We start from the raw sequence: 64,325 nt of genomic DNA on the forward strand, positions 1-64,325 counted from the left end.
ACGCCTCTTGCGATGGTGTCACAGCTGCTAGACTAACACCATCATAGCCAAGGAGGAGCTCCACAAGTTGTATTGTTACGAGAATTACGATAGTCATGCATATTGGCTAAAAATAAAAGTCTGTATTCATTAGTTGTGTTGTAGTTTATTGCTTGATTTGTATCGCCACTGATAAAACATAGTAATATGTAACATGAAACAGCGCACTTCAAATGCAGCTTGATGTCCACTGTATAGTAAGCAATTGAATTATTGTATAATGATTAAGTCAACAGTGTTCAATAACTTGTGCCTGAATAGATTATGGAGTGGGTCCCAGCCGGAGAGGACTACTGCCATGCTGCCCATAAACAGAAGATTTCACCTAACAACATTCTTAAAACTTTTTTAAAGATCGCGTTCTTCTGCAGAAATATCCGTGACGGAGGACATGAACAAAGTAGCAAGTTTATACTATGTATGAACTTTATATACTATGTAAAGAGGCACTTGGCGGCTGTGCCACATGCCCTCCAGGAACCACCATTAGGCAAATATTTTTATGGCTTATATAGAATAATCGACCTGTTTAAAATGACACACAGTGATATTCTGGATAATGATTTCCAGATGGAACTTACAAATGACCAAAAAAAACTTTTAAAAGAAGGATGCTGGTGTCAGATAAATCAGTACATTTATCAGTGTCACACTACAAGATCCATCTATTCATTCATCCATTATCCCATATACTCCAGGAAAATAAATGAGGGACAAAAAAAAAATTGTTTTTTTCTGTCTCTTGTTTGGTTTGAGGTCTTTAGTTCTTCTTTATTATCAGTTTTTTTTTAAATCATTTTGTCTCATTAGATAGATAGATAGATAGGAGATAGATGATAATCTCTATCTAATGAGACAAAATGATTAAAAAGACGTTATACATACTGATCACTATTGGAGCATTTCTCAATTTTCCTTTAACAAAATGATCCATACCAAAATAATGTTTAAAGACAGAAGGTCTTCAGTTTAATTTATGTTAATGTTGGTCAGTGGCAATGCAGCTTGCCTCACTTAATCATTATACTCTATGTAGGCCATTTTAAATTACCATCCTGTGCTTTGGAAGTAATAGATAAAAAACACTGCATTTGTGCGATCATTAAAAGTTAACTATACTCTCATTCAACAATGATAATACAGTTTTGTCTCAGTTCAACCAGTTGCTTCAAAATGGAAGATGAACACTTCAACACATCTTAAAAAAATAGACAAGACACGGGGAGAAGGTGATGTAATCAAACTCAAGAACATTGCTTTATTAACAGGTTTGCACAGATCACACTGTATGCTCCATTTTGCCGCTTGATATGATGAAACAGATCACCTCACACATCCATTTTCATGATACCAGATGAACGGTAACAACTTGGTATACCAACGCATTTCATTACTAGGTGCAGTGTGCAGGCTATAATCCAGGCGAGCACGTGCATTCACCTTTTCATCCCAAAGGCCTGGCTGCCTTCAACTGTAGGCTCAGCCCACACCATACAGCGTCCAGCAATGCATCTCTTCATATGGTGCAGAAAATTTATGGAGTGTCACATTCTAATGTTGCATTCGGTGCCTTTAAATTAAAAATAAGTACATATATTAAAAACAGTGTTTTACTAGTACCCCTTAAGCGCTAGAACAACAGAGCCACATGATCAGCGTTGCCTGGCAAAATGGACATTTACACAGCAGCTTTGAACATTGGAGTGGTTTATTCAGTTATATGAATTTGCACACTTAAATCTGAGAAAGAACTTGGTGTAAAGTTAAAAGAGGAGTTCTGATCTCAATTACATCAGTAGGTCTGTTGTTGCCAAGGCACTCTTCTATCAAAAGGGCTTCACTTTCCAGGACAGAGGGCCTCATCCTAGATGGGAAAAGGGTGTTTTACTTCAATTAATACCTAATAAAAAAATCAAGGCAGTCAACAAGCTTCCGTTTTTGCAGAACACAAGATCAGTTACCCAGTTATCACTGGAAACCCACCTTTTATACACTTACTGCAGGAGTGTTTTATGGTATCTACTGTGTACATGTGAGGAGTGTATGCCAATCCCAGATAATGCAAATTCTGCTGGGAACGCCATTCTGTGGCAGCACATACAAGAGCAACTTGCAGGAGGCAATTTATTTTTAAAAAGTGCACTTATATAGTACAGATGTAGCAAATTAAGGCAATGGATTACATATTTCATAGAAGTGTATTACGTGAATACCTTAGGGAACACCAACAAGAATTCATTTTAACTCCGAAAACATTTAAAGAATGGAATCAAGATTTATACTAAGCAATACCCAAGTACACACTAAAACTGCTTTATTTTTGCCTTTATTTCATTTATTACTTCCAATGAAAATGATTTTACGCAGTACTAAAAAGACCCCTAAGTAGACTCATTCTGAGCCAATAAATAGTTTATTTTGCTCTAGTTCTGGAATTATTTGGTACTGCAGCATTACATGTTCAGCACACTGAATGTCGTACAAAATTAGGAAAATTGCTATTGGATAACTAGTACATTTGTCACAAACCACATAAAAAAATAAAGATTGTTAGATTGGTGAACAAATGTTTCATTCAAATAAGCTAATGTTGCTGTTCAGTTTAAGTTTAGTGTCAGCTACTTAGATACAAGGAAGAAATACTCTACATGCTAGTGGGAACAAGGACTTTGCAATGTCTCACTTACAAATTCATAGTCCTCCACATACTTGTATTTCTTTTCTCTGTAGTAAAATCTTTTCTTCAATAGGTACAGAACAATGATGTCACAAAGCACTGTCGCCTACAAGGAAAGAGCCAAAACACAATTACAACTAGAAAGAGAACAAATAACTCATTCTACATATTATGAATATATGGTCACCAAATTCACCAACATACAAGTCTCTATTTAGTTTGTAAACTTCAAGCAAAAAGTAGAATACTATCAAGTGACAACAAAGATGACACAGTGCAAACTAGAAAATTGTATTAGGGAATGAAAAATAACCAAGTAAAGCTGCTGAATAAAACTCAAATATAGAGGAACTGATTAGAAGATGCAAACTCAAAATGTTTAACCATTTATGCAAAAGCCTTTCAGTTCTGAAGACCGTGACAAGTAAAGTAAAATGCCACCTTTTATTGGCTAACTAAAAAAAGATTACAATATACAAGCTATCAAGACATCTTGCCTGAAGAAGGGGCCCGGAGTTGCCTCGAAAGCCTGCATATTGTAATCTTTTTTCTTTTTAGTTAGCCAATATAAGGTGGCATTTTACTTGACTTGTCACTACATTCATAATGGCTAACACGGTATAACACCCTACTACTACAGATCTGAAGAAAGAAAAGTATATTCTAACTATTTTTTCCAGACTTCTTTAACTCTAACAATGTCAAGAGGAACATAAGATAAATGCATTACTCACAACGCCAAAGAGTGCAAGACCAGAACCGATGTTGATCATTGTAGGGATGATGTTAAACTTTCCAGCCTGTCAACACGAAAACTAAGTTAAAAAACAATTGTAGCAACAAGTAAGATTGATTTAGTTACCAAATTAGGTGAGGGTCTAATAAGCAAGTCCATCCAATCAAAGTTACCTTTCTGATTTATGATCATTGTACCAAAAAGACTAAGGTTAAACCCTGGATTTAAGGAAAAAGCACATGAACATCTCCACAGTTGAAGAAAAACTTGATGACAAATCAAGCATGACATTAAAACCAGATGAGAAAAAATGGATATTGTGATCACATTAGAAGAGGTGCATGTACTGACCTTTCCAAAAACCATGACATCAAAGCGTATCCCAAAAGCTTTGATCAGAGTTCGGATTTCAGTGCCATTTGCAGACTTGTAGTATTTGGAAAATCTTTTATTAGGATTGAAGAATTAAAAAAAAGATAATGACACAAAAACACCCTCAGACATAATTTACAAAGTCAGATCTTTTCCCCCCCAAGTGTTCTAGAGACCCTCACCTGAAGTTGTAGCCTGGTGCAACATTATTGTCTGGGTCTTTGTTATCCAGCCGGCGAAAAGTATAACGAGGAATACACTTGGACCATAACTGATCTAAATCACATTCCCATTTGATTTGGATTCCCATCACACCACCCTAAAGGAAATCATCAATTACAATAAGCAAATACTTGTGTATTCTGGTTGTTAATTTCCTGAATTAGAAGTCTCTCTTTAAAATGTCCCCTTACTTCAATTGCCATATCCTGGAAGTTTTCCCCAGCCTCTTGAACAATATCCCCAAGTCGAAAAATTGGACATTCGGGATCTGTCAGACGATGAAATACACACTGCTGCAGATAAGTGGAGTTGATATGGGGCAAAATGTTCCTCCTGAGAATAAAATAATACAGTCTTTTAAAGCAAATGAACATCAATTTTCTAACCAAGTGTTTGTGAGTAGATTTACAGAAGGTATTTAATTCAATCTATGGCCCAATGTACAAAGCCTAAATAATGATGTACATACAATGCAAGATACAAGCCCACTACAAGAGAGAATTGTTATCAGATACAGAAACGGTATAATTTTTTTTTCCTGATTAAAGACTTGGAGAGGATTTGTTATCAAAAGAAATAAGTCCCTGGTGAAAACATGAAGCACTACAGTACATTATGTGAAGCTTCATCTATAGGATGGCAGTATAAACCTATAAAGTGCTACTCTGAGGGCCTGGCACATTCAGTTCTAATGAACCGTCTGTACATAGCTGATCATTAGAGCCTATAGGGGGGTGCTGCTAGCAGATTAATAAGGTTTCTTTTATGTAAAGGGCTGTCTGGGATATGTGCTATAAAGGAGGTAAAGGGTAGGAGGCCGAAAAATAAAAAGTCTCATATTGACCCAGGAGTAGACAGTGGGATCTGAGACAGATACACAGGGGCCACCAGAGAGCACCTATTTAAGCCCATGTGGAAAGACAGTTGCTACAGAGGATATTAAACTCTTGTCAGTATCACATAAAGTGAAAAAAAAGATGCCATAAAAATTTCCAACAGAAGACATTACAGGACAGGCAATCCGCCATATGCCAGGATTGCTTGTGCCTCTGAAAGAAAGACCATGGGGCATTGGCAAGAAGTCAGCTTAAATGTTTTGGGCTGGTAGGCGGCAGCAGACATTACTTCAAAGATCGGTGGGGCACTGTTGACTTGAAGTCGTCTTGTAAACTCTGGTTATTTGACATCTGCACCAACCTCAGTGAGGAGGAGGAGTTTTCAACAAAAGGCCCTGAAGCCAGCAGGGCAGCCATTTGTGACCCCAAATAGAAACAGACCCTGGTTCAAACCTGTAAAAGGTAGTGCTATGGGGTAGTAAAGTAGGTTTCTTTGTTTTTCCCCTTTAATGTTACTTTATTCTCCACTTTCTTTCTTTTATGTGGACTTTTTTCCTATATGTATGATGGGGCAATATGGATTCAAATCCAAGTCTGGTTTATCTGCGGTCTTCATTTTATTTCTTTAAAATAAATGATGAAAGTACCTCAGTTAGGGCTATGTGGCTACCTAAAATTCCACTTGCTGATCCTGCACCAAATAAAATCCAGCTTTGAAACCTTTTACTATTTTGCTGGACAAAACCCAAGTGGCCAAAAGAAATACCAAACTGCTGCCTTGGATTTGAGATTATTCAGTTTGGGAAGCTAAATGTTTATATCTCTGAGGTTTGTTCCCGATGTTGCCACTGCAAACCTCACTTTGAAAAACCTACTGGAAGTGACCTGGTCTGAGAATAATAATGATGATTATTGCCATCATGAAATTATTAGTTTAAATCAGTCCGACTGTACCCTAAAGATAGGAGAAGTGAATTCCACTTTAAACTCAATCCATAAACCAAGATTGGAGATTTTTTAAAAGCAGTCACAATGCCCCAAATTAAACAAATATGTGAGAAATACAGTTTAAAAACAGTCATTGTTCCAAAAGTGTTAAAATTAAAAGAAAAAGCAAGAGACTCACTTTGTAAAATTGAACCTAGGATATCGAATATTGTTCTTCACGAGGACTGTGAAGTTTTCAGCATCCTTCAAAAGTGCCGGCCTATAAAAAACAAAAAACACAGACAAACAGAAGACATTTGGTTTCATTCCTTTACAGATTCTTGACCTGCACAAAATATATGGTAGTAATTTCCATAGGAAGTACTTCCACAGAAACAGCTGAAAATGAACATCAAGGAGAAATCCTTGGCAAAGCAATAAATTAATGCAGTGGATGTTGATTTCAATAAGCATGAATTCAAATCCATACTCTTGGACATATTTGTTGTTGACCACTTAAAAAAAAAATTCAAACGTCCCTGTTCACTAAGGAATGCCAATTCTTCACATAGCTCGAATTATAAATGAAAATATGGTGAGCAAAAAGAGCTAAATGCTTAACAGAACTAAGGAGAGTTCTAACTTTCTTCAGGAAATGTCTCCCTCTTGTGGTAAGAATTAAAATATGGTACAGTATTCCTGTTTAATATAAAGTGTCTTATTTCATTTGGCTGCCAAAGCCTAATTTTAGTCTCTCTGTCACATTTTCATATCTAACACAACAGCTAATGAATGGAACTTAAAGCAACAGTAATAAGTGTTCTCATGTGGAACCAAATTGTATTTTTTGGTCAGGCAGGCAGATTATCACCAAATGGTATCCGATCCTTTAATACATAGCTATTGTTGTGCATTCCAGTGCCAGAAACAGAAGAGGAAAATACTCTTGAGTGGTGCCTAACGGCTCCCCCATGCCATTAACCCACTGACCTTAGAGAAGCCAGCGGAGATGGGACGGGGACCTCGCACACTGATAGATGCCTTTCACAGTGAGGATTATCCTTAAGAACTGTGTGATGGTACGAGTACTTAAAGTGAACACATTCAGATTCTAAATTTTGATACCTAATATTTTTCTTTTGTTTCATTACTTACCACATTACAAATTCTACTCTATTTCTTTAATAACTTTTTGGAAATTGTCTGAACATTAAGAACAGATATGCTGCACAAATATGTTATGTATATTACTGAAAATCCTGTATGAAGGAACACCATCCTTTTTCCCCACGCCAGAGCATCTTACTTGGGCAGAGTTTGGTCATTTTCCACAGGACACCAGGCAAGCACTTCACAGGTTTGGACAGTTCCATTGAAAGCCACACACCTTCCTGTTTGGACACCTAAAGGGTAGCAGATTATACCAGAAGATACAGCATTAAGTTGCAAGACAGGTGCACGGAGAATGCACTTTTCAACACAGGACCAAGTTAGACATTTTTGTGCACAAACTTTGTCACAAAAACTAAAAATAAGCACCAGCATATAGTAGAAGGGACTTGTTTTGTCACTTAAGAAGTCCAAGTTGTTTTACAAAGATCATCTGATCAAAATGGTCTTCGGCAATGGTAGCAAAAACGGCACACAATGTATTGGTGAATCCAGTGCCAAGTGTATTACTAGAAGTTAGCTGGCACTCGCAGTAAATATACCAAGTTCAAATTCATCATAAAGAGTGGTCTCCACCAGTGCTACCACCTTTTATATCAAGAGCACTGGCAATGAATGGGAGCGCTACACTGCACAAATCAAAATAAATGGTATTTAATAAAAGGGTCCCTTTATTATTAATAAATTATAAATTATTTATTATTTACTAAAAACCTCTGTTTTTCCCAGTTGATTCTGTGGTCTGTCAGCAGTGTGTTCTGCTCCTACTCTGTTCAGTGCTTGTATGGACAGAGTATTGGGCAGGGTCGTGGGTTCCAGTGGCTGTGGGGCATCTGTTGGTGAAGAAAGATTCACTGATCTTGACTTTGCTGATGATGCTGTGATCTTCATGGAGTCAATGGTTGTTCTGATCGGGGTGCTCGAAAGACTGAGTGTCTGAGCTTGCGAGTGTCCTGATAAAAACCAACATCCAGGCCTTTAATGACCTCTTGGGCACGGCCATCAGCAGTGTGTGTTTGCGGAGAGAGTGTCGACCTCGTCGAGAGGATTACTTACCTTGGCAGTGACATTCATGCAACTCTGGTGACTCTTCCTATGAAGTCAGTAGATGGATTTGGAGAGCATGGGGTGGTCATGAGGTCACTGGAAAGGGGTGTGTTGTGCTTCCAATATCTCTGCTAAAGTACGAAGGTCCAAGTCTTTAGAGTCCTGGTGCTTCCTGTCTTGCTATATGGTTGTGAGACATGGATGCTATCCAGTGACCTGAGATGAAGACTGGACTCCTTCGGTACGGTGTTTCTCCGGAAAATCCTTGGGTACCGTTGGTTTGACTTTGTGTCTAATGAGTCCCGAATGAGTTACATTACCTGCATTGTGAGGGAGTGTCAGTTACGGCACTATGGCCATGTGGCCCATTTCCCCGAGGGTGATCAGGCTTACAGGATCCTCATTGCTGGGGACCCGAGTGGCTGGACCAGGCCAAGGGGTCGCCTACTTAACACCAGGCTGCGGCAGATAGAGGGTCATTTCCAGAGGGTGGGACTGGACCGCATGTCTGCCTGGGGGGTTGCAAACCAGGATCCTGAGTTGTTTAGTCGTGTAGTGGGTGCGGCAACGCACTGTACCAGTGTATGCTCCCCAACTTGACTTGACCCAATTATTTCTCCACACAACATTATGCACTAAATCTAATAAAAGTGCAATACCCCATGCAGTAGTAACTCCAGTTAAAACTGAAACAGGCCCACCTGAATGGTGACATTAGTGTACGTGTTAATGCATCTGCTGGACAGCCACAACAGTGTTCTTGTATTCCATGGCGGCATTTATTAAAAGTCACTCAAGAAGTGTCTTAGCCAGACAATTTCTGTATTTTGTCTCTTTGCTATTTATTGTGGAAAATGCAGCAAAAAAAATAACACCATCTTTTGCACTCTTTGCATAATGTTACAAAGAGTGACAGGGTTACTTTCAAACCAAAGGAGAACACAGAAATTAAAACTTTAGTGAACGTGAACTTGAGGTATTACTGTCATTTGGCTAAGTTTAAGGGATGGCCAAAAACTAACGTACTGTATTACTAAAATAAGTCTCAAAGGTCATTTTTTAAACAATCTTCTTAAGGCCATGGTTAATATTAATATGTTGTTAATAAGCGAATTAGCCTCAAAGTGCCACACTGGTAGCACTGCTGTCTCATAGTGAGGAGTTTGGGGGCTTCTCCACAGATGGAGATTCCACATCAGGCCAAGTTGGTTTGCTCTGGTTTCCTTCCACAGTCCAAAGACATGCAAGTTGAGTAAATGGGAGATTTCTAATTTGGCCCATCTAGGTTCACCCTGTGATGAGCTAGCACCCACTCCAAGTGTTTCTCCTGCCTGCACCTTTTGCTTGCCGAGAGAGGCTCCAAATGCCCCCTGCCCTGGATAAATGGGTTTAGAGGGTTGATGGATCAACAAATACTGTATCTATCCTGCCCAAAGCAACTCTAATGTGCACATCGCCTATACTTAAAATAGGTAAAGAAATACTCTGTACTTACTTTATATAAGTTTATACAAGTTATATCAGGTAGATTAACACCATTGCGTTTCTTAAAATCTAACATTTCACTCCATTGTATCCAAAAATATGAAAAAGCTTTAGTACTATGACACTTAACTACAGCTTTCATAGTTCACACAGAAGCTGTGCAAAACTCAAGCATGTGTATAAAGTACCAGACCCGCAAGTACTGGCCTGAAGCCAAAATGTATATTAAAAGCTTTGACTGAAATTAAGCTGAAGTTTGCTCCCTATTCCTTAAAGCCATTATATTTGCCTAACATGAAGATACTTTTAAAAATATGAACAACCAAAAAGTACAGGCGCTCGTTCTCTATATTTATATCTTAATTAGCTGGAGCATTACTTGCTGAATGGCAAGCTGATAAAATGAAGGCCTACCAGGCTTAATGGTCTGCATGTACTGGACCAATAAGGAGCTCTGGTAACATTTCAGATGTCATAAATTTATCATTCAAAAGATATTTTAAAGAAATTAAAATGAACACACTAAGTCAGTCAAGTGTCATACCATTGCTCTTGACATTAACAAGTCCTTTAGTGCAGTTCCTGTCTGAGGTGCAAGTTGTAGATGGACCAGGCATCTAAAAGACAAAAAAAAAAAGAGAATACATAAATTATAGATTAATGCACAGACCCAATGACTTGAGCAATTAGGCTTCTATGAATATATACATACTGCCCACCTCTATTACAGTAAACTCAGAATTACTCTCCCCCCCCCCCCCCCCCCCCCATTTGGGATTAAAAGATGTATATGAGGCAAGTGTTTATTTTGGGGTATTGGACCATATGTTAATATTTCCAAATAGTTTGAGCCCCATTGCCATAGGTACTGCAACAACTAACTTCCAAGTATTAATTGAGGAGTATTGCACTGGGCATGTGCAGAATGCCTGATCCAACATGAAATCTACTGAACTGACTAGAAGCAAAATACATCATCAAGTCCAACACATGGAGTCTTGTAAAGGTTAACAATTTGGGGCACCCTGGAAATGAAATAAATCCCAAGTGTACTTTAAGCTCAGTTCCTTTCAATGAATAGAGGAAATGTGAGTGCTATTATTCTATAAATGGTAAAGCATAGGTTAAAATCTGCCCAGAATTGTTCAGTGACTTGACTCGGACTTGTCTACTTGTTCTAAAATAGGAAGCACTTCAGTATGCAGCAATAAGGAACTACAAGGACTGAGCCACCACCATGGACTTGCATGTAGAAGCACATTTACTACTGTGATGGACGGCCGGGGATCCTGCCCGGATGGGACGCCCTTTATAAGAGAAGACTGGGGGGAATGGGCGTACTACCAGGAGTACCTCTCCCGGGACATGAGAGGTCAGCCCCCTGGGTTTACATCGGGGCCACGAATTTGGAGCTCAGAAGCTCAACCCACTGGGGGTCAGTGGCCATCACCAGGGGGCACCTGAACAGCTTCAGAGTCTGGGCATGCAGCACTTCCGCCACACCCAGAAGTGCTGCCAGAAGAGGAGCGGGGGTTCCTATGCAGCACTTCTGCCACACCCAGAAGCGCTGCCGGAGGTTAATCAAGAGACACCTGGCGCACTATAAAGGAGGCCTCCTCACTCTACTCAGAGGCCAGAGTCGGGTAGAGGAGGAAGAGGTTGCGAGTGAGGAGTGGAGGTGTTAGAAGAAAGACGGTATATTGTGTTTACTGGAGCACTGTGTTGTGTGTGGGACTTTATTGTGAGAATAAAACTTGTTATTTTGGACATTTTGAGTCCGTGTCTGTCTGTGTCTGGGCTGATCTTCTACACTACATACATATGTAAGACCTGAAAGACCACATTGTCAAGTGGTGAGGTTTTCCATGAAGTGGACCACAGGGATAGGAATGGACCAAGAAAATTCTGCTACCACACCGGTGCACTACATTAGAGATCTCCGGTGGATGGAATATAGATTTTGAGAAAAGACAGAACATACTATTATTTATTTATTTATTTTTTACAAGACAGAATCAACTGAAACTTTAACAATATTACACAACCAAATGGAATAGACAGGGAAAAATTATAAAACTTTCTTACCTCGGCACAATGACCTTGCTCTTGATCAGGTGTGACAATCATGTTAGTCATCACAAAAAAAGAGGTTTCTTCCTGGTGCACAAAACAGTAAAGACATTACTCCATTATCACTAGTGGCTAATTTCTTTAAATGCAATGTCATTAATGCATAACATGACAACATGCACTATGCCACCTCAAGTTTCCATGCTGTTGTGACCTAAAAAGAATGCTCAGAAAATAAATGTTACTGAGACCCAATAAATGAGGGGTTGAATAACACACAGAGGGCAAATACAGGGTGGTTGGCTCAAATCAAGAACCTCTCTCAGAGTCTGCCTTAATAAAAACAAAGTAATTAACTTTCCACATAGACACTGCTGCAGGTGCGCAAGTCAAGACAGTTTTTTGCCATCCTTGACAGAACATTTTAAGGCAGATTTTCCTATCCAGAACCTTTTACACACTCCATCCACTTCAGGGTCACCAGATATCAGGGACTATGTTGATAATTAGAACACTCTAGACGAGAACAGGCCATTCAGCCCAACAAAGCTCGCCAGTCCTATCCACTTATTTCTATCTACTGTATTATAAAAAGAAATCCTGTCCTGGAAAGCAAAAAGCAAGTCTACGATACGTGATCTTCTCGGAAGACATTTTGAAGACCCGCGAGACCAAAGACACGCCCTTCTTACAATCTATCAAACAGGACAATAGGCAGCAAAACATTCAGTCTTGTGAATGATTTGAGCACACACAGATTCAGGGCTCTCAGCGCATATAAAGCGTATAAGGACAGTACGTTATAAATTAACTGTCGACATCTAAGCGAAGAAGAAAGCAGCGCAGAGAAAAATAGACTCAAATGCGTTGGACAGAAAAAAGAGCAAAAAAGAATAATCAAGGTGCAAATTCAGAAAATAAGGAAAGTAATCATCAGCCCGGAACAAGTGGAATTGAAAAAAAAGCACGCCCAATCCGGCTCAGAATTAAATGACAATGAGAAAAAGAAAGTAGAACTTCATAAGGACGTTTACAAACGTTGGCGCTAAACACATGCAGAGCAGGTTAGAGACTATGAAACCAGGGAAATTAGAAAGGCTCAAAAAAAAAAAAAAAAAAGCACGTTGGCGCTATACACATGTGAAGAAAGTTAAAGGATATGAAAGTAGGAAAACTAGAAAATATAAAAATAAAATAAAGATCGCAGTAGCACAAACAAACAAACTGCCTTATTTAACTATGCACCAGTCTAACTTTGGTTTTGCACAATAATTACTACACTATTGCACCTTAACACTTAATTCTACTTTATTCACATAATTTTACTTATTTATTATGTTCTACTATACTGTTATCTTTCAATCTATAACTTTTTGTTAATCTAACTGATATTCTTCTAACTTTGCACAGTTTTTGATAAGCGGATCAGGATGCATTTCACTGCGTGTTGTCCTGTATAACTATGCATGTGACAAATAAAGAATCTTGAGAATTTCAAAAACGGAGTTTACCGCACATGCATTTATTGGTTACTTTGTTCATGTATATATACTTATCTGCTTATTTAAAAAGCAGAATTTACCCCAGGAGTCAAAAATATTCTGTCTAGCCCTTGTACAAAAACCTAGACAAAAGCTGGGGTATGACCTTGGTAACCCCATGTACTTCTGGAACTGTGAGAGGAAAATAGCACGACTTTACAGACGGGAGTCCAATGCAGAACTCTACTTACTTTTTTACTTTGTTAAAAAAAAAAATTATTAACTGCTGATGATGATGTCGATCATTTTGTCTGTGCTGAAATTCCAAACAGAGAAACCTATCCTGACCTCATTAAAAAGATTCAGCATATTGGGACTCGCAAGATTACAAAAATTGTTTTTACAGAAGTTCTGAAATAAAAGTGAAACTAATGAAATAGCAACAATTCAAAGAAAAAAAAAATCTTAAAAGTGTGTATCCAGAAAACCAACCACGGGGGTTGGCGAGCGAAGCGAGCAGGGGGCGAAGCCCCCTAGTCTTCCAAAAAAACATCAAGTTGAGTTTTGAAAGTCCTCAACGTTTTACTGTCTACCACACTACTTGGTCGCTTATTCCAAGTGTCTATCATTCTTTATGCAAAGATAAACTTCCTAATGTTTGTGCGAAATTTACCCTTAACATGTTTCCAACTGTGTCCCCATGTTCTTGATGAACTTATTTTAAAATAACAGTCTCGATTCACTGGACTAATTCCCTTCATAATTTTAAACACTTCAATCAGGTCACCTCTTAATATTCTTTTGCTTAAACTGTAAAGGCTCAGCTCTTGTCATCTTTCCTCATAACTCATCCTTGTAATCAGCCTAGTTGCTCTTCTCTGGAATTTCTCTTGTGCTGCTCTGTCCTTTTGTAGCCTGGAGACCCAAACTGCACACAGGACTCCAGATGAGGCCTCACCAGTGTGTTATGAAGGTTGAGCAGAACCTCCTGTGACTTGTACTCCACATATCAAGGCGCTAGATAACCTAACATTCTGTTAGCCTTCTTAATGGCTTCTGTACACTGTCGAGAAGTAGATAGTGTTGAGTCCACTATGACTCCTAAATCCTTCTCATAAGGTGTACTCTCAATTTTCTGACTGCCCATTGTGTATTCAAACCTCACATTTTTACTTCCCATGTGTAATTCTTTACATTTACTGACATTAAATTTCATCTCCCACAAATCTGCCCAAGCCTGTATGCTATCCAAGTCCTTCTGTAACGATATAACAGATTCCAAATTATCTGCTAATCCACCTATCTTGGTATCATCTGCAAACTTAACCAGCTTGTTACTTATATTCCTATCTAAATCATTTATATAGATTAAAGATAGCAGCGGCCCCAGCACTGACCCCTGTGGAACACCACTCTTAACACTAGGCACTCTAAAATTAACCCCGAATGAATGACTAGCGATGTGCCCTCTGATTTACTGACACCTGGTACTGGGTTGAGGCAACAAATAAAAAAAAAATTTAAAATTGGAGACAATTTCAAATAAACATGTCACGCTGTAGTTATGTGTAATTCTGCCTCAGAGCTCCAGAGATTAAGGGCCCGTTTCCCAAACATCTGTACTTGAGAGGCAAGTTAATATCTGAATCTATAATATTGATTTTATAGTGATTAACACGACTAAGTAAACTAATTCTTCATTATCATTTCTCCTGTTTTGAACAGCTCTCGTACATCTTTATTTTTATTAATTAGTGTATAATGTACATTCCTCCTTCACCTGATTGACAATTGTGGCCTGTAATAACCGACATCAAAATTTGACAAGCTCCTGACATACCACCTCTGGAGATATAACTTATTTAAATACCCACCCCTTATAAAGACCTCCCTATCCATTTTTAATAAATAATTTTAAAAAGCGCCCTAAAATCTATTGTAATCCTGGGGATAAAAAGGGGGGGAAATCCTACTGTTTAAAGGGTATTTATATAATTAATGAATAAATAAATAGATAAAACCAGTCCAACTATACAAAGCCCCCCAGTCATCAAAATTTTAATCTGAGGGGCTAGGGTTACTACACATTAGGGTTATTATGATCTAGGGTTAAAATTACACCAAAAGGGGAGAGATTTAACATTAGGGTTACTAATGGGGTGTTTAAGTTTAGGCCTTCCCCGTACCATCAATAATCCTGTCACCTGAGATTTTTTAAGATAAGGTGTAGGGTAGGGATAGGCTATCTAGATAATGCGTGCCCTTCCATTATGTGTGGATACCTGTGGCATGCAGGCTTTAGACGAGCTGTACGCTTGCACTGACGATGCATAAAAACTCCACAATTAATAGGAGGAGGAATATGCAGGCCTGGTACATGACTTTGCCAAGTGGTGCACAGCGAACTAACTGCAGTGGAGTATTAGCTAAGAATATGGTAGTGGAGTACAGGAAGTGCAAGGGTATCCTGACTCCAGGTTCCATCCCAACATTGAATGTTCAGGTGATCCAGGCCTAAGTATCTATCTAGAGAAGTACCTGAAAAGAAAACATGATTAGGCTGGAAACACTGGTGCAAAATGCAAAAAGGGCCGAGGACAACTGCTTTCCTGATGCAGATCATCTCCTTTGGTGTTAATCAAGAGAGCTGGTTCTGCTCTGGGTATTAGCCTAGATCTTCTTGGGCAGAGACAGACAACAATGTTGGAAATCACATTCTACCATGGTGCTCAGGGAGGGTCCATAACAGTGCACAATATTTTCTCCCATGAGACAAAATGTATATCCATCCATCCATCCATTTTCCAACCCGCTGAATCCGAACACAGGGTCACAGGGGTCCGCTGGAGCCAATCCCAGCCAACACAGGGCACAAGGCAGGGAACCAATCCCGGGCAGGGTGCCAACCCACCGCAGGACACACACAAACACACCAAGCATGCACTAGGGCCAATTTAGGATTGCCAATCCACCTAACCTGCATGTCTTTGGACTGTGGGAGGAAACCAGAGCGCCCGGAGGAAACCCACACAGACACGGGGAGAACATGCAAACTCCACACAGGGTGGACCCGGGAAGCGAACCCGGGTCTCCTAACTGCGAGGCAGCAGCGCTACCACTGCGCCACCGTGCCGCCCCCCAAAATGTATATTCTATGTTAAAATGTTAATATAAATAATGGATATTTTATCTTTTAATGTTTAGATTTGAGATGTGTAGTGTTTACTAATATCCGAGAATTGTTAGTAAGTGTTGGCTGCCATAGGACTAAAAAATCCCTGCTATGTCAACAAAGTGATATCTACACTTAACAGACTCTGGGGTCGGTTGCTCACTGTCATAAACTCCACTTTACAATACACATCCATCCTGACAAAAGTCACATCAAGGTATGAAAACACTTGGACATTGGTGTTCCCAGCACCACCACACAACTTAGAGGATTTTCAATGAAAAAAATCATAAGAGAGTGCAAGACTTTCACTTACAAAATAACAGTAATGCGACAGGATTTGTGGAAAAGGTGTAGTACCTGGGGAGGTATGATATAATCAGCCACATCCCAGATCCGCACTCCCGCGCTGTTGTCGGTCACCGCAATGCCCTTAACTTTGGTGGTGACAGAACTGATGACGGTGTCAAATTCCTGATATCCCTTCTGCCACACAAACACCCAGCTGTGGAGCAAAAAGGCCAGATTTACTAAAATTATTCTGAACAATATTAAAAATAGGTAGTTTCGTAATCAGGTGCATAAATCTTAAGGTTTTAAGTGAAAGAGAGAAGATGGCTCTAAGCTTATAGAAACAGAACAAAATTTCAGTCAGTTACAGATTCACTATAAACCAACAAAGCCAAAGATAAAAGCAAAAGTAGTCACATGCAGCACTTATGTATGACTTCTTTTATTTTGGAGCACTTTCTTCACCGATTGATATGCCAACACTGCTTTGCTTATTATTTTTCAAGGAGCCAAGCTTAAAAGAAACGTTTGGGGTAGCATTTTGATTTATTGATAGAGATATGGCAGGCTGATGATGAGGCTAATTAAATTAAAGAAAAAAAAAAACACATTTAACACTCACTTTTTAAATTTTGTCCTTTCTGTGTGACTTGTAATACATCAGTAGCTTTCAAACTGGGGGCCAGGTGGGTTAGAGCAATACTAGTGAAGCCAACATGTCTTTTAAAAAAATAAATTCAGTTTTACAAGTATTTAAATAGCTTTAATTAGCTTTTAGCTAAAGCAAACTCAGAATGTAAAACTGTAAAAAAGGTGATTAACAACTTATAACCGAAAAATATGACACGATACTTGATGACGTCTGTGTTAGCAGTCTGCTGCACTTCAGCATTTGCTTAGTTGTGGCTGCAGGTTTGTATTCCTAACAGTTTCACAGTTTGGGAGTCTCTCTATCTCAATCTGATCTTATTTAATTAGCCTATTTTCTTTTGTCTCCAGACCAGGTGGTATAACATTTTGGGAAATCTTGGGCTTAAAAAATGTTTAGGGTTATAGATCAAGTAGTAGTATATGTCACATACTTCAAAAGATCTTCATGAATGATGAACCACTGTTATTTCCCAGTTTTCTGTGGTGGCACACTGTTCCACTACAACCTGGCCACAGTACTTTACAGGTACCTGCAACACTAAGAAATAAAAAAGCTACACAAGATTACCCTCATATGGGATAAACACTACCACATTTAAGTACAGTAGAATGTATGGCAGGGCTGGGTGGTCTTCTGCCCTTGGAACGTCTAAAACTTATTTTCTCCAGCTAAAGATTTTTATTTTCACTTCTCTCTAGTCCTTCAACCGCAGTAATTAGCAGTAGTACTAAATGAAGTATGGTGTTGATAGTGTATCTGACTTATTTTATATGATGACGGACATTTTTTAGAACAACAAATATTCAGTTTTGCAATCCATGAATTGTGACATGCATTTTTACATGCAAAAAAATGTTACATTTAAAAGCTATCATATTATTACTACTCAAGCACAAAGGGCGTTTTGGGTTGCTTCAGGATCCAACCACATCACCTTCAAGTGGTTATGGACTAAAAAGCATCCGAAACAACTTTTTGTGGCAAAGTTTCGTTAGCTGCCACGACAGAGTGCAACACATCTGCAATGACAAAGTATCAGAAAAGGATGACTGCCATTTAGATTTGGGCAACTGTTTCAGAATCCTGTGGGCAGAGTGGTGGCTCTGAGGTTTGGGATCTGTGCTGGCAATCAGTCCCGGCAGAAGTGACTTTGGGCCCGTTATTCTGCATCCAGCCCTGCAGTGATAATTTGGGGGTTACTAATCCAGCCCCCCTAAAAAACCTAACACTGTTCCAGTGTGTTGCCCGTTGCACTTCGGTCCCAAACTAGATGGTTCGGAGTGTTGCGAGTACGGCAATGTGCTATCAGCGCATGCTCCCAAATTTTCAGAATCCTACAACGCCTCAGTGGACTTCAGGAAACTGACAGCTTGTAGGGAGGGGGGGACGAGAATTTTTTAGCAGAAACAATTAACAATACGAAATAGAAGTTCTGTAAAATTTGAATGCAGACTGGAATTTCGCAAAATTATTAAATAAACGTACAAGCTGTCGTACGTTGCATTTGGTAGATGTCCCCGACTTTAATTCTTACTCCTTAGCAGTCACAAGTTAAAAACTCAGATGCACAGGATTTCCGGCCAAAGAACGCAAAAAATAAAGAAACAATATTTACTAACAAGATATATGAAAGATATTTAAATAAAACATCACTCCTATCGTGTATTATTGAATAGCTTTTACAATTTTATTTTTCTTTAAAAAACCAAAGTTAATTTAAACAGGAAGGTCAAGTATGAATCCTGGCAATACATACTTGGCCAGTCCTGAACATGCCCTTGATAGTTAGCATACCCAGCAGTGGTGGGATTCTGGCTTCACCAGTGCAAAAATAAAAGACCCTGTTCTCGCGTTCTACCTCCGCTTTCTCTCACTCACCCGATCACGTAGGCTAGGATCCCCATTTGGAATAAGCGGTTAATCAAGCCCACCTTCCTGCTCTTTATGTGCACTATTCTGGGAGTGTCGTATTCAAAGAGCAGTTGACACAGAGAACTGCAGCCACAGCAGTCGCCGCCGGAGTTGGACATGTTGAGCTTGAAATGGATGCAGCAAAATACACCAAGAACAAGTCCGTGATAAAAATCACGAGACCAGTTGGAACAAAGTTTATCTACGAAATAAAAAAGCGCACTACAATCCCACGATTGGTTGCTTCATCGCGATGGTCAGGTGAACCGAGGCGTGGACGGATTCGTCGTTAAGACTCTCCACACAGCCGGCATAATCACGCAATGGGGTGAAAGTTTCACTTTCCATTGGTTTACGGGGCAGCTGCCACTTATTTAAAACGTTGTTACTGTGTTTTTACTAACTTTTACGTGAACTCGGCAAATACAATAAACATGGCTGTTAATTATTAATACAGGATACATCACATACTAGCCAAAGCGCGTTTTACGAGTTGCACTTATAAACGCTACGCGACTATAGTGTTTACTGAAATTATCATTCCGCTTGAACTAAGTGCTTCAGCACTAACAACACGTTTTGGACACTACAATCGCAAAATATGTTTTCTTCAACTGAATATAAAATTTCAAACCGCTAGAAATAAAAATACAGAGTTTCAATTCCAAGCAACCAGCAGGTTTCCTCTGTCGGCAAAGCGGAACGGCACATTTTATGGCACGTGATCTTTGTAAGAGTGCCGATTGGCTGATGTTTAATCCCATGTGACCTCAGATGTTGAGTACTGTACATAATAGCATCAACTTCTATGGACAGTTTTTCCACACTTGTTGCGAGAATTCTCCGTTTTTCTTCATTATTAATTCAAGAACATCATTTTAAAAATAACAATTTTCCAATAAACACATACGTAGTTGGGCGGCACGGTGGCGCAGTGGGTAGCGCTGCTCCCTTGCAGTTGGGAGACATGGGGACCTGGGTTCGCTTCCCGGGTCCTCCCTGCGTGGAGTTCGCATGTTCTCCCCGTGTCTGCGTGGGTTTCCCCCAGGTGCTCCGGTTTCCTCCCACAGTCCAAAGACATGCAGGTTAGGTGGATTGGCGATTCTAAATTGGCCCTAGTGTGTGCTTGGTGTGTGGGTGTGTTTGTGTGTGTCTTGCGGTGGGTTGGCACCCTGCCCGGGATTGGTTCCTGCCTTGTGCCCTGTGTTGGCTGGTATTGGCTCCAGCAGACCCCCGTGACCCTGTGTTCGGATTCAGCGGGTTGGAAAATGGATGGATGGATGGACATACGCAGTTATTTTAACGACTTCTTATATCCCACGTATGCAAATAAGAATTCTGAGTATATAAATAAAATGCATTATTACTGTTAAGTCACGGTGTTTACCCAGTGAACACTATGGATCATTTACGGACTAAATTCTTTTAAGTTTCCCATTTCTTCCAGGCTCTAAAGAAATTTATTTTTTAACAGTTTATACCTATCTAAGACTCTTTTCAATTTTGATTATAATAGCTGTGATTTTATGTCATAATATTGAAACAACCATTCATTTATTTTCTTTTTTTTTGTCCAACAAGTTCTGGTATGACTTGCACAAAAGGCGGTACCAACATTTTTTACCTTGACAGTTTTAGAGATATTAATTTTGGTTTTATGTGATTATATTAATTTTGGTTTTATGTTAGCACCTTTTAATTACTTTAAGTATTTTTGTATGCATAAATGTAATCTTAAGGGTGTAGAAGCTCTTTGGCGTGGCCACAGTCTAATCAGCTCCTTGGTTTTGCTGATATTAAGTAGCCGACAATCCTTTCCACACCAAGAAACACAGCTGTGAACCTGACTCATCTCTTATTTCTCATTCCCAATATCAATACAATCCATAAGTGCAGAATCATCAGAAAATAAATTTAAAAAATTAAATCAATAAACACCTAAATAATATAGATAAACGACTAACACATTAAGGCTTAAGATAGGAACTAATGCTGGATGGGGTGCCAGTCTGTCGCTGGACAAATTTATGTACATGTCCTACCTAGCCAGTTTGGGGTCGGTAAATAAATAAAACCACACACCTTTGAGATTATTAAAAGTAGTTTATAAAAATACTGTGACTTGGCACAAAATAATGAACAGTCATTTTTCAGGTGTAGTTATATACAGTATTGTATAAATCTATATAAAAAATAAAACTGTAGGAAAATTAACAGAAACATAAACACTTATTTCTCCATGTTCAAATCCTAATTGTCAAATTCAGATTTTCAATAACCTCTCAAAATATTATAATTACGTTTAAAATTCTTGTCCCTTCTCAATGTCCAGTATTTGAAAAAAAAAAATCAATAAAAGTTGTTCTTAGATTGCATTTCTATTTTGTTTGCAGGTTTTTTGTAGGTCGAAAGCTTTCTCATGTCTATGTAACCATGATCACTTAAGTATGGCTGGCAGACGTTAACATCTTGCAATAAATGTACATGTCAGTTCTTCTAAGCACAATGTGTATGTATCCAGCATACCTAAACATTACCGTAAGGCAATGTACTTTTCAGATTTGTTTAATTTTGTTTACCTTTCTTTTCAAGGCACAGGCCCTTATAGTGACCACTAGCACTGGGGAATTTGTGTCTGACTTTATTCACACAGCACCGCGGCACTACAGCTGTACCTCCAGGAGAAATGCTTCCAAAGCGCCACTCTATGTACTGCCTATAGGCACAGTGTCGCAGTTTACAGATAATATTTTCATTGCATAAATCCAAAAGAGGGTCCTCATACAGCAGGGCCAGCTCCAAGGTCCGCCTGTCCAGGACAAGCCTACTGAACAATTCTGATGTAGTTATGCATTGCCCATTACTTCGGCGACAGCAGAGCTGCTCATGGTTAGTTGGCGCAGAGCAGCAGTGTCCACAGTGGCACCATGATGGAATGTCTTTCTTCTCTATTAAATGTGACACTTCTTGCATTTCCACATCTTGGTCTTTCAATGACATTGACAGCTGCTTTCTGCTGCTTTCACGGTGCTGTATAGGTTAAAAAAAGCAAATACACAGTTCTACACTTTATTTTAACTTACAACATTTTAAATAATTTTAGGAACAATGGCAAAGGTTCATTAGGTAATATAATGGATTCACTCTTTTATAATAGGAATCCATCCATCCATTTTTCAACCCGCTGAATCCAAACACAGGGTCACGGGGGTCTGCTGGAGCCAATCCCAGCCAACACAGGGCACAAGGCAGGAACCAATCCCAGGCAGGGTGCCAACCCACCGCAGGACACACACAAACACACCCACACACCAAGCCACACTAGGGCCAATTTAGAATCGCCAATCCACCTAACCTGCATGTCTTTGGACTGTGGGAGGAAACCGGAGCGCCCGGAGGAAACCCACGCAGACACGGGGAGAACATGCAAACTCCACGCAGGGAGGACCTGGGAAGCGAACCCGGGTCTCCTAACTGCGAGGCAGCAGCGCTACCACTGCGCCACCATGTCGCCCCTATAATAGGAATAATACACTCAAAGGTGTGGATATATTAATGTAACAGCAGGAAGGATTTAAGGTCACAGAATCTGCGCCAGCATTACAAATATTACATTCTTATACCACAGCACTCATCCATAGGAGGTCTTCTCAAAGCCAAGTTAGGGGATCAAAGTCAAGTTGCTCATTAGTAAAAATGAGACTTCAGTAGCTCTAAGGGACGTGTGCTGATTGTTAACTTTGGAAAGTACTTAATTGGTGAAGACTACTCAGTAATCAAGATGAAGATTGCTTTAAAGTAGGAAGAGGCACCATCAGCTAGGGGGAGCTGCCATGAGAAGAACAAACCCATCTCCAATGATATTTGTGCATCGTTTTTAAAACATTAGGCCAAGTCAACCCAGATCAACTCTGGATCATTTGTGTGAGTGTCCATCTAAAGATGGAAAAAATACTTCAAAAACAGACGTACATTGGGAAGGTGATGGTATATAGACATGTTATACCTAAAATGTACTTATGAAGGTAAAATCAGAAAAGTACACAAGCAATTGTCTGTTATAAATATGTGGGGGAAAAATGGTTCAGATGGCTTGTAATGGTGTGGGGTGTACATCCCAGCATAGAATAGGTTCACTATGTCCCTTTAACAATAAGGAAGTAAGTACATAGTGGTTTTCTGTAACTATTATATGGTGAAGCATTTCTATCCTGATGGTGTATGAACATAAACCCACTCAGAGAGTGTAAATTACCAAGGAATATTTTAGGAGCATGGAAACAATAAAAATAATAATGGCACAATGGCTGCTTCAATCATGTCTTGGTTAAATTGAGCACTTAGTAGGCACTCAAGTGCAGCACCAGACTGCCCTTTTCAAGTCACTATCAAAATATTAATTGATGCCGTTTCTTAATAGAAGAACGGCACTGCATATTCTTTTCTGGGTATACACGATTAAAGCCATTCTCCTGGTGATCCAATTACCTGTTAAGCCAATTTGTTTAGCTGTTACCTTTAATTTGTCACTTATCTCTAAGTACTGTATATGCAGTTTCTTACTTTATCTAGTATAATTTCCCCTCACTCCTACAGTATATGAAATGTTGTATAGTAGGATCTTCTATAATGTTTAACTAAACTATATGGAAATGATTTATTTTCATTTTAATGACTGAAGATGATGTCCCATTCTCTGAGAGTCAGGAGCAGTAAACACACCTGTCTTGCCTGTACAGATGCAGCTTTCACTTCCTGCAAGCTGTTTTCCACTGATCCTTTTATCACTGCAATATGACTCTCATCTACAAAAGAGACATAGAGTGCATCCTAAGGAAAAGATCAAAGGAAATATTATGTAAAATCTGTACATAGGAACACAAGACATTTATTATCTAGCACAGACCATTCCACCCAATCTAGCTCATTAATATACACCTAAATCACTAAAGAAAGTCTAGAATTGATGGTCACCAAAATTCTTTTGTCTATTTATTTATTGTTCTCTTTGTGAAAAAATATTTACTCTTTAACAACTTTAATCTCTGTGTATGTGCTTTTGTTAATAACCAATTCTAATGTAACATCTGGCATTCCTTTCATAATTTGCACACATATTTCATGTCAACTCTGAACTGTTGATTACTTACACTATAAGCTTTGAACTTATGCAAGCTTTCATTAATTATCCTGAAGATTCAAAATAAGCACAGTAGTTTACCTCTGAGGTTTTGCTAGCACTAATATGCACTTTTTGTAATTTGAAGACTGAATGTATACAGTGTTTCAGTTGAGGCCTCACAAATACATTGTACAGTGTATGCATAACTTCTATAAAACTGTATTCAACATGCTCTGCTAGTTACTCAAGAACATACTGGCCTTCTTAATCACTTCTGTATACTATCTGGTTGTGGACAGTGACAAGTCTATTACAACTCCTAAGTACTTTTTTTTCCCCATAAAGTGTAATCTGAAATTTCCTACTTGCACATTCTGTAATTATCTTATATATAAATGTCTACACGTGGAAGTGTATGTGTCTGTCTGTCCAGCCCGGAAGTGAGAGGTGGAGTCTGGGTAAGGGCTTCACCTCGGAGGAGACAGAAACTCGTTTAGCCGCTAATACAGAAGCGAGGCAAGTATGTCGGAAAAAAGAAACCTCTGAAGAAAGACAAAGTCACTTAACCGCTAATACAGAAGCGAGGCGAGTATGTCGGCAAAACGAAACCTCCAAATAAAGACAAAGTCACTTAGCCGCTAATACAGAAGTGAGGCGAGTACGTCGGCAAAACGAAACCTCCGAAGAAAGACAAAGTCGCTTAGCCACTAATACAGAAGCGAGGCTAGTACGTCGGCAAAACGAAACCTCTGAAGAAAGACAAAGTCGCTTAGCGCTAATACAGAATCGAGGCGAGTACGTCGGCAAAACGAAACCTCCGAAGAAAGACAAAGTCGCTTAGCGCTAATACAGAAGCGAGGCGAGCACGTTGGCAAAACGAAACCTCAGAAGAAAGACAAAGTCGCTTAGGAAACCTCCGAAGAAAGACAAAGTTGCTTAGCCGCTAATACAGAAGTGAGGCGAGCACGTCGGCAAAACAAAACCTCCGAAGAAAGACAAAGTCGCTTAGCCGCTAATGCACAAGCAAGAGGAGCACGTCGGCAAAACGAAATCTCCTAGGAGAGAGATGCCCAGAGTAGTTACTTTCAATTACCTGACATCTACATTTCAATTTTTGTTCTGACGATTTCAATAGTTTCTAGGCCTTTTACAGCATGGGCTTTGAGAAAGAAAAAAAAAACATTATTAACTGTAATGATTATAAGTAGTTACCTCATACATACTAAGGACTGTATTTGTATTAATCATGCTGCAGAGAGCTATATGATTTACTACTTGTATATGACTTGTTTTTCATATACTAGGGGGCTTCGCTCGCCAACCCCCGTGTTTGGTTTTCCGGACACACTTTTAAGATTTTTTTTTCTTTGAATTGTTGCTATTTTATTAGTTTCACTTTTATTTCAGAACTTCTGTAAAAACAATATTTGGAATCTTTCGAGTCCAAATATGCTGAATCTTTTAAATGAGGCCAGTGAGACATGTGTTTAATGACTTTGTCAGGTTAGAGATAATGAACACTGGAATTCAAAAGACCCCAAAAATACGTAGGCACGAGATACATGCAGAGCAAGATACAGAATATGAAAGCAGCAAAAAAACGAAAGTGTCAAAAAAAAAACTAAACATCGCATTAGCGCAAAAAAAGAGAAATTATTACTTGGAGAAATAACTAAAAGGCAAATAGAGATCAAATATATGGGCATAGGTGATATGTCTGAAGTATGTAAATATTGTAAGGCTTTCAAGTTTAAGTCAGAGAATTTCAAAAACGTGTTTTACCTCACATGCATTTATTGATTACTTTGCAAAAACAATTATTAACTGATGATGATGTCGATCGCTTTGTCTTTGCTGAAATTTCAAACAGAGAAACCTATCCTGAATTATCTCTAACCTGCTCTGCTGGTGTTTGTCCATTTTGTTTTGTAACCTCTTTATGACCTTGCTTTGTCCTGCTTTTTTTTTCCCCCAATGACACCTGGTCCGTGGTGATTATTTTCCCTTTTTCGAGTATTAATATTCCGTTTGTTTGCGCTACTGCAATCTTTACTTTCTACTTTCTAATTTTCCTACTTTCATATTCTTTAACTTTCTCCACATTTGAATCACACACACTTTTTTTTTTTTTGAACCTTTCGAATTGCAGTTTTCATAACCTGCTCTGCATGTGTATAGCGCCAACGTTTGTGAACGTCTTTATGAACTTCTACTTTGTCTTTTACTCTGTCTTTTAATTCTGAGCCTGATTGGACGTGCTGTATTTCAATTCCACTTGTTACGGGCTGATAATTACTTGCCTTATTTTCTGAATTTGCACCTATATTATTTTTTGTTTTTTCTTTCCAATGCTTTTGAGTCTCTTTTCTCCGCGCGGCTTTCTTCTTTGCTTATTCGTCAACGTTTCATTTATAACACGTATTGTCCTTATACGCCCTTTATATGCGCCGAGACCCTGGAACTGTATGTGCTCAAATCCTTCACAAGACTGAATGTTTTGCTGCCCCGTTGTCTTATTTGATAGCATGTAAGTAGGGCGTGTCTTGCAAGAATCTCATGTTCTACGTCATCGCGAGATGGTCCTAGGTCAATCTCTTGGCACAATGCCTCATGTTTACGGTCCCCACAAGACGCACCGTCACAAGTCTCTCTGGTCTCGTGGGTCTTGTAAATGTCTTCCGAGAAGAACACGTATCGTAGCCTTGCTTTTGCTTACCAGGATGGAATTTTTTTTTTTTATAATAGAGAGATGTAGAACAAGAATTAAGCTTGTGCACAGTTTAAGGGACTAATTTGCATTCTTTATGAGAAAATGCTGATCTCTTGATACTAACAGAACACCCTGTGATATTATAAATCAATGTGATAGTTTCTGAATTCTTGCTTAAAACTATAAGAACCATGTCCTTTGTAGAGTAATAAATAAGGATTTATTAATCTAACCAGACAAAATTTAATGAAGATATAAAAATGTAATTTCTTTATAACTAATGTACTGAACTATAAGAAACTGCTTTAAACTGGTCTTGTGTGTGTGTGAGCTGACAAGGGCATATTCCTTAGGAATGCGAGAGCCCTGATAACTCTTTATTTTGGTAAGAAACTCTGTGGACTCCTGTATGTAATAAATCAGGATGTAACCGCAACTTACAGCAATCTATGTACAGTATGACCTCAAAATGAACAAGCTAGGTAATATAAAGATTATATTATTATAAATTATAAAGATATAATTTTTTCTTTTAAGCAGGCTGTCTGTTCTAACCAGACAGTGGCATTGAGCTTAGGGTTAGGAGTTGGCAGCAGTCTCTTTGATTCACCAAGAATAAACAAATTGCTTTTTATTTTAAATTGGTGTTTGTTTCCCGTTGTTTTCGACTTCAGCGTCCACAGCTTACACAGCTAGTATCTTAATATTTTTACTTCCTTTAAGTAAAACAATGCATTCATTTACATTAATGGACTGAAAAAAGCTGGAAACTATCCTACATATATCAAACACAGAACAAACTCTGGACAGGAGAGCAGTCCATAGTGGGACCCATACTCATATTCAATCAAACTAGCACAATTTAGAGCTGACAGTTCACTTTGGAATCTGGTAAGAACATTTATTTCCTAAATGAACGCTGAGTGAAAATAGGGAGAACATCAGGAAAAGTTGAATTAAACCATTGTCCGTTCAGGGGACGGTGGAGCCACTTTATCATTAGACTCAATAGTTTTCTTCTAAACCAACATTTGGCAATGATCATGTACTTGATGTACTGGTGCATTATACATACCTGTATCAAATCATCTAAATATTCATACTTCTTCTGTTTGTAGATGTTTTTTGGAATTTTCATGCAGCACTTTTTGGGAAACTTAGTTGTGATAAGAAAGTCAATCAGTACTGTAGCCTGAAAAGAAAATAAATCATGTAGTAATCATTATATTTGCTTGTGTAGGTTTTTCTGGTCTTTATTTTTGAAGCTGAATGAGAACTGATTCATAAATAACAGTGGGCTATTTTTTGTAGTTATGCTAACAATTCTTCTATTGGCAGAAAAGTTTGATTTAATAATCCTATTACTTAATGTGTACAACAAAAAACATTTTAAATCCCATCAGTTTCTTTTTTTATTTTATTGAAATCACACAACATTCCATACAAATAAATCCATTTTTACAAAAATAAGCCTTTGGCTTACTTATATTATGTCATTGGATTGGACGCTTTATGTTCTTTTGCTGTGCAATTAAGGCTATAATTTCATTTCATCCGATTCCTGCTCAGCTTTGATGCCATATTTTACCAGCATTATAACTGGATGACAACAGTGTTTCATGTCCAGACCTTTTCTTTGTTTTTTTAAACAGTTGATGGCTTTATTCCATCCATCCATACATCCATCTATTATCCAACCCGCTATATCCTAACATTGGGTATGCTGGAGCCAATCCCAGCCAACACAAGGCGCCAAGGCAGGAACAAATCTCGGGCAGGGTGCCAGCCTACCACAGGGCGCACACACACACACACGCGCAACCACACACATTCCAAAAACAGCAATATTAGCTGCGAAGGCCAAATATACATGCTTTGGGTTCTGCTAGTTAAGTTAGCACTGCTGTGAATGATTTGTGTTCTCATTGGCAACTTGTGTTAAAAAATAACAAATTGCACAGTATTATTTAAAAGAGTAAAGCCTCAAGGTAGGATATTTTTCTGGCCTGGGCAAAAAAAAATTATCTATTGCAAGCTGCACTGGTGACTGGTCAAATGATTTTATGGATGGGGCAGTCCATTCAGACAGCAACATCAGTGTGGAAGATGAGAGTAATAAAAAACATTCAACAAAATATTGTTTATTGGTATATGAAAAAAAAAGTTTCACAGGAATAGGTACTATATAAGCAACATTTTTCAATTTTCTTTTTTTTTTAATATTTACTATATTTAACAATGCATTAAGATGGTGTTTTTATCAGTAAATATAATCAATTAGTCCATCACTGTGATTTAAGTTTTAAATGATTATGCAGACATTTATGTAGTTTTTATGCTGTCTTTCTATTGTAATAAAAAAATGTAAAAAAGAAATTATTAAATCAGTGAAATAACAGAACACCAAAAAGAGATCCAATATATTGTTCGGATTTAAACTTTAAGTCTAATTCGTCTAATTCACGTTGCCATCAGGGAAAAGTAGTGTAGAAGAGGCGTATTCACAAGAAATAAAAGATTTGTTGTTTGGTGAAAGTGAAATCCACATATGTGAGTGGCAGAGATGTGAAGTGGCTGGTGCGTAGCGCAGGCCGGGGGTGGAATGGTCAGCGAGCGAAGCAAGCAGGCGGCAGAGCCCCCTAGTACTTCTATATATTACGCACAGATGTAGTTTGCATTTACCTTGTAAACATTCAGAGAAAACCTGAAAATAAAATTCAAACCAAATGCTCCAAACCTACCAGAATCTGAGGTTACAAGTAGAAAGACTGTCAATAGAGGGCGAGTCAAAATTATGTTAACAGTAATGGTACTGCTATGTATATACTTATATACAATTTATGCACCATATATATAATAATTCTTTACATTTATATAGCGCTTTTCTCACTACTCAAAGCGCTCTCCACACAGTGGTATGATGGCGAACAGGTTGAGACATTCCTGTAAATCATGTTGCACATATGAAGTATGTTTTGTGAATAAATGGTTTCCGCTATTCAAATGTTAACATAATTTTGACTCACCCCATATATGAAAGATATCACTCCCTGTTGCTACTCTTTTTTTATTAAACCATGGATTAACACTGGAGTGCTGCCTACTTTAAAACCATCAAACAGTCCAGCCTATGGAATTTTTTCGTAAACCAAGCAACCTGGACACAGCTGAAGAGACAGAAATCAGACCAGAAACCTGATCATGTTATCGTTGTCCGAGACCATTGTTTGTTGATATTTATTGACTCTACAAAATAATGGTAACTAATATTCACACATTTCATCACACATCCCAAAATGACACTTATGTTTAGTGTAAAAAGGTGCTGATTGCAAGAAGATTGAAGAAAAAAAACATTTCTGTGCTGTAAAGGTCCACTTTTTCTACTGCCTGTTTCTTTGGTGGACTCATCATTTGTGAATTCAAAGTGAAATATGAAAGCTTTGTCAGCACGGGGGGTGTTCAGGTTTGTTTAGACATATCAGAGCTTCTCTTTGCCTGAAGTATGCTTAGACCATAACATAACGATAAAATTCAAATAAAGAAACTGGAGGCTCACTTTTTGAATTAGGTCTACCCTGGATGGTACATGCAAGATAGGAGTCTGACATTTTAACTCGCTACTGTATGCGACAAGGCTAAAAAGGACTCCTATCACATTACGCATTCATTTTCTGCCACAGTTTTAGCAATTGATTGTATTTTCATAACATAATACTCACCATTCCAAAATAAGATAAGGTGGACCCAATGTATAAAATAAGATTAATTAAATTGAATTTTCCTGCCTTCCAAAAGGAGAGAGAGAGAGAGAGATATTACCAATCAAATAAAAACTTTAAGCTCTTTCTTCATATGATATATATCAAACAAAGTATGTAAGCATTTTAGAATATAAAGAGTGCTCACTTTTCCATACACCATGACATCAAATTTGATGGCATATGCCTTGATGAGGGTACGTTCCTCTACACCATTCACTTTATAATATCTTGCAAACCTAAAAAAATATTAAAGAATGTTAAACAGAAAATCAGTTATTCTGAGGTCTGCTGCCTAACTGAAATATCACGTAATGTATTAAAAAAAGGACAAAATAAAGTAATATTGCATGATACTAAAGCATGTTTATTCCAATTATGGGCCAAGGGTAACGAAAGCCTATTCCATCAGCACTGGCCACACAGGTCAACGGTCCAACATGCGCACACACCCATATAGCGACCAGTTTGGAGTCATCAATTAATCTAACCTGCACGTCTTTAAGGGGATGTGAAAGGAAAGTCAGACAGGCAGGAGGGAACAGCATACAGACTGAGAAAACATGCTAACTCCACATGACAGGGCGCAGGAATCACAAAATGGATTTGTAAGGTTTCGGAGCTAAGTACTGTATGATCATGCCATGCTAAAATGAACTGTACACAAAAACGTCACATTATACAGAGAAATTATTACTTAAGCTCAGGAGCAGTCCTGTTGGCCTGTGGAAATAAATTTCAAGTCTGGATAAAAATACAATGGAAAAAAAAAGACCATCATCATTAGTACGGAATGTTCACTGATGCACTATAATGCATATAAAATATGCTCAACACTAGCATCTATTAATATGGATTAGTATGATGAATTTATCTTAAAAATCATACCGAAAATTCAAGCCAGGCATTACAGTTTTATTATCGACCCTTTCATCAAGTCTTCGAAATTGATATTGAGGGATACATTTGTATAACAGTATATCCAAGTTGCAGTCCCATTCAATTTGTATCCCGATAATACCACCCTAAAAGTGAACAATAACATACTGTAATTCACATTGAGCACTTCAGCTAAAGTTGCAAAAGATTTTTTGCTGTACTGTGTTAAAAATGAGGTATTGTCCTGACTCTCACTCTGTGATTACTAGCAGTCCGTAGCTTGAAGAAAGTAAAATGTATTTGGTAATGATATAAAATAACACACATCTGTTTTGAACCCACTATTTGCATTTTGAGGTTTCAGGGATCCAAAGCCCAGTTGTCCTATAATATTAAATGGGAAAGGCAGTAAATGGAACAAACCTCAATGGCCATCTGAGTGAAATTTTCTCCAGCTTCTTTGACAATATCTCCCAAACGAAACACAGGGCACAGTGGGTCAGTCTTCTTGTTGTATCTACAGTTCTTCAGGGAGCTGGCGTTCATCTCTGGTAAAATGTTTCTCCTAACACCAAAGCATACAAAGCCAACACATTCACAGTTTTCATTGTTTATACTAAAAGAGCTTCAGTCGTCTTTAAATTGTATCCGAATAAAATTTTTCCCATGAAGATTCTTATGTGCTTCTCTAAAGAGTCACCTTCTCCTGCAAGTGTAATACTAAATATTGCAGAACTAAATATTTATTCATAATGCACTAATTCCCAAAACCAATGCAAATTTGAATTAAAATTAAATAAAATTTAAATTAAAAATTGGAGGATAAATTGGACTTTCTGCCAATACTGATGGTCTGTGCAAGAGAGGACAGAGCCGGTTATACTTCCTTAGAAGGCTGGCATCCTTCAACATTTGCAATAAGATGCTGCAGATGTTCTATCAGATGGTTGTGGCGAGCGCCCTCTTCTACGCGGTGGTATGCTGGGGAGGCAGCATTAAGAAGAAGGACACCTCACGCCTGGACAAACTGGTGAGGAAGGCAGGCTCTATTGTTGGCATGGAGCTGGACAGTTTGACATCCATGGCAGAGCGACGGGCGCTGAGCAGACTCCTGTCAATCATGGAGAATCCACTGAACAGGATCATCTCCAGACAGAGGAGCAGCTTCAGTGACAGACTGCTGTCACCGTCCTGCTCCACTGACAGACTGAGGAGATCGTTCCTCCCCCACACTATGCGACTCTTCAATTGCACCCGGGGGGGTAAACGTTAACATTATAGAAAGTTATTGTCTGTTATGCCTGCATTGTTATCAATCTTTAATTTAATTGTTTTTTTATCAGTATGCTGCTGCTGGAGTATGTGAATTTCCCTTTGGGATTAATAAAGTATCTATCTATCTACTTCAAAACAAATTAAACATACCACGCCAACTCACCCAGCTTTTTCACACGACTGTAAGAGTTTGCAAACTGAGTACAAGTTTTTCATTATCAATTACGACCATATTGTCTGTATACATTCTTAAATTTAGAAATGATCACTTTATGATTTTTAAATTTGGGGGTGTTATCTGGACAGGACAACTGCCTTTTTTTCCTAATTACTGCAACCCTGAATCTGATATGCGGGTTAGAAAAATTAACAGATGGAGACAATGAAGGATGAGATTTAAAAAAAATAATTAATGGTATTGTAATTAATCAAAACACATTATTCATTACAAAAGTATTATTTATTTTACATCATTTGGAAAAGTTGGAGGAAAAATATAAATGATAAAAAAAAAAATCAAACAAAAGGAAAACAGTTTACTGGAAATTGAGACAGAAGCCAATAAGCAATATAATGTTTGGTATTCTGTATAATTGATATTGGCGGTTAGCTTTTGTATCCCAGGAATTTTAACTACTTTTTATGTTGTTCTGAGCTCTTCAATTGTGATAATCAAATTTTGGAACCTTGTCTCATAACACTCACCCCTCAAAGTCCTCCCCAAACTGATGTTTCTAAGTCACTTTGGATAAAAATGTCAGCTAAGCAAATAAAAAGTAAATGTAAATAATAGAACACTATGTAAAACACGCTTCCTTTTAATGAAATCTGCAAACAAATTTCAAAATAATTACCAAGTTTATAACTGCTTCTGAATAAAAACAGTATACTAGTGAACTCTTAGCTTGTCCAGATTGAATGATTCACTGCAGAGAATTAAAAACAAGACAGCAGGACTCAACGGTAGAACTACGAATTACAACCCTACAACCTCATTTCTTGAATTGCTACATACAGTAGCTTTTCTGTTCGGTTTCCCTTTTGGCATATAAAGCTATGACTGGATCAGCCTCACTGTGCCTTACTGAATCTATTAAAACCTAAGGTATACTCTAGAAAATACACTGCATCACAAGATCTAGGATTAATTTAACATGGATAAATAAAAGTACATTCTGATGCAGAGTCTTTGGGACTTCATATTCTAAAATATCACATGTGGCAATAGCAGAGACACTCCATTTTTCTCAACAGTTAATGATGCATCTATTTAAAATGATCTTTCTCTTTAAGATTTATTAATTCACAGTACTTTTTAATAAATGCGCTATCACATAACAAATGTCAGTTATACTGAATCATTCCCATTACCATTCCATTTTCTGCGTCTTCCATGGATGTCAGTTTTACTTTGAACAACTAAACACAAAATAACAAGCAACAACTGATTATATGATTAAAAGTCTTACCTTGTATAATTGAAATTTGGGAATGCAATACTATTTTTTATTAAGACAGTGAAATTTTCTGCTGAGGCAAAAAGAGCAGGCCTGAAATTAAATGAAAATACAGTAAAGTTTAAAAATTACAATGATCTAATATTCCATGAGCAAAAATAAAATTTGTAAAGACTTCATAATCAATATTGCCTAGAAAAGTACTTTATGATTTAATTATAGTACATATATACTTATTATAGTACATATATACTTTGTCCAATGCACTGAAGAAATTTCAGAAGCTGCAGAATTGATAATTATCTTATGATATGGGATGGTATGGTCGTCCATCCATCCATCCTCTTCCGCTTATCCGAGGTCGGGTCGCGGGGGCAGCAGCTTGAGCAGAGATGCCCAGACTTCCCTCTCCCCGGCCACTTCTTCTAGCTCTTCCGGGAGAATCCCAAGGCGTTCCCAGGCCAGTCGAGAGACATAGTCCCTCCAGCGTGTCCTGGGTCTTCCCCGGGGCCTCCTCCCGGTTAGACGTGCCCGGAACACCTCACCAGGGAGGCGTCCAGGAGGCATCCTGATCAGATGCCCGAGCCACCTCATCTGACTCCTCTTGATGCGGAGGAGCAGCGGCTCTACTCTGAGCCCCTCCGGATGACTGAGCTTCTCACCCTATCTTTAAGGGAGAGCCCAGACACCCTGCGGAGGAAACTCATTTCAGCCGCTTGTATTCGCGATCTCGTTTTTTCGGTCACTACCCATAGCTCATGACCGTAGGTGAGGGTAGGAACATAGATCAACTGGTAAATTGAGAGCTTTGCCTTGCGGCTCAGCTCCTTTTTCACCACAACAGACCGATGCAGAGCCCGAATCACTGTGGACTCTGCACCGATCCGCCCGTCGATCTCACGCTCCATTCTTCCCTCACTCGTGAACAAGACCCCGAGATACCTGAACTCCTCCACTTGAGGCAGGATCTCGCTCCCAACCCTGAGAGGGCACTCCACCCTTTTCTGGCTTAGGACCATGGTCTCGGATCTGGAGGTGTTGATTCCCATCCCAGCCGCTTCACACTCAGCTGCGAACCGATCCAGAGAGAGCTGAAGATCACGGTCTGATGAAGCAAACAGGACAACATCATCTGCAAAAAGCAGTGACCCAATCCTGAGTCCACCAAACCGGACCCCCTCAACACCCTGGCTGCGCCTAGAAATTCTATCCATAAAAGTTATGAACAGAATCGATAACAAAGGGCAGCCCTGGCGGAGTCCAACTCTCACTGGAAACGGGTTCGACTTACTGCTGGCAATGCGGACCAAGCTCTGGCACCGATCGTACAGGGACCGAACAGCTCTTATCAGGGGGTCCGGTACCCCATACTCCCGGAGCACCCCCCACAGGATTCCCCGAGGGACACGGTAAAACGCCTTTTCCAAGTTCACAAAACACATGTAGACTGGTTGGGCGAACTCCCATTCACCCTCCAGGACTCTGCTAAGGGTGTAGAGCTGGTCCACTGTTTCGCAACCAGGACGAAAACCACACTGTTCCTCCTGAATCCGAGGTTTGGTCGTGCTACACTAAATGTCTATCAACTGATGTTTAAATCTCCCATCATTAACTGCCAATGTAGAACTGACACATTGTCTACATGTCTGCGCGAGTCTTCTCCAGTTTATATATGGTCCTGTGTAAGTCACTGTAGGTGTGCTCTCGTAAGTGTGCTCTGCTGTAGACTGGAGTCCAGTGCACAACTGGCTTCCTCATATTGCATGAATAGTTAGCAGCCATTACCAATCCTGGACTGGAATAAGAAGACTCAGAAAATAAACAGACACTATAACAAGGCTAAAGATTAAAAGTGGCACTGCACAGTGGATATCAAGAAATTACATTCCCTTATTGAAATTTCAGATTTTGTTAATTTAAATCATAGCAGACCTTTTTTTTACCTATAATTATTTTAATGAAACTATTTAAGTGATAATTACTTTGAAACATAATTAATTTTTTTCTTGAGGTACTGTCATTGTCCAAAGATGTGAATGTTAATTGCTAATTCTAAAGCAGGGGTGTCAGACTCAATGATCGAGCCCTGGGACCTTTATAATGCACCCTTCTTCAGCAATATTCAAGTTATATATGGCACATGAAGACCTTGAGTTTTCTCAAAGACCCCCTTTAACTTGTGTTTCAAATGTAATTTATGTTTACATCTGCTATTAAAATACCTCTCCCTGTGTCTGCAGGCCTAAAATATAGGGGATGGGAGGCTACTAAAATGTAGTTAGAATGGAAGCTGACACAACAATAAAAAGGGAAAAGAAGGTGCCATGCCACACTGCCTGCCATTATAAAATGTAATGTTTTAACAGGATGCCAAATGGCAATAGTTTAGTGGCATAGATGGTGACTCAACTTCATGCACGCCATAGCTGCCAGCTCCACTTACTTTGAAAGCTAAACAGCTGTCAGGCCTGGCCCCCTCCACGGTTAATCTGACTGCTGTCACCATCCTACAAGATTCTTTTGTCTTATATGAATATTGTTACACACTGTGCCGTATGGCAAAGTTATAAGTGGGCATGACAAATTTTTTTTTTCCCCCCAAAATGTTATGCAAACACAGTAGATTTCAGATTAGGCAACAAACACATGATCCATATCACTACAAAAATGTGTTGAATTACCACAAAGACATGACTGGACTCTGTAATGTTTATCTGTGATTCAACATAACAGTCTGTTTTATTTTTGCATCTTTCATAAGTTTTCAATGAAGAAAGCGTGTATTCCTAAAACTACCCCTCTAGATCATACATTTTGAAATGACCTCACACCCCAGATCTTCTAAGTGCTTTATTTAAGATGAGAATTACCTGGAAAAATGCTGTCATTGTAGAGTGGGAGCAGTTGAAATATACAGTAAGTAAATAGACTGGATTTAATTTGGTGTTTCTATCCAAGTAGCATACTGCTACATTACTTCAAATATCTGAAAGGCAGTCCCTTCAAAAGTAAGGGTGTTTCATTACTTACTTCGGTGGCAATTTGTTTCCCTCTGTTGGACACCAAGCAAGCACCCTGCATATTTTAATCTTTGGAGTATTTTCCACACAATCACCTGTTTGAATCCCTAGAATATGGAAAGAAATCAACTCGTCCATAAATGTGAAAGAAAAATGGAATTTTGATCATTAAATATTATTTTAGAACGTTGACATGATAAAAAGGAATTATAAAGGGAAATGTTGAGAAATGTAAACTACTGGGTAATCTAATTCATTGAACGAACTTTTTAAAAACAAGCAAAGATCTTTCAGACCGTCGGGCTCATGAGTTTTATGTTGTTCAAAAATCTCATCTGAGCATCTTTTGAAGCCCATAGTACATTATAGCTTCAATCCTATTTCAATTAGTATACAACAGCCTTACAATATAGCTTAATGCGTTCTTTGCCTGATATTTTTCTGCATTACCAAGAGGAGGAAAAGAAAGTCGCATTAAAGTAAACCTCAGAATCCTTTTTTATATATTTGCTTCCCGTTGGTCAGCATGGACCACCATGTTTTTATAACTTTTGTTTCTGTTACAAGCACAGAGCACTCCAGGAATCATTTTCTGATCGTCTTTATTCCTGGTTTTTCATGAAACACTCACTCAGTCTTCCAAAGAAAAATTACAATAAAAAATGTTGATATATATATATATATATATATATATATATATATATTTTTTTTTAAAATTAAAACACAACTGGATCTTTTGGGATATTTGGGCAGGCATCTACTACCACTGTATTAGATGTCTTTAGGCTATATGTTTTTTAATTTATAATAGCAAGAAAAATAAAAGAAGCGACACTACCTAATACCTGGTTTACTGTCTGTGAGAAATGTGCACGTTCTCTGCAGATTCTTGTGGTTTTCTTGCCACATGCAATGACAGGATGTTTGCTGCGTAGCAAATGTGAGTGGGAGTGTAACGGAGTGTGCCGCATGATAGACCGAAGTCCCATCCAGATATAGCTTCTGCCGAGAGTCAGACGGTGTCAGGATACTCTCCAATTGCCTGCCTGCCTGCCTTGTATTGGATAACATTAATTTAGAAAAGTGTTATTTTTATTGCTTAAAAGACTTTATTTATTATGCTATGTAACAGTAAATGGCAGTCAACCTACAGGTGAAATAATTAACGGTGTAAATATGTACAGTATATTTCCCCTCCATGTCCTGATTATTTCTTTGCCTCTCTTATAGCTTGGACAGCTCCTAATTCTCTCTTTCACTGCAAGCGTAACCAAAATATCAGAAAGGTAACAGTGCACTCTACTGCAAATTCTGGAGTTTTCTCTATGGCACTGTAAACATAGATCTAATAGATTTAGGAATAGCATTTTCATACCATAACTGTGCTGATCATTCTCTCCTTTTATGCAGTCTTTGTTTGATTCGCATCTTTTTCCGTTTTTTGTTATATCCTTAAAAAAAAGAAACACACACACAAATCTATATATACATACATAAACATATATGCACATATACATACACATATACAAATTAATACAAATGTATAAATTATTTGCCATGACTTCATTATTTCTCATTTATAGCATTTTTTTGTTTTCCTCTAGGCTTGTGTTGTTCAATAATTATAAAGTAACAATCAGTCTCATTGATCTATTTTCTTATGATGGTTTTCCATCACAGGGTCACAAAGGGTCATAGTTCAACCTACAATGCTGGTGGTGGATTTTAGGAGGACCAGGCCCCTCATGGACCCCGTGATCATCAGAGGTGACTGTGTGCAGAGGGTGCAGACCTATAAATACCTGGGAGTGCAGCTGGATGATAAATTGGACTTTCTGCCAATACTGATGCTCTGTGCAAGAGAGGACAGAGCCGACTATACTTCCTTAGAAGGCTGGCGTCCTTCAACATCTCCAATAAGATGCTGCAGATGTTCTATCAGACGGTTGTGGCGAGCGCCCTCTTCTACGCGGTGGTGTGCTGGGGAGGCAGCATAAAGAAGAGGGACGCCTCACGCCTGGACAAACTGGTGAGGAAGGCAGGCTCTATTGTAGGCACGGAGCTGGACAGTCTGACACATGTGGCGGAGTGACGGGAGCTGAGCAGGTTCCTATCAATCATGGAGAATCCACTGCATCCACTGAACAGGATCATCTCCAGACAGAGGAGCAGCTTCAGTGACAGACTGCTGTCACCGTCCTGCTCCACTGACAGACTGAGAAGATCGTTCCTCCCCCACACTATGCGACTTTTCAATTCCACCCGGGGGGGTAAACGTTAACATTATATTAAGTTATTGTCTGTCTGTATACCTGCCTGGCACTCTCCATCTTGCACTTTTTAACTTGCACTGCGTTTTTATTACTCTTTAATTTAATATTGGTTTTTTTTATCAGTATGCTGCTGCTGGAGTATGTGAATTTCCCCTTGGGATTAATAAAGTATCTATCTATCTATCTATCTAGCAGTCTAACATGAAATGCCACACTCAGAATGCCCACATTCATTCCAGGGCAATGAGTCACCAATCAAGTACAGATGTCTGTGAATTTCCAACTATTCCAGGGGTCCTCAATCACAGTCCTGGAGGGCCGCAGTGGCTGCAGGTTTTTGTTGCTTAATTAGAAAGCAAGTCTTGCCAATAATTTAACTTCATGGCTTGTTACTGCTTTAACTCTGCCATGTCAGCTCATTCTCATATCCTCGATTTTCTTCCCCTTTCTAAGGATATCATCCAAATGATTTGAAGGCTAAAATGGAGGAGTAATTCTCAGTCCTTCACTTTTTTCTCTTCACTTTCCTTACAAGTCTTTAATTAAACCAAATAGTACATGATAAATGGTAACAAGCTAAATGGAGAACTGCTGGTCTCTTTTGTCATTTGCATGTTATTGCTAATTAGGAGCAATTAAGACTAAAATAAGCATTAAGGGTTCAAAAAAAGGTCATTCACATCACCCCCCACTGACCATCGATGGTGTAACTGTGGAAAGGGTGAGTAACACCAAGTTCCTGGGGACATACATCTCCGAGGACCTCACCTGGTCAGATAACACCACATCACTGGCAAAGAAAGCTCAAACCCGCCTCTACTTCCTACGCAAACTGAGGAGAGCACAAGTTCCTCCCCCATCGTGTGCTCTTTCTACCGGGGCACAATCGAGATCATCCTCACCAGCTGCATGTCTGTGTGGTATGGAAGTTGCACTGCCTCCCGTAGGAAGTCCCTGCAACAAATAGTAGATGCGGCCAGTAAGATGATTGGTGCCCCACTGCCCTCCCTCAAGGACATTTTCCACAACCGTCTCACCTGTAGAGCCATCAGCATTGCTGGTGACTCCTCCCACCCTTTTCACTCCATTTTTAGACTCCTCCCCTCAGGGAAAAGTTACCGGAGCCTCCGGGCCCACTCCACAAGACTGTCAGGATAATGATCTCTGTCCACTACTTCCCCACCCACGGCCCCCTGCCCATGGACCGTAACAAGAGTCACTATCTACAAGTACCCTACCTCAGCTGGTATTATAGAAGGACTCAATATTACATCTGCTGCTGTTTATCTTTTTGTACATCTCATAAGCTACTCTATAATGCACCTTCTCATTTTCTACTGTAAGTGGCTTTTGCACTACTGACTATTGCACATTGTACACAGGTCTACTTTGCAAGTTCTAACGTTATTTGTCTTATATGTTATACTTTTACACTTTTTATATTTTATTGTACTATGAAGATGAGAGAGAAACAGTATTTTGATTCTCCTGTATGTTCTGTACATACAGTTAATTGACAATAAAAGGCTATTTGATTTGATTTGATTTGAAATCTTAACGAGCGAGACAACTAAAGTGAAACAGAAGTGTTACTTGAGCAATAAGTGCTTCTTATTAAGCAATTGGGTTGGAGTAAAAACCTGCAACCACTGTGGCCCACCAGGACTGTGATTGAGGACCCCTGAACTATACGGCCACTCTGTCTTATGACCCGTGGCCCGCAGTTAATTGCCTTGACTCAAAGACTAATCTATTAGCAGGTTAGGAAATTAACCTACAAATGTTGTATCACAGATAGAAAACCCCATCATCTTAAATAGATAGATACTTTAATAATCCCAAGGGGAAATTCACTTAGCATACCACTGTGGAAAGGCAAGGGTGACCAGGGGACATACAAGGAGTACACTAGATGCAGGGTCACAATGGGCACCACAGGAATGTAAAGAAGTGGGAGAGACTGGCAAAAGAAGAGTGCAACACCCCACAGTCAGCAGGGTGGCAACAGAGATATCCGGATTGTGACAGGTGGTTTCCCTGGTGTCTTAAACAATGGTCAAGCACCAAAAATGTTATTTATTCCTGAGAAGGTAAGGTCAGAGCCAAGGCATAAAATGATCTTGAAGTCTTCTAGAGGGCACTGTGGTCTGATAGTTCCAAGAATCTGAACACCTGTCCAAACCTAAGAAGTGATCATAGTGCATGACCTGGAAGTTACCTATTAAATAAAAGAAAGTACTTGGCTAATGTTTAGATGAAGGGAGAAAGACAAGCCAGGAATTTAAGAGAGTGGAAGATAAAATATTTTGTGGTGCTTTGAGATATGAGCAAAAAAAAAAAAGGAGGCAACAGACTTATCAGAAAAGGGACAATTCCTGCAAACCTTCTCTCAGTAAGGCTAGAACATTTTTCTTGTTTCTTTTTGTTGTCCATTTTTTTCTCTCATGTTCCGTTTTTTTTTTTAAAAAACACTTTATTTTTGACCTTTTGGAATTCTGTGGTTATGAGGATGCCTAGGCACTGCTCTCAACAATTATAAAAGTTACAGTGTACAGTAATGGAACAATCTAAGGTTGAATCACACTGCCTCCAATAGAGCTACCTGTGTTTTGTTGTGTCTTGTCAAGATAGTGCTAAGAAAAAGCCTATTTCCACATTAGATTTAATCGTCTGTACAAATTGCCCTATCTTTTTTTATTACTTTGAATTCACACGATAGATAGATATGAAAGGCACTATATAATAGATAGACAGACAGACACTATACAATAGATAGATAGATATGAAAGGCACTATATAATATATAGATAGTTATAGTGCCTTTCATATCTATCTATCTATCTATCTATCTATCTATATATTATATAGTGCCTTTCATATCTATCTATAATAGATAGATAGACAGATAGATACTTTATTAATCCCAAGGGGATGTTCTCATACTCCAGCAGCAGCATACTGATAAAGAACAATATTAAATTAAAGAGTGATAACAATGCAGGTATACAGACAGTAACTTTGTATAATGTTAACGCTAACACCGCTATCCACCTATTGCCAGAATTCCCTTGTTTGCCACAGTATCAAATCGTATCAGACTGCCTTCTGTGTCTAAAAATACTTTACAAAACACTTACCTCAATGCAGTAGTCTTGTCTCTGATTCTTTGTTATTATAGCGTTTGTCACAACTAGAAAGGACTCTTTGCCCTGCAAAGAGAAATAATACGCATGCATTGAAAAGTGAACTTGGCAAAGTACTAGGTCAAAACAACAAACCCTGGTGTGGTGCCTTTCTTTATTTTTCAGGGCTGCACTTCTGATATAATATTACAAAGTCCTAATAACCGCTTGCTTTAAACTTGAGACTTCGACATTAATGGTAGATCCTGAAGTTCTGGTGCAGATGGACAAAAAGAATGAGGTAATCAAACAGAAACAGCATGGTAGGTTTTCTGCAACAAACATCGGGGCTCTCCATCACAAAATAGCAAATTTAAAACTTACTGTCAAGACTTTTTTTGGCTTTTTCTTTTTCAAGCTGTAACCAGAGTTGAAAAATAGCTATCTGATATTGTGATTTGTAAAAGTAATTAGGTTATTAGTTTATCTAATGCAAGGACAGTTCTTTCAGGCAGGGAGGGACCTTACATGATTAGCGCAGATCCCTTGCTCACAGGTCTTAAAGGGCCTAATCTATGATCTATTCTATATGATCTAATATAATCTAATATATATTATATATAATCTAATCCAGCGGTGGGCGATGTCGGTCCTGTAGAGTCGCAGTGGCTACAGGTTTTCATTCCAACCCAACTGATTAATTGTAAACCAATCCTTTCCAGTCTCACATCTTATTTAATTTTATGGCTTGTTAGTCTGCAATGTAAGGTTCTTATATCGTAGACTTTTTCCATTCCAAGGATGTCATCAAAATGATTTGAAGCCTAAAACGGATCATTTTCAGTCTGTCACATTTTCTATTAATTGTTTTATTAAATCCAACAGTGTATGGTGAACACACAGAGATGTAAATCGAAACAAGCTAGATGGTAAACTTCTGACTGCTTTCTCATTTACATCTTATTGTTAATAAGGAGCCATTAAAACAGTGAATGCAGCTGATTAAGACTGAAATAAGCAATTAAAGGTGGGGAACCTTAGCAAGCAAGACCGCTAAAATAAAGTATCAAAATGTCAACTAAGTAATAAGGGCTTCATCAGCAGTAATTGACTTCTCATTAAGAAACTGGGCTGGAACAAAAACGTGCAGCCACTGCGGCCCTCCAGGACTGACATTGCCTACCCCGATCTAATCTATCCTTATATGCAAATAGCTCACTTGATGTTATCTATACCTGGTATTGATCACAAACAGCTCAAAAGCTAAATGTGTGGGATGGGTATCAGGATGCCTCAAGTGGAAAACCTGTCGACACCGATATAACATTGACTCTGTGCCAAGAACCATTCCTCTACAGTCCTATCGAAAGATGGAACTGCAGTCTTCATGACCCCTGCTGAAGAACCAAATAACAATGGCACTGTGCTAATGGCTGTATTTGTCAATCTAAATGATTCTTCTATAATGTATATTAGAAACAAAAAGCTATAATTTAAAGCAAGTTACATATATTCTTTTCTTTATACTACATTTCTCTTATCTTAGTATTTCCACAATGGTTACTGAAAGGGTATACTGTATATACAGCTATGAATTGTAAGCTGTATTTCTAAAGAGAACACATTTCCACAGAATGTACATCGACGCTGGACACACAAGCCTTTCCTGTCAACACTGAGCGAAATATTAGGACTGGTGCTAGAACGGAGTGCCACACTGTCACACTTGTGTACCATTCAGCCTAAAATGCACAGTCTGAGGGAATGGAAGAAAACCAGTTTAGGTGTAGGGATGTTGTGCAACCGTCACAGTTACAGTTTTGGAATTTGAACCCAGATCCCTGGAAAAGTAAGGCACAAAATAACCAAGAATGCTTTATGAATAATGTTCAAGAAGCTACAAAGACGGTCTGTGACATGATTTGTAACATATAGCACCTTTATCAACTTACATGCAACTGCCCACTGTGATCAGCTACGTCCCATACAATTTCCCCAAGTTCCGAGTTATTGGCCAGAGCTACACCCTTCACTTTCGTGACCACTGAGCTGATGACCTCATCTTGTTCCTGGTATTCCTTATTCCAGAATAGCATGACACTGAAAAAGTGAAAAATAAATAAATAATAATCAACAATGAGGAACATTATTCCTTAAAGAACCGTTTCAAAGAAGAAAGCTCTAAAGGCCCCATTGTGAAAATATCACAACATAACATTCTCAAGCCCACTTTTCCAGTTCAGGGTCGTGGGAGTCTGAGCCTATCCTTGGAAAACTGGAAACTATGCTGGGCAACAGCCCTGGCCAGGACACCAGTTCATTGTGAGGCTCATTCACACAAAACCCCACCCCGCCACCCCCAACTCATGCATATATAAGGAGAAAATGGAAACTTTTCTGGGCAAGTGATTCAACCCAACATGATAGAATTGAGGCGTCAGTGTTGACAAGAGCCCCATTACGCTCCCTGTAATGTCAAAATACAATCATTAACCATAGAGACAATTGCCTTAATATAAACGGTTACAAATATTCATTGTATCATCAAGTAGCTCCCTTTTCTTTGCACACCCAGATACATTTTTTTCTTCATATTTGACTCCACAGGTGGGAGTCTTTGTGATAAATGGCCTATCAGAGTTGCTTTCGTCTTTGCACTTGATTCTGCTTGAGTTGGCTACAGGGCCAGTAGCTTCAAAACCAGGTTAGCCCATTACATAATGTGGCATATTATGAAGGTTTTAATTTTCAGCTTGATGTTATCTCAGCTTTTGTTTAGTGATTAGCATTCCCCCCTACTTTGATATTCCTTCTCCATTGAACTTTTTGTATTTGTATGCACAGCAGTTTTTTACATGTTTGTGCTCATATAATTTTAAAACCTCAACAAAATATGCGATCATCTCTAACACATGAACGTATGCTCTATTTAAAGGCATAGCGAATCATTTACTGTACATCACTGATCCCACGCCTACGTAAAAGAGTAAACGCAAGCTTTTTCAAGACCAAAGTCACACTTGGGCCTCATTTCCCAAAATAACTGTAGTCCACAACCAAAATTGCTGGCCTCCATAACTTACTCTGCTAGTGTTATGGAGACACTGCGAAAAAATGCTGGCCTGGCCAGGCCTTGGCAGAAAGAAGAGAGGTAAGATATAAAGAAGAAGTGGTTGGTGGTACCCATACTGTCTATTTTGATTATGATAACCCTCTGGAATGTGTGAGGGATTGCCGGCCTTATATTCCGGCCAACACCTCCAAGCCGCCAGATGGAGCCCTCCTTGCAGCATGGAGGTGCCCCGAATGTCAGCAGGGAATCATGGACCTTGGAGTTTTTCTTCACAGCCCTGCCTGGATACCATGGGGGCCGCCAGGAGTCGCTGCAGGGAGGCCCAGGGATTTATGCTTTCCGTATAGCCCGGAAGTATTTCCAAGTCACGGGAACGGAAGAAATGATATACTTCCGGGCTGAAGAAAAGGAGAAGTTTTTACTTGACCCGGAAGTGATAGAAAGTCACATGGACTGAGGGACAGAACTACTTCTGGGTCAAGGACTATAAAAGGATTGTGGGAGATCCCAGACGTTGAGCTGAGCTGGGTGGAAGGGTGGCAACGTGTCTGGGGGTGTGGAGGATTATTGTAGTGATTAGTATTGTGCATTATATGAGTATTGTGGAGAGGAGGGTGCTTTGTGCACGTATTTGTTCAAATAAATTCAATTATTGGACTTTTACCTGGTGTCTGACGTCTGGTCTGAGGGTTCAAGGGAGCGAGAGCGACCTAATCTGTCACAGTTGGCGTAGCCGGCAGGATTATCTGACCGTCGGTTTGGCAGAGGACCTGAATTTAAAAAATTTCTGTGGACAGAGAACCCCAAGAAGACAGCTGGGAGTGGAGGGTTGGTTATTGATTAGTGATTTGTTTATTGTTTGAGTATTGTGGAGAGTAGGGTGCTTTGTGCACTTACTTATAATAATAAATATTCATTTTGGACTTTTATCTGGTGTCTGACGTCTGGTCTGAGGGTTCAAGGGGTCACGGGGACCCTTAAACTGTCACAAATGGTAATGTGGCTTAGAGGCTGCTGATGGCCACACAAGCTCCAGAATGGGTCAATATACTAAAGTTTCATGCAGACTTCATGCCACAACATACTGTAGTCGATGATTTTTATACAATAGCATTTTTCCCATGTCTGTTTTTAAGTGTCTGTGGATGTGGGGGGACAACATGCCCCTGCCTTGGTCTCTGATATAAAATGAATACTAACTTTGTTAAATTCTTCTGCTCCCGTTAGTGGTGGCCACAGCAACAAAACAGCTTTTATAATGATGATGTACGTTCATTTTTATACCTAAAAAGGCTCTGTGACCGGCTTTGTGAAGCTGCTCCCTGTAACCACTCTATGAATTTATTGTATTTGGAAAGAGAGATCTCTTGATGGCTGAACGGAAACTTTAGGAACAGAGTGGCAAGCAAGATTACTCCAAACTGAAACCACCAAAGGAGCAGAAGTTCTCTTTTGGTCTAAGTGCTAATTATCTAAAATCCAACAAAACATGTTACACATTGTGAACAGTTGGGGTGCTACACCTCGAGACACAACTACACAGCACAGTCCTGGCTTCAAACAAGATGTTTTTTACTTTACAGTACCTCCAAATCCTCTTCCACAACTGTATAATACAATAATATGTTTTGTTGCCTCATTTCATACCTCCCAAGTAGTCTCATCCACTTCTCCTCCTGACTCTTTTATGCTAGACCTGGGAGTAGTTTCGAGCCCCCAGCATTTCTGGGTCATGCGGATTCCTTCAAAGAAGCGGAGAGGTTTCATGGTAGCTCCCTCTGGTGGCCCCCAGGAACCCCGACAAGGCTGCCCTACAGGACTACAATTCACACCCTGCCATGCGGGTATTCGTATCGTTGTTTCCCCAGTGGGATGCTGCCACCGTGTGTACCAGGGGAACACATAATCCCAATCCACAGACACCTCCTGTTCTTCCAAACAGGCATCCCGTCCTGGTAAGGAACCAACACACATCCCAGTCAGAACATCTACGTCCATCCATTACAGCCTCCCTCCCTAGGGAAGGAACCATCATCCATCTGGGTCGGGAAACCAACTCCCATATGTTATTCACAATAAAGATTAAATGTGAAACTAATTCCCGTCAGCAATTAAATATGTGACACGCAGAGTCCCTCCACTAAGCTTTTTTAAGCACTCTGCTGCTTCTCATGCAAATTGCTAAAGGAGTCTCTCAGCAATGCTGCAAAACTTCTTCCAGCTTTGAATGTTTAACCGTCTTTAATTACTGATAGGCATCTTGCCGTGAGCAAGTTAGTTTATCTGGGAGTTTTGTGACATACCGTTGAATTCTGCAGGGGAGGGTGGTCCCCGGCATCTGTCTATACATGTGTAACAGACGAGCTTTACATCCTGGGAAATACAATTCACATTGCAATGAATCAAACTTGATGACACGTCAGTCAGTCAGTCAGCATCCAACCCGCTATATCCTAACTACAGGGTCAAACCCAGCCAACACAGGGCGCAAGGCAAGAAACAAACCACGGGCAGGGCGTCAGCCCACCACAGGGCACACCCACACACTAGGGACAATTTAGTATGCCAATGCACCTAACCTGCATGTCTTTGGACTGTGGGAGGAAACCCACGCAGACACGGGGAGAACATGCAAACTCCACGCAGGGTGAACCCGGGTCTCCTAACTGCGAGGCAGCAGCGCTATCACTGGGCCACCATGCTGCCTTGATGACACTTATACTCTAAATTCACAACTGCAATGAAACTACAGGAAGCATAAATACAAAAAATATAAATAAAGCGAAATTAATGAATTGTGTTAAATTTATCCTGCTTTAGCATGAATATGTATTCACTCATTTCTGGGCCTTGTTACTTTTCAGTTGAACTTCGCAGCATTTCTGAAATTCTATACAACAGTCTTGCTACTTTTACTCAAAGGCTAAAAAAACAAAGTATCAAATATAAAGGACAATCCTGCACTAGAAAAGTATTTTCATGAAAGAGATGAATGGATATTAATTACAAGAGAGGACAAAACAGCCACCTTTATCTTTTATGGTGAGCTATGTATACATTTTTTTTCTGTGCAGCTCTATTAAAAGATATCAGAGCTGAAAGTTTATAGCTCTTTGGTGACTTTAAGAAAACTATTCTTACAATTTACAATAAATATTAGTAATACAAGCCTGGTTGTAAGATTATAGCATCTCATCTTAAACTTTGTAGAGAAAAGCCAAGCAAAATGACACCTTTTATTGGCTAACTAAAAAGATTACAACATGCAAGCTTTCGAGGCAACTCAGGCCCCTTCTTCGGGCAGATCCATATTACTAAGCGAAGGTTGTAAACCGGATGGGCGCAGGGCGCATCGAGACGCACTGCCGCACTGCCGCACTGCAATGAGCCCGTCCATAGCTACCGACACAGCCACAGAAAACACAGAAACGAGAACGTTGTAAACCGGATGTCACAAATCGCCTGCCTACCAGTGTGATCGCTTTAAAGTCCCATATAGATTTTACATAACGGTTAATTGGCACACGCACGATGACCCGCTAGACTAGATGTACCAGACTCGGCCGTCTGCTTAGGCTGTACAAATCCGAGCCAATAGCTAACGACACAGCCACAGAGAAAACAAGAACGAAACGATTCAACGCATATTTGAATCACATTACAGTATTACCGTACGGAATCCACAATTTAAGCGCTCAACTAAATACAAACACAAGCCCGTATGGCTATGACCTGTAAACGAGCCCGTATGGATAAAATGAATGAACGAAGGCGCCCACACAAAGAAACCGCTGTAGTACAAATATGTTTATTTAATTACATGAAACCTTAACCATGGCTACAACCAGTACACTAAACCTGAGGTACAGCGTGCATGCCAGAGTGTACAGCCACCCGAGCGTGACCACCCACACCACGGCATATACCACGTTCGTTTAGTAATGTAGCCCTCCATGCCCGGAACCACCGCAGTGGCCAGTTCAGCACGCGAATCCGCCGCCGTCAGCAAACGACTTCTCGCCGACGGCACAGCCATAAAAAAACAAACGTGTGACTGCATTGCTGAAAACAATAAATGAAGGCGCCTACAACTGAGACACAGCTCCAAAAAGAAACCGCTTTAGTACAAATACGTTTATTTAATTAAATGAACTGTCCCAGGACGCACCCACCCTCCATGATATTTCATCCCTCCAAGTATCAGAAGGAACTGAACGTGATTGCCATTCTTGGATTTGCGATTCTTTCGAGAATCGGGGGCTTGCTGGTGTAATACAGAGACTGGAGTTCCCTGTGTTTATATACACACTCTAGGACAAGAAACAACATTGGTAAATCTTTAAATGAGAAATTTTAAATGCAAAAAATTAATAGATTCATTCAGGCTAGGGTTAATTTAACAAGAGAGAGAAGAACAATGTATTGTCAAGATCTCTGGATAAGATAACTGTCCAACAAAGTCTTTTGAAGTTTGTAATGAGTTTATTCAAAACAATGTGGGTCTGTAGACAGGTTGTCTGTCATTCTGAGAGATGTGAACAATCAAAAAGTCAGTGGTAGAAATGATAACATTCACTCTGACACATAATCTATTCTCTTTTGGACAAGATTGCTACTTGCAACAAATGGGGACTGCAATGGGCTGTCGGTTTGCACCTCACTATGAAAACCTATTTATGGCAAAACTGGAGGAAGATTTCATGTCAATGTGCATCGTAAAACCAATGTTGTATCTCCGTTACATAGATGACATATTCATCATCTGGACTGTCAGTGAGAAGGACCTCCTCCATTTTCATAATGAATATAATTGTTTTCACTCCAACATAAAGCTGAAGCTGAATTACTCAAAAACAGAAGTCAGCTTCCTTGACGCCACCGTTCAACTGAAAGGCAACACCCTTGTAACTTCTGTTTTTCACAAACCGACAGACAGACGGACCTACCTGAAAAGTGATAGCTTCCTCCCCAAGCATATAAAGCGCTCCATTATTTTCAGCCAAGCAATACGGTACAATCGTATTTGCTCAGACCCGACAGACCGGGATCAACAACTGCAGGAGCTCAGACGAGATTTCATCAAACAAGGTTACACCCCCAAAACAACAGACACTCAAATAAGAAGAGCTACTGCCATACCCAGAGACAACCTTCTGGAATATAAAAACAAAGACAACAAGGATCGCATCCCCCTTGTTGTCACCTACAACCCACATCTTGAAACACTTCGAAAAATTATAAAAGAACTTCAGCCAATACTAAACAATGACCAAACACTGAAAAATGTATTTCCTGAACCTCCCCTCTTGGCATACAGACAACCACCAAACCTTCAGCAACTAATTGTCTGAAGCTCCCTAAGTGAACCAACAGAAAATGGCACATCTTCATGCCTACAGAAAAGATGCAAAACATGTGCCCACGTCTATGATACAGACCGTATAGTTATACCACACTGCCGACTTGAACATCACATCAAGGGATCATTTTCCTGCAGATCATCTAATGTAGTCTACCTAATTTTCTGCATGAAATGTCCTGACACTGCACTCTATGTGGGAGAAACTGGACAAACACTCCGCCAGAGAATGAATTTCCACAGGTTCCACATTAAACATGGCAACACAGATGTTCCTGTAGCGGCCCATTTCAACAGCCATGGACACTGTGAGAGGGACTTTAAAGTCACAGTGCTTATGGGAAACTTCAAAACACAGCAAGAGAGAAAAGAATGAGAAGTTAAACTCATGCTAAAATTTAATACTTTACAACATGGATTGAATAGAGACAAGAGTTTTATGGCCAGATATGAGGATTGTTTACATCTCTCAGAATGACAGACAACCTGTCTACAGATCCACATTGTTTTGAAAAAACTCATTACAAACTTCAGAAGACTTTGTTGGACAGTTATCTTATCCAGAGATCTTGACAATACATTGTTCTTTCCTCTCTTGTTAAATTAACCCTAGCCTGAATGAATCTATTAATTTTTTACATTTAAAATTTCTCATTTAAAGATTTACCAATGTTGTTTCTTGTCCTAGAGCACTGGTAATCGGAAGGTTGCCAGTTCGAATCCCGTAAATGCCAATAGGGACTCTGCTCTGTTGGGCCCTTAATCTGCAATTGCTGAGCGCTTTGAGTACAGCAGTGAGAAAAGCGCTATATAAATGCAAAGAATTATTATTATTATTATTATTATAAACACGGAACTCCAGTCTCTGTATTACATCTTGCCTGAAGAAGGGGCCTGAGTTGCCTCGAAAGCTTGCATATTGTAATCTTTTTAGTTAGCCAATAAAAGGTGTCATTTTGCTTGGCTTTTAACCCCAATGTTAAAAAAGTCTGGCCTTGATGCTGACAATCTTAACAATTTCCAGCCTATTTCCCACTTACCTTTCCTGTCAGAAGTTCTCGAGCGTGTTGTAGCTTCCCAACTCACCAATTACCTAACCTCTAATAATTTGATGGAACCCTTTCAGTCTGGTTTCAGGGCGCGGCACAGCTGTGAAACTGCTCTGCTACGGGTAACCAATGATTTGCTTATGGCAGCAGACTCTGGACAAACTAGCATATTAATTCTGTTAGACCTCAGTGCAGCATTTGACACTGTTAGATATGACATCCTACTGTCCAGAATGGATAAACATGCTGGGTATCTCTGGCACTGCCCTCCAGTGGTTCAAGTCCTATCTGACTGATAGGTAAGAGTTTGTTAGTCTTGGCAACAGCAGATCCAACTCCGTGCCAGTCACACAAGGAGTCCCTCAGGGCTCTGTCCTCGGTCCTCTGCTTTTCTGTATTTATATGCTTCCCCTTGGCCATATTATATGTAGCTATGGACTGGGTTATCATTTTTATGCAGATGATACTCAACTCTACTTCAATGTTAAAAGTGGAACTTCATCAGAGCTTTCTCAGCTCACAACCTGCCTTAGTGAAATTAAAACCTGGATGGAGCAGAACTCTTTAAAATTAAATTGCAATAAAACTGAACTCCTGCAAATTGGGACTAAAATGCAACTTAATAAAATGAGCTCCTTCCCAGTCCATCTTGACGGTGATCTCATCAGACCTGCCTCTACTGTAAAAAATCTTGGTGTCATTTTTGATTCCTCCCTCTCTTATTCCGCCCACATAAATCACATTAAGAAACTTTCTTACTTTCACCTCCTTAACATATCCGTGTTCACTCCTTCCTCTTCTTCTCCAATGCTGAGAAACTTGTCCATGCTTTTATCACATCCCGCATCGATTATTGTAATTCCCTACTGGCAGGTGCCCCTTCTAATCTTATATCACAGCTCCAGCTTATTCAAAACTCAGCTGCAAGAGTCCTTACTCGAACCAGCAGCAGTGAGCACATCACACCATCCTGCTCCGTCTTCACTGGCTCCCTGTGTCCTACAGAATCGAATATAAAATCCTACTAATAACCTACAAAGCTTTAAATAACCTCACGCCAAACTACATCAGTGACCTTCTCCATCACTATGTGCCTGTCCGCCCGCTAGGGTCCTCTGATTCTGGTAATCTTGTTGTGCCCCTCACTAATCTACACTCCATGGGTGACAGGACCTTCAGCTGTATAGCGCCCAGACTCTGGAATGACCTACCAAAATTAATCAGGTCAGCTGACTCCATGAATTCTTTTAAAAAACAACTCAAAACTCATCTGTTCAGGAAGGCTTTTAGCTCTACTTGACTTTATTACCTTTCTCTCAATTTACTTCTCTGTCAAAATGCCAATGTAACCTGTATGTGTGTGCGAGACCATCGATTATGTTGTCTGTTTTTTTTTCAGAATTTACTGTCTTAATCTTCTTTATTTATTTATCTGGTTTGTACAATGCTATATACTGTATATTCTGCCGTTCTTTATTATATTCTGTAAGTGCCTTGAGCATGGGAAAGGCGCTATATAAATAAAATGTATTATTATTATTATTATTACATTCATAATGACTAACACGGTACAACACCCTAGTACTAACTTAAACTTTGAAACACATTTATATTTCCATGTAAACCATAAAGAGGTGAAAATCATTGGTAACAACAGCCAGATTACATCTAGGGCATAAACTTTCGTTACTTGGGTTTCCTTCCTGTATATTAAATACTCATATTTCACATTTTTTGTGTTTAAATGATGTGAAGTGCTGCGTTGGGCTGGCGCTCTGCTCGGGGTTTGTTTCCAGCCTTGCGCCGTGTGTTGGCTGGGATTGGCTCCAGCAGACCCCGTGACCCTGTAGTTAGGATATAGCGGGTTGTATAATGGATGGATGGACTGATCTGAAGTGACAGCTTATGAAAAATTACACCTTAATGTTCCAAAAATCATGTCTTAAATTTTGCAAAAGCAGATGAAGAACTTAAATACATTTTGGCTTTAACTAGAGTCCCTATCTTCAAAAAAGACACACAGTTTACCAATTCAGTTTATAGTGCTGACAGTTTGCCTTTCCATTCACGTTTATGTCAACTCCCAACAAAACTCTTAAAAACTAACTGCTGCTTGAAACTCTCTGCTGCAAGCGAAAAAGAATGCGTTGCAAATAAAGAGACAATGTCAGCATTCAGTTTTTAGAGAGATCACAGGATTACGTAATTATCTAAAATATCCAAGGAAGAAACATAACGGAGCTCTACACCATGAACACATGCCAGCCAATTTTTTTTTTCGGTTCCGAAAGCAAGAAGTAAAAAGCAGAACAACAATCAAATGACAATCCCACAGATGTCAACTCCTCAGTGCCCACGACACCCACAAAACTCACCCGATGCCAATCAGGATGAAGCAGGTCAAAAACCACTTCAGCGATCCCAGTGGTCGACTACGGATGAGCACCAGTTTGTTGGTCTCGTACTCGCAAAAATCGAGTGGGCAGCAGGTGCAACCCATACTGGAAGGCCACGAGAATTCGTCCGCTTTTCGCTCCTTCACTACACTCACGTGTCGGGCACGTCGCGGAGAGAGCACTTGGATTTCAACCGATCGCTAACAATGCTCTTCTGTTGCAGATTCTGGCAAAGTACAGTGGCGGTGGCGTAGAAAAATGACAGTAACTTTAGAAAACCGAAAACTGTATAAAATGAAGCGGTTTCTCGTTAGACTGATTAAATGTCTCTGAACGCTGTGTATCTGCAGCCGACGACTGGTGTGGGTGGTGACCACTTTGCGTATCTGGATAAAGAGATAAAATGAGAAACAGTGACGTCCAGTCCAGCGGCCACTAAGTGCCGGATAAATACTTGAGCAGAAGGCGCCCACTAAAGCCCTTCACAAAACCCTCATTCACTGCGTATGACCTTAAAAACTGAAACGTCATAAAGTACTTTTTGTTCTTCGTGAAATGAAGCTTAATAACAGGCTATACCGCCGGCAAACTTCACGCATAAATGATGTCAGACATTTTAAACACAAACTGCCCACATAATAAAACTGACATAACAAGCGGGATAGCCCGGCAAGGCGGGCGTTACGTTCAGGCGATTGGTTAAAAAATAAATGGGCGGGGAGCTGTTCAAAACCGGCGGGATTTACAGGTTAGGGTTCTCCTGGGTAACTATGCACTCCTTCTTTCGGCAGCTCCCTGCCACAGCGGATCATCTTTTTCCATATCTTCCTGTCCTTTCCATCTTGCTCTGTTACTCCCACCACATCCATAAACCTTCTCTTAGACATTTCTCTTTGTCCTTTTACCTGGCAGCTCTATCCTTGGCATCCTTCTCCCAATATCCCCAGCACATCATATCAACCTCTGCACATGTCTAAACCAACGCAATCTCGCCTCTCTGACTTCGTCTCCCAGCTGGTTACTATGCACTTCCAGATCTTTAAACAAAATACACTAACAATATAATATGTATTTTAATAAAGACATCCAACCATCCATTTTCCAACCCGCTGAATCCGAACACAGGGTCACGGGGGTCTGCAGGAGCCAATCCCAGCCAACACAGGGCACAAGGCAGGAACCAATCCCGGGCAGGGTGCCAACCCACCGCAGGACACACACAAACACACCCACACACCAAGCACACACTAGGGCCAAGTTAGAATCGCCAATCCACCTAACCTGCATGTCTTTGGACTGTGGGAGGAAACCCACGCAGACACGGGGAGAACATGCAAACTCCTCGCAGGGAGGACCCGGGAAGCGAACCCAGGTCCCCAGATCTCCCAACTGCGAGGCAGCAGCGCTTCCCACTGCGCCACCGTGCCGCCCTTTAATAAAGACAACGATCATTCATTTAAACAAATGATGTTTGCATGCGAACTCAAAAGGGAAAACGCAATAAGTCTGAAAAGAGTAAGTTTGTGCGACATCGTTTCGCTCGAGGGCGAGCGCATTATAAACAAATAAAGGTAGAGTTTTATACCCTTGCTTACGGTGATATGTTTAACACTGACATTGTCACAGGTAAGATCTCAAATGTAAAACCAACAAACAAGTCTAGAATGCTGCGGTGGGTTGGCACCTCGCCCGGGATTGGTTCCTGCCTTGTGCCCTGTGTTGGCTGGGATTGGCTCCGGCAGACCCCCATGACCCTGTGTTTGGATTCAGCGGGTTGGAAAATGTATGGATGGAAGTCTACAATGGGTATACGTCCATCCATCCATCCATTATCCGAACTACAGGGTCACGGGGGTCTGCCGGAGCCAATACGACAATTTTTTTTGATTCCGAAAGCAAGAAGTAAAAAGCAGAATAACAATCAAATGACAATCCCACAGATGTCAACTCTTCAGTGCCCACGACGCCCACAAAACTCACCCGATGCCAATCAGGATGAAGCAGGTCAAAAACCACTTCAGCGATCCCAGTGGTCGACTACGGATGAGCACCAGTTTGTTGGTCTCGTACTCGCAAAAATCGAGTGGGCGGCAGGTGCAGCCCATACTGGAAGGCCACGAGAATTCGCTCCCTCACTACACTCACGTGTCGGGCACGTCACGGAGAGAGCACTTGGATTTCAACCGATCCCGAACAATGATCTTCTGTTGCGGATTCTGGCAAAGTGCTTTGGCGGTGGCGTAGAAAAATGACAGTAACATTAACGTGTAGAAAACCGAAAACTGCATAAAAGGAAGCGGTTTCTCGTTAGCCTGATTAAATGTCTCTGAACGCTTTGTTTCTGCACCCGACGACTCGTGTGGGTGGTGACCACTTTGCGTATCCGGAGAAAGGCAAGGAAACAAATATTGGGCAGGGCACCAGCCCACCGCAGGGCATGGGTACACGTGAAAAAGGCAAACAAAACGAAATGCGAACACTGTCTTAGATTGGGCAACGCAGCGCCGCGCGCCTCGAAAGTAAAGGGCACGCGAGGAGGTTAGCGGCATGCGATTGGTGGAACGAAAACTTAATGTGGTCTCCAGAAATCGGGAGAGGTCAACGACAGTCACACTTGGACATGTAGTCGCATGGAGCTTAATGGCATTGTCTCCACTTGCTGGGATGGAGAAGACAAGCATCCAAACGACGTGCTTACCACGCCGTTGCCCACATTTCCATAAGAACGAAAATATTATGGACGCTGATTAAAGAGAAAGAATGACAACCAAAACATCAACAACCGCCTCCTTCCTCATGCTTAACTACAACAGAAACAGCCTTTGGAGGTCTGTAGCTATTGCCTCTACAATAGCTGTCCGCGCTCTGTGAGTTTACATGGCCCACCACTTCTTGGCTGAGTTGCTGTTGTTCCCAATTGCTTCCACTTTGTTATAACACCAGTAACAGTTGACCGTGAAATATTTAATAGCGAGGAAATTTCACGAATGGACTTATTGCACAGGTGGCATCCTATCACGGTACCAGGCTTAAATTCAATGAGATCCTGAGTGCGACCCTTTCTTTGACAAATGTTTGTAGAAGCCATCTGCACGCCTAGGCGCTTGGTTTGATACACCTTTGGCCATGGAACACCTGAATTCAATGATTTCGAGGGGGGGATCCCAATACGTTGGGCAATACAATTGTACATTTCTGTGAGTTTTAGCTTTTTTAGCTAGTTATTATTATACAATGGCAAACCATTTTGTAACCATTAATTTGTATTTGGGATATCTGTATGGCATAAAAATATAATGCCATATATGTTCAACCTCATGAGAATGAACTAAGCAGTTTAGATGTTCAACTTTATTTAAACAGTCTCCCTAAACTTTTAAACTCTGGACTCTGAATCCCATTTTAAACACACTATTGTGTATCTTTACTGAATTCGTCTTTTAGAATCTTAAATTGATTGTTCATTTATTACACCGGGGGTAATTAGGAGCTAAATGGACAAACACCACAAGAAAAACAAAAAAATTGTGATCATTGTCAATTCAACGTGAAGTTCTTCTTCCAGCTGCTCCCGTTAGGAGTCGCTACAGCGGATCATCTTCTTCCATATCTTTCTGTCCTTGTCATCTTTCTCTGTCACACCCATGACCTGCATGTCCTCTCTCACCACATCCATAAACCTTTACTTAGGCCTTCCTCTTTTCTTCTTCCCTGGCAGCTCTATCCTTAGTACTATTCTCCCAGTATACCCAGCATCTCTCCTCTGCACATGTCCAAACCAATGCAATCTCATCTCTCTGACTTTGTCTCCAGACTGTCCAACTTGAGCTGACCCTCTAATGTCCTCATTTCTAATCCTGTCCATCCTCGTCACACCCAATGCAAATCTTAGCATCTTTAACTCTGCCACCTCCAGCTCTGTCTCCTGCTTTCTGGTCAGTGCCACCGTCTCCAACCCATACAACACAGCTGATCTCACTACCGTCCTGTAGACCTTCCCTTTCACTCTTGCTGATACCCGTCTGTCACAAATCACTCCTGACACTCTTCTCCACCCATTCCACCCTGCCTGCACTCTCTTTTTCACCTCTCTTCCACAGTCCCCATTACTCTGTTCTGTTGATCCCAAGTATTTAAACTCACCCACCTTTGCCAGCTCTACTCCCTCATCCTCACCATTCCACTGACCTCCCTCTCATTTACTCACATGTATTCCATCTTGTTTTTGCTGACCTTCATTCCTCTCCTCTCTAGAGCAGATCTCCACCTCTCCAGGGTCTCCTCAACCTACTCCCTACTATTGCTACAGATCACAATGTCATCAGCAAACATCATAGTCCATGGGGACTCCTGTCTAATCTCCTCTGTCAACCTGTCCATCAGCATTGCAAATGAGAAAGGGCTCAGAGCCGATCCCTGATGTAATCACACCTCCGTCACTCCTACCGCAGACCTCACCACGGTCACACTTCCCTCGTACATATCCTGTAAACTCTTACATCCTTCTCTGCCACTCCCGACGTCTTCATACAATACCACAGCTCCTCTCGAGGCACCCAATTCGACACAAAGTTAATCCTTTAAATTTGGGATGCATGTTGCACAGAGAAAAAGAAGAGCAGAACAGGAAGAAGGAAGAGCAAGGAGAGCAGAGAAGGGAACAACATATGAAAGAACAACAACAATCTGGAGCAGCTCTGAATCCAGACCTTCTCTCAACTGTGTTTTCCACACAAGTATTATTAATAGGACTCTTTTTCAAATATTTCCTCACCTTTTAAGACTATTTCCAAATATATCTCCTACTTTTGCTTTTTACTGTGTTTTTATTCATGTTGCTTTATAATATTTTATTATTTGAAACAGCACCTGCACTAGTTGCCATATTCATTCCCATGGGGATTAACATTTTGGGGGGTTTGCCACTAACAATAAAAACAGCACGGTGACCTGTTACCCTCTCATTGTGCCCACTAAGCCATATTTAACCTCTTTTTCTATTAACTTCTTTGCCTACGGCTGACATACCTTTAACTCACTTTAACTGCTTATTGCTTTGCTTTCTCCTCTTTTCTTGTGTATTTGCTCCTGCCTGTTGACCACTTTTTGAGATAACTGAAGTTTCACTTAATCAGTTTTTGGCCTTCCATGCTATTTTCCCCTCATGTGCCCTTTTCTCCTGAAAGATGGAATTGCAATCATCAGAGACCCGAACCGAAGAATTGCAAGACAGTCGTACTTATTCCAATAACTTCTCTTCTGCTGTAGTTTTATGTATGATTATGTATGTTGGCAGCAAAATCTGAATGTTAAAGCATTTTGTACAGTATTTCTCCTGCCTTAACATTTTCACCATGGTGCCTGAAGTGGTATATTCAGTATACAGGCTCAAAGTATGAGCTACATTTCTAAAGAGAACGCATTCCCAGGGATCATGCATCCTCTGCTGCACACACTTACTCCACAAACAACTTAAAAATTGTGATTATAGCTTCAAACGCTTGTGGACCTGCTTTTAAGATCAACATATTCAATTTGACTTACGGTACTTCAAACTTCACCAGCTTCTCCAGAACCTCTCTGCTAAACCTAAATCTATCTGTACCTCCACCTCCAACTCCAAACACACAGCAGTGTACATTGTTCTGCTTCCAGCTCGTCTTCCTTACCCATTTTGTGTCTTCTCCGACTGTGGTGCTGATGGCCTTCTGCACTACGTGACTTTCTCCTTCTACTTCGGTGTTGCTTTGGTGTCTCTTCACAAAAATGCTGTGCGCCAAGGGAGTTAAAATCGACTGGTGCCCAAACGAACCTGCTGATCTCTGATCCTGTGTAGTTTAATACTTTGTTTCAACCAACAGTGTATTGGGATATCTGCAATTTCGGCCAACAGGAGGTTTTGTCAGATTGGCTCCTGCTCCAAATTTGTTTTTTTCGAATAAATGTGGTTTTGCTCAGGGATGGGCTGGGAGGTTGTTGATGGCATTTGTTAAGCACGTCCTTTTGTGTTTTCCTGCATATGCAGGCCTGACCTTCACTTACCTGGATCTTTCACTATGAGGATTTCTTACACCAGGGGTGAGCAAAGTCGTTCCTGGAGGGCCACAGTGGTTGTGGGTTTTTGTTCCAACCCAATTGCTTAATAAGAAGTTCTTATTGTTTAAGTAACACTTCTGCTTCATTTTCGTTGTCTCGCACATTAAGATTTTGAACCCTTATTGCTTATTTTAGTCTTAACCGTATTCTCGTTTTGTAATTGCTCCTTATTAGCAATAAGATGCAAATGACTAAAGAAACCAGCAGTTCTCCATTCAGCTGGTTTCTGTGTGGATTTACTGTGCACTGTTTGGTTTAACTAAATACTTGGAAGGAAAGTGAGAAGAAAAAAGTGAAAGACTGAGATTTTCTCCTCCATTTTAGCCTTCAAATCATTTGGATGATATCCTTACAAAGGAAAATGACTTGACATAACAGAGTTAGAGCAGTTAAAAAGCCATGAAATTAAATTATTGGCAAGGATTGTTTTCTAGTTAAGCAATTGGGTTGGAACAAAAACCTGCCACCACTGCAGCCCTCCAGGAATGACTTTGCCCACCCCTGTCTTACACTGCGGTCAACCTTTATCGAACTCTTTGTTACTATTATTTTAAAACGAGATGCGTACTGCGGCTCTGTGACTCAAGTGAACTTAACTGCATTCTTCTTTTTACTTACTAGGTGGCAGTAAAACACAAAAACACCATTGTCTACTGAACACCCAAAGAGCAACGCACTAGTAATAGGTAACATTCTGACTACATTTGATAACAACACAATATTTCTTTTTCGTTGAACACGCAGAAATATACAATTAACAGAAAAATAATATTTTCAAACTATAAATTCTAGTTTTCAAATAAGAATCCACCCTTAAAATCTGGAGCCCATACAGTGTAAGTGCTATCCACAGTCATTCATGAAAGAGCGTGGAGCATATGAAGATTGTTAGGGTACAAACAAACACATCTTGAAGGGTAGAATATAGCTTATGACATTGTCCTTTTTATGTACTCAGAAGTACAGAAACGGCACTTATAAAAATTACTAACAACCTCCTTATGGCAGCTGATTCTGGTTTAATTCCTACTCTCATCCTTCTTGATCTGAGTGCAGCGTTTGACACAATTTGTCACACTACTCTTCTCAATAGATTATCTTCGACTGGCATTACCCACACTCCACTAGATTGGTTCAGATCCTACCTCTCAGGCCGCACTCAGTTTGTTCAGCTTAAAACTTTCACATTCCAACCCACCTCTGTTACTTCAGGTGGGCTCTGTCCTGGGGCCCCTCCTCTTCATTATTTACCTCTGTCCCCTTGGTAATATCTTTCATAAATATAACATTAGCTTCCACCGTTAAGCTGATGACACCCAGCTCTATCTCACTAGCAGACCTACTGCTTCCTTTCCACCCTGCTCACTTATTGATTGCATAGCAGAAATCAAATCCTGGTTTTCTTCAAATTTCCTTAAATTAAATAACAAGTGACAAAACTGAGGGTCTCCTCATTGGTACAAAATCAACACTATCCAAAACTGATCATTTTTACTTTGTTTTTGATAATTCCTCTGTCTCCCCTTCCCCACAGGTGTCATCCTTGACAGTACTTTATCCTTTCAGTCCCACATCTCCCGGTCTCCATATTTCCACGTGTGTAACATTAATCGTATTCGCCCCTCCCTCACTCCCCACACCACTGCTATCCTCGTTCATAGTCTTGTCGCTTCTCGTCTGGATTATTGCAGTTCCCTTTTCTTTGGTCTTTCTCGCAAATCTCTTTATAAGCTTCAACTGGTCCAGAATTCAGCTGCCCACATTATTACTAGAACCCCCTCTACTCACCATATCACTCCCGTCTTGCAGCAGCTTCATTGGCTTCCAGCTAAGTTCCGCATTCAATTCAAAATTCTTCTGTTAACTTTTAAGGCTCTCCACAACCTCGCCCCTCCATATCTGTCTGACTTCCTCCATGTTGCCATTCCCTCCCGTACCCTTAGATCCTCTTCATCCATCCACTTCACTGTCCCCTTTGCCTGACTTACCACCATATCAATAGCTCTGTTCCCCAGTTCTGGAACTGGGCAACAAAAGGATACGATCAAAGTGAGGCAGATGATATTATTTATCTGAACTTTCAGAAAGCATTTGATAAGGTGCCACATGAGAGGATGGGTATCAAATTAAAAGGCGTGGGAGTTCAGGACACAGGAAACAGAGGGTGATGGTGTGAGGAACCTCATCAGAAATGGCCGATGTTAAGAGTGCAGACCAGCAGGGGGCAAGTGTAGGGGCTGCGGCTGTTTTTAATTATACATATATATTATATATATATATATGGTTTTACTGTCAAATACTGCAAAGAGTATGCAACACGTGTTTCGCCCTAATTCTGGGCTCATCAAGCGTACACACTCACTGCAGCCCCCTCTTGGGGAATCGAACCTCGGAAGTCAGCGCTAGAGGCAAAGCATCTAACGTTGCGCCACAGCATGTGGTTCGTTCATTTGACAGCATGTAGATCGGGGTAATTACATTCATGGCGTTTATAGTCTGAAACACAATCTGATTGTATGGGTGGTTACCTACCAGGTAACACTTGTGGCGAGTGTGTACGCCTGATGAGCCCAGAATTAGGGCAAAACACGTGTCGCGTACTCTCTGCATTATTTGACAGTAAAACTATTTCAACCATTCTATGATCTGCTTCTCGCAACTGAAAGGGCACCGTGGCGGATGTTAGCTGACTTGCTGACCAACCATAAGCGTTACCTGGTAGGTAACCACCCATACAATCAGATTGTGATTCAGACTACAAATGCCATGAATATATATATATATATATATATATATATATATATATATATATATATATATATATATATATATATATATATATATATATATATATATATATAAATGATTTAGATAGGAATATAAGTAACAAGCTGGTTAAGTTTGCAGATGATACCAAGACAGGTGGATTAGCAGATAATTTGGAATCTGTTATATCATCACAGAAGGACTTGGACAGCATACAGGCTTGGGCAGATTTGTGGGAGATTAAATTTAATGTCAGTAAATGTAAAGAATTACATATAGAAAGTAAAAATGTTAGGTTTGAATACACGATGGGTGGTCAGAAAATCGAGAGTACACCTTATGAGAAGGATTTAGGAGTCATAGTGGACTCTAAGCTATTGACTTCCCGACAGTGTTCAGAAGTTATTAAGAAGGCTAACAGAATGTCAGGTTATATAGCGCCTTGATATGTGGAGTACAAGCCACAGGAGGTTCAGCTCAAGTCTTTATAACACACTGGTGAGGCCTCATCTGGAGCACTGTGTGCAGTTTTGATCTCCAGGCTACAAAAAGGACTTGGCAGCACTAGAAAAGGTCCAGAGAAGAGCGACTAGGCTGATTCCAGGGCTACAGGGGTTGAATTATGAGGAAAGATTAAAAGAGCTGAGCCTATACAGTTTAAGCAAAAGAAGATTAAGAGGTGACATGATTAAAGTGTTTAAAATTATGAAGGGAATTAGTCCAGTGGATCGAGACTGTTATTTTAAAATGAGTTCATCAAGAACACGGGGACACAGTTAGAAACTTGTTAAGGGTAGATTTCGCACAAACATTATGAAGTTTTTCTTTGCACAAAGAAGGATAGACACTTGGAATAAGCGACCAAGTAGTGTGGTAGTC

General features: G+C 39.9%; 2 protein-coding genes across 6 annotated transcripts; both read right to left on the bottom strand.

The window, feature by feature from the left end:
• Positions 1–1,283: 1,283 nt before the first annotated feature.
• LOC114669267 (P2X purinoceptor 4-like) lies at positions 1,284–19,429 on the bottom strand. 4 transcript variants are annotated; one of them, XM_028825496.2, is made up of 12 exons: positions 19,056–19,429; positions 16,595–16,739; positions 11,597–11,668; positions 10,056–10,128; positions 7,116–7,212; positions 6,009–6,089; positions 4,238–4,379; positions 4,007–4,143; positions 3,804–3,897; positions 3,451–3,516; positions 2,749–2,822; positions 1,284–1,903 (listed from the first exon to the last, which is right to left on the bottom strand). In XM_028825496.2, exons 1-12 carry the CDS (start codon positions 19,205–19,207, stop codon positions 1,774–1,776), a joined length of 1,263 nt encoding a protein of 420 aa, XP_028681329.2. In that variant the 5' UTR covers positions 19,208–19,429; the 3' UTR covers positions 1,284–1,773. The 4 variants fall into 4 exon arrangements, with proteins under 4 accessions (XP_028681329.2, XP_028681335.2, XP_028681333.2 ...); XM_028825502.2 differs by having other exon boundaries at positions 1,284–1,609; positions 19,056–19,426; XM_028825500.2 differs by having other exon boundaries at positions 2,727–2,822; positions 19,056–19,426.
• A 1,829-nt stretch (positions 19,430–21,258) lies between these two features.
• Positions 21,259–56,940, bottom strand: p2rx7 (purinergic receptor P2X, ligand-gated ion channel, 7). 2 transcript variants are annotated; one of them, XM_028825493.2, is made up of 13 exons: positions 56,565–56,940; positions 44,660–44,807; positions 42,723–42,794; positions 38,688–38,763; positions 37,323–37,419; positions 34,305–34,385; positions 31,984–32,125; positions 31,570–31,706; positions 30,830–30,920; positions 30,643–30,708; positions 27,996–28,112; positions 23,811–23,918; positions 21,259–22,118 (listed from the first exon to the last, which is right to left on the bottom strand). In XM_028825493.2, exons 1-13 carry the CDS (start codon positions 56,687–56,689, stop codon positions 21,654–21,656), a joined length of 1,725 nt encoding a protein of 574 aa, XP_028681326.2. In that variant the 5' UTR covers positions 56,690–56,940; the 3' UTR covers positions 21,259–21,653. The 2 variants fall into 2 exon arrangements, with proteins under 2 accessions (XP_028681326.2, XP_028681325.2); XM_028825492.2 differs by lacking the exon at positions 56,565–56,940 and adding an exon at positions 54,564–55,229.
• Between the last annotated feature and the right edge of the window lie 7,385 nt (positions 56,941–64,325).

This window comes from Erpetoichthys calabaricus, chromosome 18, assembly GCF_900747795.2.
Source record: "Erpetoichthys calabaricus chromosome 18, fErpCal1.3, whole genome shotgun sequence".
In the NCBI taxonomy this organism is placed as follows: Eukaryota; Metazoa; Chordata; class Cladistia; order Polypteriformes; family Polypteridae; genus Erpetoichthys; species Erpetoichthys calabaricus.

Bases quoted from the DNA above. Each gene is read 5' to 3' on its own strand.
- LOC114669267 (XM_028825496.2), bottom strand. From the start codon at position 19,207: ATGTCCAACTCCGGCGGCGACTGCTGTGGCTGCAGTTCTCTGTGTCAA. The intron at 10,129-11,596 runs GTAAGAAAGTTT...TTTGTCTTTTAG, and splicing joins AGCAAGGTCATTGTGCCGAG to ATGCCTGGTCCATCTACAAC. The intron at 2,823-3,450 runs GTGAGTAATGCA...CTTTCCTTGTAG, and splicing joins GTCTTGCACTCTTTGGCGTT to GCGACAGTGCTTTGTGACAT.
- p2rx7 (XM_028825493.2), bottom strand. From the start codon at position 56,689: ATGGGCTGCACCTGCCGCCCACTCGATTTTTGCGAGTACGAGACCAAC. The intron at 42,795-44,659 runs GTAAGTTGATAA...TTCTCTTTGCAG, and splicing joins ATCACAGTGGGCAGTTGCAT to GGCAAAGAGTCCTTTCTAGT. The intron at 28,113-30,642 runs GTGAGTATTATG...TTTTCTTTTCAG, and splicing joins CCTTATCTTATTTTGGAATG to GCTACAGTACTGATTGACTT.